Genomic DNA, 71,886 nt, shown 5'->3' on the forward strand with positions numbered 1-71,886 from the left:
CTTACTTTTAATTTTGAGTATTTCCATAACAGATGCATCAAATGATAGTAACCTAAGATCAAAAGTATTAAATCAACAAAATTTTCAGTATATGATTTATTTGTTTCCTTTTGAAATATTCAGTCACTTGCATTACATGTGTTCGTTCTGCTCTTGTAAATAATGTTGGCAACTCCAAAAGGTGTTATGGTTGCAATAAATTCATTCAAAAACATTTCAGAAAAAAAACCTGTATTGTGAAAAGTAAATTACAAGGATGTATACTCACAGATTGTGACTTATTTTTGTTTCTTCATATATGTGCTGTTCCTGTGTTGAAGGAAGTATGTCCCAATTGACCATGATTGAAACAATAAACGCAAATTAATATAGTTTCTAATAATTGCTTTTAACTTAGAATGGTCTTATTTAGGGTTGTGCCGATGGACGATACCATCGTCCATCGTGATTGGTGACTGACATCCCGATGGAGAGACACCATCGTGATGCCACGCCCCCGCCACGTTGCGAGTCGACACCATAAGCCGCGGTTACATGTGCAAAATATCTTGATGGGATCAATGCTCGGATTAGAATATAACCGTGTACATGGGCCCAGAAAAACGTTTTCAGAATATAACAAACGTTCACATGGGTCACACTTTCGGTCGGAATAAATCATTCGCACACGCGCAGTAGGGTTTGACAAACCGGAAGAGGATATAACTTCCGCCGAGCGGCTATTTTTTCCCCCCAAACTTTATTGAATGCAACAATTCAATACAGAACAATGTTAAACAGTGCCGAGCGGCTATTTACATTGACATGTCAGCTCGGTAATATACGAGACGATCTTCTAAACGTGCTTTTAATAATGTTACGGTTATTATGAAACACCTGTTCGCTCATCATTTTAATTTTAATCCGTGTGGTCAGTGCTTTTTCTGAACGGAGCCGGAAAGAAGCCAGCATTAGCAGTATGCTAACACGGGCTAACAACATTAGCTTTGGGTGGCGCTGCAATCTGCATCCTGGCTGCAGTAAACATGTGGGAATAACATCAGCCTTTATTTAGTCGGGACACGACTGGAAACACAAATCCACGTGATTTTTTGAACGGTTTCTAAGGACTGAGCGACATTTCTGCCTCACACCGCCGCTGTGTGTGTGCTGACAATCCGAAGTGTGCTCAGACACACACTTTAGACCCGGTTCTGAGTTCGGTAGCTCGTACCCCTGTCAGGGGGGGGAATAGGAAGCACCCAGGCGCAGAGAGGAGGAGGCAGTTGCTCAAGGTGGATAAGGAGCTTTAATAACTAAACAAACTAAAAACCACTGCAAAGCAGGAAGTCCAAAACTCGAAACACTAGAAACGCTCGAAACAGGGGAAGACCAGAATATGGACCAGCACAGGAGGAAGGGAAAGACAAGACTTAAATACATACAAGGGAACAAGACACAGGTGGAAACACTCAGGACTGATGGGGAAGGGTAAAACTCGAAACAACAGCAAAACAGGAAATACTACAAAATAAAACAGGAAATCAAGGAACAAAACACAAAGAAACAGAAACCGTTATAACCCCCCCCTAAGGAACCGCACCGAGGTTCCTCCAAGAGTCCAGGAGGAGGGGCCCGAAAGGCCAATCCAGGGGCCAACAGCAGTCCGGTGAGACGGCTCCGGACGATGACCGGGAGGCCGCTCTGTCCGGTGAGGTGGATCCGGAGGGCGGCCGGGAGGCAGCGCCGTCCGGCATCGACAGTCTAACCGGCAAACAGCTGGCGGGGTGGGGCGGGCTGGGGCGCTGCGTGGTCCTCTGGGCTTGGGTGTGGGGGTGCGTGGTGGGGGGGTGGGGTGGCGGTCTAGCTTGGCTTGGGGGGGGTTGTCCCTTTGCCTGTGCTGGGGGGGGGTGCTGAGGGCCCTGCTCGGGGGGGGGGGGGGGGCCCAGCGGCGCTGGATGGGCTGCCCATCTGCACCTGGGGCTGGGACGGGACGGGACAACCCTCTCGGGGCCCCCGGTCGCTCTGGGTGTCACCTGCTTCGGCTGCGGGGTCTGGGGTGGGGTGGGGTGGGGGACTTGTCTGCCCTGTGCTGTGGGGGGGCGTTCTGGGGGGGAGGGGGGCCCACTATTGGTACGGGGCGGGGGGGCTGACGGGTCGGGGTCTCCGCTGAGGCAATCGGTGGTTGCCCCGGCCGGTTGGCTGCCTCGGTCCCGTCAAGGCCTGACCAGAGCTCTTCTAGGGCCGGCGTTTGGGGGTGGGGGCCTGGGCTTGCTCCGGGGGGGGGCGGCGCTTTCTGGTTCCTTTCTCTCTGTGTGGGGTGGGTGGTGCCGGGCCTGGGGTGTCGGCGCCTCCGGGGGGGGGGGGGGGGCCTGGGCTGGGTGGGCCTGGCCCCTTTGCTGGGGGGGGGCTGGGGGACAGCTGTTTGACCACCGGGGGACAGTCTACCAGCTGTCCCCAACTTACCCCCTTCCTCATATAACCTCATATTAGGGTGAGGGGGTGGGGGGTCTAGCCTGCGATGCGCCTGGGGGGGGGCTACTCGGCAGTGGCCCCCCCTCCTATTGTTGCCATATGGAGTGGGCCCCCCCTCTTTCGGTTTTATTTGCACCTTAGACATGTAGGGTCCTTGGTAGGGGGGCTGCTTGGACATCACTGCCATCAAGCAGCAGATGTCCTCTTAGCACCCTACCCGCCAATTTTAACCGCACCTTAGACATTTAGGGCCCCTTGGTGGGGAGGGTGAGGGGACATCACTGTGAGTAATCAGGAGATGTCCCCTTAGTGCCCTACTCGCCAATTTTAACTGCGAGTAGGCCCCCCCCCCCTTAGTACACACACCCCTCCCCCTTCAATATATGCATTCCAACATAAACACACACACATGCACGCACACACCCTCCCAAACACACATACACGCACACACATTTTGCAAGGAAGGTGGGACCTGGGTCCATCTGTCTCCTACCCCTTCCCTGGTGGGGGGTGCGGGCCCCTTGGCAACGGCGCCAAGGGTGCCCTGGGTGCTGGCTTCCTGGGCCCAGCGGTGCTCTCTCCGCGCGGTGGGGGGGTTCACATTACACCTGAGCCGGGGGTGTTCGTGTCCCTGGGGGGTGGGTCCTGGTCCTTGCCCCTGAGCGCTGGGCCCCGCCAAACTTCCAACTGTGGCCGAGCCTGGTCGGGCCATATTTACAACACCCCTTGTGGGCCCCCCTTTTTTCCCCGGGGTTCCCCCCTCCTGGGCGGGGGCGGCGGGCCCCTGCCTTGCTCCTCCCTGGACCAACCGTGGGCCGGGTGGGTGGCTGCCTGGAGTGCGGAGCGGGTCTCCCTTGGGGGGTCCTGGCTCGTACCTGGGGTTGGGGCGGGGGGATGCCCGGAACTCCTGGGTGGTGATGGGGTGCTCGTCTGGGGCTGTGGGCGTCCTTCTCCGGTGGGGCACTGCGTTGGGCTCTCCCGGCGCGGCGGAGGGGCTGCTTTCCTGGTTGGGCTGGGGCGGCGCTCTTTTTCCCTCCTCGCCTCCCTGCTCTCTGGCTCTGGGGGCCTCGCGGCGGTCCTGCTGACCCTGGCCTGGGTGGCGGTCTTGGTCGCCCGGGGGGGCGGTTGTTCCCTGCCTGTTCCGGTGTGGCATTGGGGGGATTCCGGCTGCCGCTGCTGCGGGGGTCTGGGTGTGGGGGTGGCTGGGCGCTCCTCCTCCTTCTTTTCACATTCCACCATCCATTTTAGAAGAACATAAACATGAGCACAGGTGTTAGCTCACCTTGGCACTAATAGTTTGCATGATTGAATGAATGAAAGATTTCACACTACTAGTTGGTTTAAAGGCATAGGTATGCGTGTGTGAACACTATCTGTTTTGTGTACATGTTGACATGTGGATATTTTTGCAGCTAGCAGGTATGTTGATAACATTTCAGTGTGTGTGTGGACAGGCCCCGCCCTCTTTGTACTACATTTGAACCTTACCGTAATGATAAACAACCAGTAAACCTGTCTGCTCTATGCTGCTTCATGGTCTTAACCCCCCCCTCTCACTATCACCCCCCCCCCTCTCTCTAACGTCCCTCTCTCTTCTTCCCTTCTTTCCTTTTCCGTCCGGTCCAACACCCAAAATTTTCAAAACATGGTTGAAATTAATAAAGTTTGGCCTCAATTACAAAAGGGGTTTATCCAGACATACCTTTGGTTTGTCTGAAGATTAATAACCCCTCTTGTTAAAGTAAAATTTGTCCAACACAAGAGGCCCTCAGCTCTCATCTGCCTGCCTAGCTGTTGGACAGGACAAGTTTAAAAAAAATAAATAAATAAATAAAAAAAAAAACGCTGGCGGCTCGGGCTCAGGTTCCGCGGCAGGTGGCTGGGGCTCGGGGTCCGCGGCAGACGGCTGGGGCTCGGGGTCCGCGGCAGGCGGCTCGGGGTCCGCGGCAGGTGGCTCGGGTTCAGGATCCGCGGCTGGCGGCTCAGGCTCGGGGTCCGCGGCAGGCGGCTCGGGTTCAGGGTCCGCGGCAGGAACGGGAGAGGTTGCGTCCAGCAACCTCCTTGGAGCAGGAACAGGTCGTGGAGCTCCCAGAACCCTCCTTGGAGCAGGAACAGGTCGTGGAGCTTCCAGAACCCTCCTGGGAGCAGGAACAGGTCGCGGAGCGTCCGGGACCCTCCTCGGGGCAGGAACGGGAGGAGTTGCATCCAGCAACCTCCTTGGAGCCAGAACAGGTCGTGGTGGGTCCGGCTCCCTCCTGGACGCAGGACCGGGTTGGGGCGCTTCCAGGTCCACCTCTGGAACTAAAACGGGGCGTCGAGAGGGGCGGTGGCGACGACGGCGGCCCCTCCGCACAGCCAAACGACGCCCGTCGAAGGCGGCGGCGGAAATCTGAGAGCCGTCTATGTTCCAATATGTTTCGACCCCCTCCTCCTCCATCTGGCAAAAATCCTCCCAAAGCCACATGTCCTGGTCCAGCGGGTCCAGGAAGGACTGATGCCGGAGAACATCTGGCACCACCACGGAGACAGGCGAGGACTCACGTTGAGGGCGACGGTGGCGATGACGGCCGCCTCTCACGGCCAGACGACTCCCATTGAAAAAGGAGGAGGGGATCCGGGACCACTCAGGGGTACACCAAAAACAGGTCCTCTCTGCTGGGTACAGGTTGGGCTGGTCCATAATGTCACGGGGGGGAATAGGAAGCACCCAGGCGCAGAGAGGAGGAGGCAGTTGCTCAAGGTGGATAAGGAGCTTTAATAACTAAACAAACTAAAAACCAAAAACCACTGCAAAGCAGGAAGTCCAAAACTCGAAACACTAGAAACGCTCGAAACAGGGGAAGACCAGAATATGGATCAGCACAGGAGGAAGGGAAAGACAAGACTTAAATACATACAAGGGAACAAGACACAGGTGGAAACACTCAGGACTGATGGGGAAAGGTAAAACTCGAAACAACAGCAAAACAGGAAATACTACAAAATAAAACAGGAAATCAAGGAACAAAACACAAAGAAACAGAAACCGTTACAACCCCTAGAGCTGCGGGACGGATCGCATTCCTAAATCTCCCAGACATACCGCTCATGTAACAAAGCACCCCCCCCCCCTTCCCCCCAAACACAAAGCTGTAAATCCGCGCTCCGCCGGTCCACTTGACTAGTTAAGTGCGGGGGCGGACCACTTCTTTCAATTTTGTTTGTTACTTTTTTTGTTAAAGTCACTTCCCTCAGTTTATACTGGATCATCGTGGATGAGTCATTAGTTGGGAAATAAAATAAATAAAGTAATAAATTAAAATAACGAATAGCAATTATATAAGAACGAAAAATTCAAAAATAGCCCCCCCCCGACGATATGATCGTCCATCCCGATGGTTGACAGCAAACATCGTCAACGGCCAATTTAGGGGACATCGCCCAACCCTAGTCTTATTTTCAATATAAACTTCTCACAGCTGCACAATGACTTTCTGGTTCAAATCCCAAAAGGGTCTTTTCTGTGTGGAGTTAGCATGTTCTCCTGCATGCATGAGTAGGTTTTCTGCAGCGTCTTCCATCAGTCCAAAAAACTTGCATCATTATAGTTCAGGGCTCGACATAGCCATTTGTCCGCTGGCCCGGTCCAGCTCGCTCGAGCAGTACGGACCACAAGACTTTATTTTTCACTTGTCCGCTCAGGCCACTAAAATATCTAACGGTTAATATCTTTTTCACCTTTTTCAACAAAGTATATTTTTCGAAAACGTGTAGATCAGGGGTGCTTATTACATCGATCGCGATCGACCGGTCGATCTTCAAGGACATGAGTGTAGATGGCAGGCCAGAAAAAGATTTAAGAAAAAAAGAAGTACTTCTTAAAAATCCACCAGCCAATCAAAATCCTCACTGAGAAGTAGGGGACTTGCTTGACATGTAGATTGGCCAATCGGACATCCTCTGATATATATGTCACTGCACATTCGTGTTTAAAAACACTGAGCTTAAACTTTCTCTCATCAGAAAGTTGCTGTCTGCCCCGCGAAACGTCAATTTCCCGGCAGACGATCATTCCGGACAACCGGAGTGTTTATTGAAGTTTCCCCGCGTGTCTCCTCCTGCTATCAGCTCTGCAGTTCTCGCTCGATAAATACGAGCTCATTAAGGAAGCTGTTTTTTACGTGGCACGGGCTTCGTACAGAGCCAGCAGCAGCGCCTTTGAAATGCCATGATGCTCCCCCTATTGCACGGTTTACAGCAGAGCATGACAAATGATAGTCGCTGCTTTCTGTCTTTGTAATAAAACGTCCAATCTGTTAATACAAAAGTATCTTTGTGTAATTTTACTGTGTAGTTCTTAATCATCAGTATATAAACAACAATGTTCAAACAAACATGTAACTAATAAACATACATACATATTTTATAGGTAGATCTTCAAGACATTGTCGTTTCAAAAGTAGCTCACACGCCAAAAAAGTGTGAGCACCCCTGCACTAAGCTTTAGGCTGAATGTCAAAGAATCAAAGGCAACTTCAAATACCTGAATCTCAGAATCAAATGCAGTATAATGTCAAAGTACTTTGTTTTGTTTTTCTTTACAACACTGTAAGCAGTAAGCATTTCTAGTCAAAAGCTGAATGATCTCAGTTATTGAATTTTATTTAATTTTTCAATTATTTAATTTAATTAAGTAATAAAGTACAACCAAAAACCTTTTTTATGGAGGTTGAGCAGTTTCAAGCTTTTTTATTCATGCTAACAAATTATACTAAGCTGATTTTCATTTTCAATCTGTTTTCATCCCCCTATAACCCGTCCTCTAAAAGTGAAATTCTTAGCGGTTGTGTTGTGTTTTTGCAGGTATTACAAAAACGAAACTTAAAGGTAATGAAGGAGTCATGTTACGCCTTCAAATTCCGGGATTACTTTTGACCAACAAAAACAAGTAACTTGAAATGTTTTACGGTTTGCAAAGAAGTTGCACAATGCTGCCCCCCCCCAAACCCCCACCCCGTGTGTGCTTTTGCAATCCATAAAACTCTGGTGTCAGGTATGGAAGCGATTGTGTAGCATAAATGAAAAGGAAATTCAGAACCAGAAATGCTTTTTCATTTTCAAAATGAAGCTGCATTTTTTGACTCAAAATTAAAATGAAAAAGCAATCCACCAAAATGCTTCTTCCTTTTCTACTTCAACACAGCTTTTTCTGTCACTTAATTAAAATGATAAAGAAAATGGTATTTGACATTTCATTTTCAAAAAGTTCTCTGCTAAATGTGTAGCAAAATTCATTTAGAAATGTCTAATTTGAAAATTAAAATGGATTAACAGAAATGCTTTTTAATTTTCAAAATGAAGCTGCATCAAATGACTCAAAATTCAAATGAAAAAGCAATATTTCAAAATGCTTTTTCATTTTATACTTAAAACCGCTTATTGTGTGTCATAATTAAAATGAAAATGCAAAGAGGGGATTGCATTAGTATTTTCACATCCACCCTGCGAACATTGTCTCAATATTCATTTAGAAAAATCATTTCCAGAGGGAAGGCGGGGCGATGACGTCACTGCTTTCTCTGTGTGTCGGGCTGCTGAGAAACACAGACATGCTAGGAGCAGACTGTTAGCGGCAGAGAAGACGGCTTTGTGGTGGTTGTGAACTTCTGATGAGTTTACACAGCTTCTCAGGATCATGATCGCTGAAGGCGGAAATGCTGCTACGATCAGAGAAACCATCATATGAATTTGTGTTTCCAGTGGTGTCCAGAACCAAAATAAAGACTGATGTAATTCCCACAAATACAAATTTATTTGCAGCTTCCCCCTGATTTTGCTGTTTGATTACAGCTGGAGCCCCATCAACAGATAGCAGATTTCTCCATGCTAAATGTTTGTTGGTTGGACCAACACTCACTATCTAGTCACATGACTCTGACAAGTCATGTGACTTCCGCAACCTGCGCCTCCTTTACACTCATGTAAATGTAAAGGACGCAAATGTGCGTGGTCTGGTATTAAATGTTATGAAAATAGATACTTATTAAACGGGGCACCGTCCTGCATGTCGGCCACTGAGACGATAAAAAAGATATAAAATGACGTGAGAGGACGCCTCAGAGCTAAATATTGTAATAAATTCAAAATAAAGATCGGTGTTCATTACAGTCATCTACTTAGAAAACGCAACAACCTGTCGGATAAAAATAATGTCCAGTTGTACTTTCAGAACGTAAAACGTCTTTAAATCTCCAGAAATGAGATCATCAGGTAGTTGAATGCAAACAACAAAACTGCAGTGTGCAGAAATGCACAACTTGAAACTCTGTGAGACTGTTTGTCACAGATGTTGATATTTCAACAGCATATTACGTACGTTTGAAAGACGTTCAACAGTTACAAAATGCTAGCATAGTCTGTCGATGTTTCATTAAAAAATTCAAAATAAATATCTTTTTACTCACTTTCTGTTGTGCTGTTAACACAGTGGCCTCCTGGTAAACTTCAGCATGCAACAAGAAACTTAAAGAGGACATTTTCGTTAGTTCCACTCGGCATGCATTACTCCATAGTGCTGCTAAAGCTAACTGAAGGAAGAAGCTCACAGGCCTCCGTAGTTCTCTAACATTCAAGCAAAAGTAAAGTGGACTTAAAGTTTAACAGTGCAACATTATAAAAGAACAGAAGAACATCTGTAACCTGCATGACAAAGTAAATTAAACCAAATAAATAAATAAAAATACACACCAAAAACAACCATTATGAGGACAAAAACAACAACAGCAACAATAAATAAATAAATGTATGAATGAAAAACACATAATGTGTCACTGCAATACGGTGTTGGACAGTCTGATGGCTGTGGGGAGGAATGACCTGCGGTGGCTCCTGCACTGTGGGTTTAACAGTCTTGAGCTGAAGGAGCTGGTCAGCGCCTCTACAGTTTGGTGCAGGGGGTGGGCGGGGGTATCCATTGTTGAATCTCCTGCAGCGGACTGCTCCCGAGTCGCGCGCGAGCTCCCACCTGTGCTCTCAGGTTCAGACATTTCTCTGGAGTATTAACTGTTTCACTGTTACAAACGAGACTGGAGGCACTTTCAACTTTCCGGCAGCCATTAACCCTGTCACCCACGAAGAGCCCACAGCAGGTGGCTCCGCCTTTATTTATACAGACAGGTAACTGTGCGCAACACAAAATAGTTCCCCAAACAAGAACACAGAATGATATTCATCGTAGTTCAACGTCCATGATGGATGTTTTCTTAGCCAACATCCTCCTGTCCACCACCTCCTCGATGGACTCCAGTGTGCAGCCCAGGACAGAGCCTAACCAACTTGTTAAGCCTCTTCAAGTCTCCGCCCTCACTGCCCCCCGCCCAGCACCCAACCCCATAAAGGACCACTGAGGCCACCACAGTGTCATAGAAAGTCCCGAGCAGCTGTATGCACACACCAAATGAACTAAAAATGATTGGAGTGGGACTTTGGCCGAGTCAGAATTCTTCCCCTACCCCTCTGGCTCCTGCCTACTGCTGGAATTGTAGGGGCATTTGAAGCTGCATTGGTGTCTGAACTTCTTTTTTAAAGAGGGAGCTGTAGTGACTTAGTCATCCGCGTCGCATGGTGACGCAGTATTAAAGTTTGTAAAACAGTGCAAACTTCAATATTTTGTCATGTGGGCGCAACCTAGTGGCAGTTTTGTGTTCATTTCGTCCAATGGCGTATAATTTTGGACATGAAGCATTTGATTGAGTACAAAGAACAATACGGAGGGAATATTAGAATGTTTGCAGCAATCAGAAAACAGCGTAAACACCCATAACTCCTGTCTTGGTCCATACAAGATACAACAGCTTTTGACTTATCAAACCTTTTGACTTAATTGTTCAAAGATGCAGGAGTCAGAAGTTGTCATTCTGACAACACTGACACTTTCACTGACATGAAAACTTGCTTTTGAAAACAAATGATCCACTTTGAGATACTGACTTGCTTTTGTGCAAACGACTTTCCATTTTGTGAAAGTGACTCATTTTTGCAAGTTATCTACTGTGTTTTGCAGTTTGCACTCATTGTTTTGAGAAACACCTCAGCGGTGGTAGAAAGTGAGAAAAACTGTAAATGTAAATAATGACTTCCTGTTTTTGTACAAGTTATGAGACTGATGTTGGTATGAAATTTATTCCAGATGTTCTTACAAGGCCACCTTATGTTTCATTCCAGGGATTGTTTGGAGTCCATTGGTCAATCAAACCTGCAGTTTCCTGAACCTGTCTGGATGGATGCACTGCAGGAGCTGCAGGACTGTATGAATATAAAAACTGAAGCTTCAATGGACAATGACTCCTACCAGAATAACCTGGAGGAAGAAGAGGCTCCATTCTATTTTACAAAATATGCAAGTCCCTCCAGGAGCTTCAAAGACTTGAATATTAAATTGAAATTATTTACATCTGAATATTTAAAAATTCTTAATAACATAATATGAACCTTAAACAGTTTCATCCAACAGCTGAAAAAAACAGAATCCTTTCTAAAGATGAAAGTAAATTCAAATTTTCTTCATCCAGAAATGAGTCTACAAGAAATTACATTTTGTCAAGTGATAACATTTAAAAAAACAAAGAAAACGACAAATTGAGATGGAAAAAACAAACAAATGTTGAAATGGTTAAAATACATTTGTTTTATAAAAATATGCAGAACGAAAATCAAAAGGAAGAAAATAAAATAGGTAAAAAATCCTCTCTGGTTTGATTCTTTAATCAGCTTCATAAATAATAAGATAAAAAGCGAAAAATCACAAAACTGGAGAAAAGTTGTTTTTTATTCGATTTCCGTTCTGGCAGGCAATGTGAAGGCTTAACAGGACAAAGTAGGGTTTGTGTCTGACAAACACACCATCTGCTCTGGGATGCAAGGAGTTTGTTTTTGCTGCCATGAGACAAAAAAACTACAATGTTTCAGCCACTTCTGATTATTTAAACATTTCATACCTGATATGGAGATGTACTGCACTAGTTCAACTGAGATTGTTGCTGTAAATTATTCAATTGTTGTTTTTGTGCAAACATTAAATGAACAGAAGATCAAAAACAGACCCAACAGCCATTTTGATGGGAAGAATTAACGAATTGTCTCTTGAATTGACAAACTGGTCTTTTTTCTCTCCAGTTTTCAGGAAGCTGATGCAAGGATGTCATCCAGACGTTTCCCCTGAAAGAAAAAACGATCACAAGTGTTCTTAAATTTTCAAAAAAGAAGATTCTTTTGTTTTTATATAATTGGATTAATCTAATTCAATCTTGGTCACATGAACAGTTACACCGTCTTTACGGTGGTTATTCTGCAAATTTACCTGAAAAATAGAGATGATATGATTGTTCCAGGCTGATACCTATAATGGATATTTCCCCTCCAACTGCGGTCAATAGCTGATATTTGCTGATCCCGATATTTAAGTATACGGAACAACACATTTAGATTCCTTTGTGTTTTTTTTATTAGAAATGCACATGTAACCGGCAGGTATGCCTGTGACAGGTGCATGCCTGATTGATCGGGGATGTAGTTCAGCTGTGTCTGCCCCTTTATAAGGAACAGGGAGTGAGTTGACAGACAGTGGCTGCCTGCATGGTATGTATGGCTGAAGCTCCTCTTGTTGGAGAATGTAGATCACCTTTTACTCATTTTTTCTGCTCTTTTAACTAGATGCTGTAAGTGGCTGGCCGTGTTGCAGATGTCATGAGCCACTGCGTGTTCTTTACCAACACTTTTTATACATTTTAATGTGTTTTAGATTTCCTTTTATCAGTTCATAGGTCTGAGTCAGGTGCCGGTGCGTGTGGTTTTGCTGAGGGGGGCCCCTTGTGGCAGCGTCTTCCACACTCGTTCCCTCACTCTATTTGTTTATTTCCCTGTTAGTGTGTAGTGGAAGTTTCTTTTGCACGTTTATAGTGTGTGTGTGTGTGGATTTTTTTGTTCAGCATGGAGTGGAGTGAGGTGTGCTGCCGCGTACTGGCTTAGTCCACGGCCTCTCTCTTCCCTCCCCTCCTGCACTGGCGGTCAGCTCATCCTTCCTGTTTACATTCCTGCCTCTCCCTTTTATTTTATCTGTGTACTGTTAATTGGAGTCAAACTGCAATTTTAAATTGTTCATTAAAGTAAATTTTTATAAGCTTTTATTGCCTCAGCCATTTTTGTTTTGGTGGCTCCACTCTGCACTGACTGTACCTTGGTCACATTTCGAAATGTAAAATGTATTAAAGGGTGGGTAAAGAACACGCAGTGGCTCATGACATCTGCAACACGTCCAGCCACTTACAGCATCTAGTTAAAAGAGCAGAAAAAATGAGTAAAAGGTGATCTACATTCTCCAAAAAGAGGAGCTTCAGCCATACATACCAGGCAGGCAGCCACTGTCAACTCACTCCCTGTTCCTTATAAAGGGGCAGACCCAGCTGAACTACATCCCCCGATCAATCAGGCATGCACCTGTCACAGGCAGACCTGCCGGTTACATTCAACTTTTCCTTTGCTATTCAATCACATTGTACTTGACCTTTTAAAGCATACAGCAATGGATCTCAAAGGAACAAGTATCACTATAAAACTTAGAAAATATACCTGAAAATAGTCTGACCATTTATTGACGATTGGGCATAACTGTAAACCATGAGCTCCCCATTGCCAAGGATCTATTAGGAACATGTATGCCTATCAAAAATAAAAATATGTGAAGCATGTTTTGGCATGGTGGGAGGAAAGGTCTCCGGAAAAATCCCATGCATGCACGGGGAGAACATGCAGACTCCACCCATTTCAAAAATAAAGTGTTTCTGAAAACAAGAACAGTAGACTTTGTAATATCGGACCGATAAACTGAAAATATGCAAATATTCCGCTGATATATTGCCCATCACTACCTGCAAAGATTTAAAACCTTTTTTTTTAAACATTTTTTTCCAGGTGCTCTACAACTTTCCAAGCTTTTCTTAAAATCAGCCCATTATTTTCATTAAGAACTAGGATCTAGAAATTGTTTTTAAAATGAGTCCAAATCCTTTCTCTCCATACTTTAGATAACAAAAAAAACTTGAAAGGAGTCTAAACTCAAATTATGTGACCTAAGAAATGTTTCTACGAAAAAATAAATGCATTTTATTTAAATTTTCAAGAGCTGAATTAAATTTATTAAGTAATAAAAGGTTTTTGTTCAATTTAACCCTTGTGCTACAAAGGTGGATAAAGGTGGAGAAGATTCCATGTAATCCATGGACACCAGTGAAGATCACAAATCATTGAAGAAAAAAGGTTCAGAGCACTGTCTAGTGGGTCTAGATGACCCAACTCCAAATGTTAAAGTGCCTAGGAGAGCACAAGGGTTAAAGGATGTTATTTTAAAATTCAATAAATGCTAGACTAGCATTCATTATCATTATTTCAAAAAACAAAATGTAGATTGATGTTCTAAGAATAAGTGATAGTTGTAGATTTTGGGGGATTTATTCTGATGGGCCCACTTGCACTAAGAAATGAATGGGACTTGTCGGGGATATCCAAAGGAAGTTTTGAAATTATTATAGGATGGCCTCAGCACTTACGGTATGACGACCATTTTGTGGCAAAGTGTAAAATTTGGCGATTTTTCAGATTTTCCCACAAAATGGGAAAAGAGAAACACATGCTGCATGGTTAAGTCTACAACCACAACTGAAGTTTCATTGAACTTTGACCCAGAAAAGAGGCAGCCCTGTTGAATTTACCAAAAAAATGGTGTTAACCTTGTAAATATTTAAACTCTTCCCAGGGATTATCACCTCCTAACTCCTCAAGCCTCATTTGGAAGCTACTCGGAAAGAACCCATTTTAAACAGCGTTAGCATGGTGAAATCCCAATGCTAATGCATTCCCCTGTTGCTTGTATAGTTTTTTTACAGGAATAGGAAAATTGAACACATGAATCCCTGGCTTAAGCTTAATGAAACAATATGACATATGATATTAACATATTAGAAATGTGGGCGTGGTTAGCAAAAACCTTAAATGCCAAGGAAATCCAAAAAAATTTACTTTTTTAGATTTAATTTGTCTCTGTAATCAAAATGACTTACATACTTAAAAACTGAAAAATACTAATCATTTTCTTATTACTAGCAAGTACTTATTATTGTATAACGTTCAGTTTTAAGTGTGTGTAACTTCTTGTTTCTAGATTTTGATATGAGACTTCTTGTTAAGAAAAAATGACTATGGACAGAGAATTTAAATAATTTTAGGGATTTTCTTCTTAAGGTTGGTGTTCTTTTTGCTATTTTTAGGCTACCTCTTTTTGGAGTTCGTTGAATCCAAATGAAAAAAATGGTGAGATTGTTTTTATTTTATGGATGTCTTGTACAGTGAAATGGATTTACCTTCTTGTCTTCGGCTGTGAAATTTTTGAGCTGGTAGACGGTCACTTTGCCCTCACTGTCCCCCACCAGGACACAGTCTGTCCCTCTGGCAAACAGGAGGGCTGTCAGCGTCACACCGGCTGCAGCGTGGTGGACAACGACCGGGGACAGGCTGCAGCGCAGTGTAGGTGTGAATACATTTGAGCTTTCCACAGCGGCGACTATTCTGTGTTGGACTCACTCACATGTTGGAACTCAGCTCCCAGACCTCCACCTGCTGTCTGTAAATGGCTGCAAACACTGTAGAGCGCTCCGGGGACCAGCGGACGGCGCACACTTGGCTGTGCACGGACTTGAAGCTCAGCAGCGGGCTCAGGCAGGTGTGCCTCCACAGCTGGATGGTGCAGTCTGAGGAGCAGCTCAGGAACAAATCAGGGCTGAATGGAGACCATTGGATGTCGTTCACAGCGAGCTACGAGGGGGCAAAAATCATTGTTAGCAAATATTCACATTGCTGAGTTCTTTATCTGTCATGCAAATAAGAGCTTTATGTCCTTATTTGGAAACAGTCTGAAGAAGAGGAACTGCTGCACCTAAAGTCAGAACGATCTAAACTGCTGCAAAGTTAACCACCACGTTTCTGCTTTGATCTACTCACTAAGTGTTTTTGATACGAGTCCAGGAACTGCTGGTTGTTGTTCAGTGAACACTTGTGGATGAGGCCGTCCCAAGAACCAACCAAATAGATGTCTGACTCCTGCAGAAGACACCATCTGTCAAAGCAGGAAGACCCCAAATGCAGTTCCATTAGTGTGGCCGGCTCACTTTTGGATGGAAGTCCAGGCAGTGTCCGGGAGACACCTCAGACAGAATGGTTTCTCCCACCATCTTGGACACGCCATTTCCCCTCTTGTCATCGTGAATCCTCCGTATCTTCATCAGATCTTAGAAAACATGTTGTTGATACAGAAAATGCTGTTCTGTTTATGTCACAGCAGAGATGTTACAGCAGGTTACACTGGTTTTATTTTTCCAAACTGCTACTGACTGTAGAGCACAGCCACATCCACCTGCTGTACAACTTTAAGTGTTATCAAATGTAAAACCCAACAGAGAGAAATTTTGTCTAAATTGACTGAAACTGTTGATGGTATCTAAGAACTGGACTGAGTGACCCCCTACGTTCCAAACAGGAAGTCCCCTTGCTCCCAAGAAGCCAAAATTGCATTCTTCTCTGACATCTTTTTTTTAACATGTTCTTGATCATTCTAATTTTTTAACATGTTTTCATGTTTTTCTGTAGTGCAAGTTATACTAGTTATAAAATGACCATTCAAATGCATCAATTGAAGTATGTGGTCTCATGTCGACTGTTTGAAGAGTTTGATTGACAGATTCTTCCAAGACCAATTTCAGTGGTAGGGGTGTGGACTTCCAAAAAGCTCACCCCTGATTGGTGAGAGTGGTTGCCATAGAAATGTTGACTTAGACACACTTGGACCAATCAGCTTACTGATGTCATCTGGCTCCACCATGGTGGCGTCTGTATAAAACGCCACCATGGAACAAATGGTGACTGATTTGGTTAGAACCAGAGGCAAGTCATTTTCTATGAGTGACATCAGACTCACTCACAACCTTCTAGTCTCAGGGCAAACTGCAAGGCCACTGAGTTAATTTTCCACCTAGATTTAAAGACCCACTCCAAAGAAAGAATGTGTTTTGGATGTTTTAACACGTTCTTGAGGCACTTTTTCTGACGAGGGAGGAGGAAATCAAGCTCAAAATTGCATTTCTGTGTATTTTTTTCTTTATATTATCATCAATCAGGAGCAGAGGAAAAAATGATTGTATTTGTGACGTAGAAAATACGCTGTGCGGGTCACAAGCTCCCGGCTCCAAGCTCTCAGCAATGGGAGGTGTTGAGGTGGGGCTGGTCAGGCCTACTCCGTGCCAACAGTCCCACCCACAATACAGAAGTGAATTTCTAATCAACTCCTGCCACTCTGCTGAAACTTTTTTTGAACACAACGAAGGTTTTTTAGATTAATCAGATATAATCAGAGTTAGAAGAAGACTGGGAACACTTTTACAATAGATCAATAGATGATCAGAGTGGGACTAGAAGGTCCAAACCGCTTTACAGTCAAACACGTACACACAAACATTCACACACTGGTGCAAACCTATAACCACCAGGAGCAATGTGGGGTTCAGTGCCTTGCCAAAGGACACCTGTACACATGGGTGGGTAACTGAGCGTGCGATCCTAATAAGAGGTTGACTGCTTTGCCTCAACACCACAGACTGTCCTGTTTTCCTTTTGTGGCCAATCACGTTACAGAAATATAACAATTAACTTATCGGTAACCAAATGTTCCCTTGACTGAAGATTTGAAATGTCTTCATGTTTCAGGGCTCTCTCACCATGTCTTTCACTAAAGAAACATGTAAACACTGTTTATTTGCTGCTATCTGTGTTCTGTTGTGTATAAAATGTTGGCATGTCGATCTGAAACTCCGTTTGTAACTACAGGGTGGTTCATGCAGACAACAGTACCGATGCATTCCAGGTGGTTGTTGCAGCGCTGCCACATGGAAATCCTGCCATCTGCTGACATGGAGACCAGAACCTCTTCTGCCTCCAGCCCAGAGAATTTACTCTCTTGTTTGTTCCACGCCACCTGCCAGACTGGACGCAGGTGCCTGTTTGGACACTTGCTGAGAAACAACATCAGTGCAACATGAAGTCTCTTATTTTTCTCTATTAGATCTTTACTTCCTGAATTCTGCAGCACAGTACTCTCACTCACCTGCTGGTAGCAACACATGCCCCCCTGTCCTGAATCTGAACATTGTAGATGGCCACAGAGCCATCATACATTCCCACAGCCAGATGGCCGTGGTCGCTGGAGGAGAAGTCCATGGACGCTACTCTACTCGGACAGGAGAAGATGCGCTGCGGCCACTGCAAAGGAGACGTGGTGTTGTTACACAATAGCCGCCTTTGTTTTTTTTTTTACTGGAGAAGAACAAGAACGTAAAAGCAGACCAAAGGGTTGTTTAGGGACCAGCAGCAGATGAAACTCGCTCTGGAGCTCGATGGATCACAGTCACTATAGCTGACAGCCAGGATGTTCTGCAGGAGGATTCTGGGGTTAGTTCTGTGTATTTTCTAAATGCTCAATGTGTGATTCAAAATCCTGATCTGACGCATCTGAACACAAGGATCCATCATGTCACTGAATAAAAGAAATCGTTCTTCTCTAGAAGAGAGGATTAGATGAAGCAGCCTCAGTTTTGGTGGTTTCTCACCAAGTTCTTCTTGTTCCACGTCATGCTGGTTATCATGCGTCCTGTGGTGAGCTCTGAGTCAAACGTCCAGAGAGGCTTTATGGTTGGAGATGAGGACTCTTCCTCATGTACCTGCTTCACTGCACTGTCGAGGTCTGAAACAATCAGCAATGAGCTTTAAGCTGTAAAAGAACACCTGAAACTCTCACTTTTAATTTGATAGATAGCAACAAAGCTATTTCTATCATGTTTATGTAGGAAATAAACCACATTCTTCTATTTGTTGTTAAAAAAATAAGAATCTAAATAAAAAAAAGCATCTCAAATTATGTTCACCATCTTAAAATTGCAGACATTTCTTTTGTTGTACTGTGATTATGACAGGATGTGTGAGGAAGTTACAGTTTGGTCTTAAAGAGTCAATTCAAAGTGAAAATACCTTCTGGATGCAGAGATGATTGGAGTTCACCTTCCAGGGCTGGCAGTTGTCTAAAAGCAGCCAGCTCAGGCCAGTGAAGGATTGTTGCAATTGTTTTCTCCATTACGAGCAAAATCTTTTGAAAGGACTCTGAAAGCAGGACTTCATTTGGATCTACTGTAGTGTTTTTAATGTCCCGCTGAGTTTCCATGTCTGACAGAGAGCTGATGGAACTGCCTGTAGAAGGAACAAGTGAACATGTTACATGTGAAAAAAACACATCTACATGTGGTGAAATTTGACATCAAAAATAGAGAAAAGACATTTTTACTCAGATTTTTAACAAAGATCTATTATAACATCTGTAATTCTTAGAGGGATGAAATGACAGTTTGTCTGCAGTTTTTACAAAAGACCAGTGTATGGCAGCAGAGACTAAAGGTATTCTATCCTCCTGATCACCAGCAATGCAAATGTATCCTATAGAGCAGGGGTGTCAAACATACGGCCCGCCAGGTGGTTTAGTCTGGCCCACACATGAAGAGTAAAAATCCCAAGGATGAAAAAAGAAAGCAAGTTTCTAGTCCATTCCTGTGGCGAGTTATGGTTTTTTAAAGAAATAACCGAAATGCGCAATTCTGCCACTAGGGGGAACAAAGGAAAAACTTAACAGTTGAAACAACATAACTCTGCATGTGCCAAAAAAACAAAACCTAACAGCTCTGTGTCTGGGTAGGCAGTAGTTTGCTTCCCTGTGAGCCTCACCACTGAAGGATGATCAGTAGTGACACAATAATGACCAAAATGTTGTCAAAAAGAAAGAAAAATGTTGAAGTGAAGTCCTGAGCTTTCCAAGAAAATGGAAAGCGTTTTATTTGTTCACGGAGCTGAATGCAAACCTGCATGCTTGGTATGTCTTTAAGGAATATAACATTCAGCAACACTGAGACTCTCCACAAAGAAAAGTTTCACCATTTGTAGTTAAGAAAAAAAAGATTTAGCAACTATTAGCTGGACCGATAAATAAGCATCTGGATTTACTGCAGCTGTGACGTCAGTGATGGAGCAGTGACAGCTAGCTACCTTATTGCAGACAAGTTGGTGCAAACATCCAAATCATTTTCTGATGGTGAACTTATTGAAAAATGCTGAAGGCTGCAGAAGTCTTGTTCCCAAAAAGCAGTCGACCTTAAACATGAGTCTGTCAAGAATTACGATCAGATCCAACATCTCTGAGGAAACATAGGCAGCCATATGAAGGAATCCAGTCATTTATTGTATTTTCAGTCACTATTGATGAAAGCACCAACATCACAGATATGTACAGCTGTGCATATTTATTAAAGGTGTTAAAGAGACTGTCACAGTGGAGTTTCTTGAATTGATGGACACAACAACAGCTGATGACATAGTCAGCTCTCTAGTTACTGTGCTGGACAATGTTAAAGTGAACTGGTCACAGGAAGTAATTTTGGTCACTGATGGCGCTCCATCAAAGGTCAGGAAGAAGGCAGGTGTTGCCACAAAATTCAGGCAGAAACCGGGAAAAGATTGTTATAATAATGAATGATAATAATAATGGACATTTCATTGTGTTTTGCACACTTAAATGACAGTAAATGTGTTTCTGCACAGGATTTAAATCCTGATATTGATGGTCTTGTGAAGTTTCAGGAGAGAAAGGAGGTGAACTCCAAACTCTTATGTTCACAAATGTTTGCAAGTTTAATTTAATGTAATTTTGTCATCGTTTGGACGTTTACATTTTAGGAAGATGTTTCATTTTTTTCTGTAGCCCCTCTTGAAATTATTATCAGGATTGCTTCAGTGTCAGATTTAAAATATTCAGGCTGTATAAAATTGAATAAACCAATATTTTTTAAAGTGAAATTAATTTTATGTAAGATCAATTGGCCTCTGTGAATGAATGTGTAATAAGAAATGATTAGGCTACCGTGTTGGTTGAGGCATGTTTTCCAATTGGGTAAAAAAACAAGAATAAAGCTGTTGTTTTGCCTTAACGCTACTGGTCCGGCCCACTTGAGATCAGACGGGTTGAATGTGGCCCCCGAACCAAAATGAGTTTGACACCCCTGCTATAGAGGAACATTTCTAAACTTGAAAACCTCAAAACTGTTACCAAGCCACTGCATATTACTGCATAAACTTTTTTGTTGTCTACAGAGGACATGCACGGCTTTTCGATGATACCCAATATGGGGAGGGGGTTTTGGGAATTGTAGTTTTTGTTGGATTTAAATTAATGTTGACTGGAATTTTTTCCATTGCTACGCTGATGACACTCAACTGTATGTAGCCCTGTCTCCTGATGACACTGGACCCCTGGATAGCCTTTTAAATTGTATTTTAGACATTAAAATGTGGATGGGAGAGAACTTTTTGCAGCTCAATCAGGACAAGCCTGAAGTCTTGGTTATCGGTTCTGAAGCTGAGAGAGATAGGGTCCAATTTTATCTGTCAAGCCACTCTATGACTACAAATGACACAGTAAAGAACCTCGGTGTGATTTTAGATACAGATCTTAGCTTTGACCAACATGTGAATCAACTAACTAAATCTGCATTTTACCATCTAAGGAATGTCGCCCGAGTGAGACCCTTTCTCTCTAGAGCCAGTGCTGAAATCTTAATCCATGCTTTTATTACATCAAGGATAGATTATTGTAATGCCCTCCTTTATGGTGTAAAGAAAACCACTATCAACCGCGTGCAGCTAGTCCAGAACTCTGCTGCACGCCTTTTAACAAGAACTAGGAAGAGGGAGCACATAACACCAATCTTAAAATCTTTGCACTGGCTCCCCGTCAGCTTCAGGGTTGATTTTAAAATTCTTTTAATAGTTTTTAAGAGTGTCCATGGTCTTAGTCCTTCTTTTATATCAGACTTGCTTTTAACGTATGAACCTCCTAGAGTCCTTAGGTCCTCAGGTGCAGGCCTGCTGAAGGTCCCCAGGGTCAGGACAAAAAACCACGGCAAGGCCTCGTTTAGATACTATGGGCCTCGTCTGTGGAATAGCCTACCTGAGGATGTGAGGGCTTCATCAACTGTTGAGGTTTTCAAAAAGAAACTAAAGACACACCTTTTTAAATTAGCTTTTAATTAGATTTGATGTCTTTTTATGTTTTATCATGTTTTACTACATAATTTTAACATTTTACTTGTTTAATCTATATATGTATATATATATATATATATATATATATATATATATATATATATATATATATATATATATATATATATATTTATATATATATTTTTTGACTTTTATATTTTATGATATTTTATCATATATATATATTTATTCTTCAATCTTTTTATGTTTTATGATGTTTTATCACATCATTTTATTTGCTTAATTTAGAATTTTTATTCTTGTATTTTATGACATTTTATCATATACATATCTGTTTAATCTAGAATTTTACTTGTATACTTTTTATGATATTTTAACACATATTTATTTTATTAGACTGTTTACGACTGTTTTCTCACCCTTGGCTGGGGTGTTTGGGTTTTATACTGACACCCCTGCCAATAGGAGGACAGGGCAGACGGCGCCTTCTGGTTTCTCTGGTTTATCTTTATTTATTTATTTATTTATTTATTTTCCACTGGTGTTTGTCTTTGTGTATTTTATTGTGTGGGGCTAATTTAATGTATCTTATTGTATTTTATTACATTTGATTTTGTTTTTATGTACAGCACCTTGAGCTGTCTTTGCTGTCATGAAAGGTGCTATATAAATAAAATTAATTTGAATTTAAATTAAACAGCCTGATAGCTGAAGGGACAAATGAGTTCTTAAAGCGTTCTGTCCTGCAGCGCAGTGAAAGGAGCCTATTACTCCGTGTGCTCCTCTGACCAGACATCGTCTTGTGCAAGGGATGTCTGGGATTGTCTAGAATGCTTTGAGTCAAGGCCCTCATCCTCTTCTGCAGCACAGATCCCACAGAGTCCACCCTCCTCCCGATCACAGATGCACACCTCTTTATCAGTTTGTCCAATCGATTGCAGTCCCTTGTGGTCATGCTACCACTCCAGCATACAACCCCATAGAAGACAGCACTCGCCACAACCGACTGGTAAAAAAGGAGCAACATGTCGGTACACACATCAAAGGACCTCAGCTTTCTCAGGAAGAACAGCCTACTCTGGCCTTTCTTATACAAAGCATGAGCCTGCTCCGGCCAGTCCAGTTTGTGGTCAAGGTGCACACCCAAGTACTTATAGGAGTCAACCACCTCCATTCCCCCACCATCGATGATCACCGGTTGGTGGGAGGACTTCCTACTAAAGTCAAGGATCATCTCCTTCTTTCCTCAAGGTGGGGTTCAGTATCTTGCCTAATGAGAATCAAACCTGCAATCAGGACTCAGAGGTCGACTGCCCTACCTGTGGTGCAGAGGTTTGTTTTATGGAATCAATCATCCATCTTTACATTACATAATTTTGCGGCTACAATAGGAAATTTAAAAGACTGACTGTTAATGAGAAGATTTTAACAAATGTTTGCAGTTTATGAGCAGAAAATGGCTTTTTTGGGTATAAATGCATTTGTTGCAGGTTTCTAATACACAAAGAGGTTCTTGAAGGAGGCGAAGACACAAATGACCTACCTGTGGTGCTTGAGCTGCTCCTTTCAGTGATCTTCCTCCCACTCATCCTAGATGGGTGATGATGATCATCAGGATCGATTCCAGAGTTTTCCTCTTGGCCACAGTAAGAGTCGTAGACATCCCACGTTGTTGCAGAAGTGCCTGCATGAGCAAGTGAAACAAATGTCCTTAAACAACATATTCAGGACTGTTTGTTTCATGTACACATGGATTTAAAAAGATCAAAAATATTAAGGATTAAGTGCATTCATACTCTTTTCAAGCCCAGTGTTCTCGTTGGTCTGCATCAGTTTGTTTTTGGGCTCTCCAACAATAGTCTGTGTGGATTGATCTACAGCATTGTGCACTTTGCTCTTACAAAGTTCAACATAATGCTTGGTCCTCATCCTGTTAAAGAAATAATCAAAGTAATTTTACACAAACTAAGTTGCATGAAACAGACTTTTGATTTGGAGCTGCTCCATGAACTCACCTGACGTCTTCTGCACCGTCAGCGTCCTCGTGGAGTACGGTGCTGGAGATGTCCAGCAGAGTAACCGTTTCTGACTCCATAAGAACCATGTCAGCCACTTTAATCTCTTCTGACACTTGTTTTTTTACCACTTCTTTCTTTGGTGGGATCACTTCAGGAAAGAGAGGAAACAACCATCAAAGCTCCATAAAGCATCCATTCATGATTTTGGACCAAAAAATAAGCTATTTTACCTTTGAGAAGCATCAAATATACTGTGTTTTTTATTAGTTGGTATGAGTCAGGGGTCTGCAACATGTGGCTCTCTGGCTTTGAAGAAGAATCCAAGCAATTGAATAAATAATTTTTGTTTTGAATAATTTTTTTTAGTTAACTTTTTTCTATTCCGATTTTTAAATTGTTAGACAACTGGGCAAAATAATGATAAAAGGTTGAATCTATTGTCAAAGTGATTTGTCAATAAAATAATCCTACAGAACATGTTCTGATCTTCTGCTGCACAGCAGTGTCTAGTTGCTGTTCGGTTTTTATGTATAAAGTTGCTCTAAAAACCTTTTAGGAAGGAAGGTCATTCGAAGTGAAACACTCTGCCAAACCACCCGTGCGAATGAGTGAAAGCTGATTCACTGTAGCGACTCCTGCAGGGACATGCTGACACATTTTCTAAATGGTAAAGTGGGACTTTACGACTTAAGTCAGTCAGAAACTGGACCTTTTAGCGTTAAGCTACCAACACACCTGGCATGTGACTCGTGTTTAAGGACACCCTAACAGCACATTCTTGAACATGCGTTTAGCCCATGGTGTTCAAACACATGGGCACATGTCTTCTACCTGCAGTTGGAAGAGACTTGGCATAAAAAATGTCAAAGCGGTTCAAATCTGGTGAATTTTGCTCCGGACTTTTTCTTTCACAGCTCTATTCTGATACATGAAAGACTTGGTGTAATAGACACAAACCATAATTATTCATTTCTCCCCCATGATCAGTTTTCAAACGGTTGGCACTGTGAATTCAAAGGGAAATACATCACTACCAAATCTGAGAGTCTGATTGGTCAAAGTTCCACTGGTTTAACTTTCAACACGCATTCAATGGTCATGTGTTCTGTAAATGGTCCTTAAAACATACCTAGCTACGCGTGAACGCAAGAGTTTTGAACACGGAAGCCCAAAACCTTTTACATTAACTTTTAAGTGGAAGTGGTAGCATGAACATGCCTTGCCAAGGGCGATGTAAACATAGCTTCATAGGTAGCAGACCCCTGGTATAAGGCATACAAGAAAGTATTCTTCAAAACAGAAAAAAATAATAAATAAACAGATAAAAGGTTATAATAATCACATGGAGTAGAAAGGCTTAAGTGGATGTCCTCCGTAAGGAAACTGTCCTTACTCCCCTGCATCCATGAATCCTTTGAGGACAGAGAAAATGAGCTCCTGTAACACAAACAGACATTCTTCTTATTCTGGCACTGTCACTTATCCTTAAATCACTAGAACATTGGCTGGATGTGAGTCTCACCACCTGCTTAAAGAGGTGGAGGACTCCAAATCAAAGCTGGAGCTGGAGCTGGAGTGATCTGGAGTGAACAAGTCATCCAGAAACAATCCTGCTGTTTCACGAGAAATGTGGTTTGGCTTCACTGGGAGCAGGGGCAGCGGAGTCACATCATTGCCCTCAGCATCCAGCACCTGCAGAACGGTGAGTCAGCAAACATGATGTTGTTTATTTCAATCTCAACACAAAAGAAGCATCAAAACCTGTTTTTAGCATTTGTAGCAGTGAATTAGATCCTCAGACAGTTTTTAAAGACCCAATACAATGAAAATTGTGTTTTTGGTGTTTTTAACATGTTCTTGTGGTATTTTTTCTTATAATGAAGGACATACATTAAGAAAATTAAGTTTTAAAATGCATTTCTGATTACTGTCATTTCTGCACAATAAGGTGCAGATAAAAGTCCTAATTTTTCTAGAAAAACAAAACAAAAAACAAAACAAATGACTGCGCACCTCACAATCCAGACTGATATGGACTTCTACAGAGAAATAAACATCTATTATTTGATCATTATAATTGTTAGAATAACCATTCTAGCTCCGATATCTTTCTCTTAACATGTTTGTAATAATCCTAATATTTTTTCATTCTATATGTCAAATGATTCAAGTTACAAACTGCCAATAAGAAACCTCATTTAAAATATATGTTCATTTGATTGACAGATTCCCCTAAACCAGGGGTGTCCAAACTACGGCCCGCGGCTCTGTTTTTATTGGCCTGCAGCAAATTTTGAAAATATAATTAAATACGTGCCGCTTGAGCTCAACTGTGTTGCACTTCTAAGTTTCAACACTAGATGGAGTCGGTCACAGAAAGGTGCTTCTCCACTAAAAGAAAAAAATGCAAAGAAGAATATTTACGAGTCACCAGAAAAGGCAGCACCGAAGAAACGCAAGATAGCAAGTGGATGTTGAAGATTTCAAACACGGTGGGAAGAAAAATGATGATGGGGAAGAATGAAGGATGAATATTTCTTTAAGGCAGTGCTTCTCAAATAGTGGGACACGCCCGAAGCCATGCCAGAGGGGGGGGGGGGGGGGGGGGGGGCACGGTAGTGGCGGTTTTAGGCACAGGTAATACGGGCAATTGTCCGGTGCGCAAATTTAACGTGGGGGCGGCGGTGAAGCGGCTCAGTGCTTGGAAAAATATCTGGTCCGCTATTGGGTTCCTATTATCTGTTCATCAGAGTTTGTAACAGCCTGAAGCCTTTGAATCCCCATCCCTACAGCTGCTCCTGTCTGTGTCACACGCGGCTGCGTGAGTGAGAATGAAAGGGGAGGGGTGGTGTGGGCTCTGTCTGCCAGGTGAACCGGGAACGCGGAGGAGAGCTGCCTGTTGCCCAACACCAGGATCACCGCGTGCCTTTAGATTCCTCAGCTCATGCTAATAATGTCATTCTTTATGAACTATTGTAGACATTTTAATGACGTCTTTATTTTCCATCTAGACATAGACAGAGATAGAGTGAACCTAAAAGGTGAAGAAAATGCATTCTGAGCTAAGGAAAAAGTGTTTCCTTTATGTACCTGCCCTAAACCCACTGTCACTTGTAGGGATGTGGCTTTCCAACAAGTTTACTCCTAATTTTCAAGAGTGGTTGCCATAGCAATGTTGACTCAGACCGATTCAGACCAATAACTGATTACTAATGTCATTTGGTTCCAATATTGGTTCCAATATGAAAAAGTCTGTATTGTAGCAGCATTAAACGTGTAGCAGGGATGACCAGGTTTTTTTACGTGTTACTGACAAGGTTGGGAGTTAGCAGAGCCACAGTAACGTTTGATTTAGCATATAAGTCTTTCTTTTTAGGTGTTGCAAACAAAGTTGGGAGTTACAGCTATTGTGAATATGTTAACGCGGCTAACGCTTCTAACCTGTAGCGTGTTATTAACAAGTTCTAGAGTTACTGTGAACACAGTTAATAAAGTCTGAATATCTTATGGACTTATCTCTGACTCTTTAGTCTCACTTAATGGCTTATAGTTTTGTGCGCCTCATATAAATGATAAAATGGTAAATGGTGTATAGTTATACAGCATTTTTCTACTTTCTTTGAAGGCCCAAAGCGCTTTACAGTCACAGTCCAATTCACCCACACAATCATAAACTACGCTGCCAAACACTGGCGCCAACCTTCCACCAGGGGCAAGGTGGGGCTCGGTGTCTTGCCCAAAGACGCTTCGACACATGGGCGGATAAGGCGGAAATTGAACCTGCAATCTTCGAAGCCCCTACCACTGCATCACGCCCGTCCCTATATATAACGCTCATTTAGAATCTAGAAAATAAACCACTCATTGACGGTGTGCCTTAAAATCTAGAGTGGAAAATACTGTATTTCTTTATTCAAAATCATTGTGAATCAGGAGCAGACGTAAAAACCGTATTTGATCGTAGTAAGGTGATCGTAAAAAGTAAATCGTATTTGTGACAGGGAAAATACGCTGGGTGGGCCACAAGCTCCCGGTGCCACTCCATTCATATGCATCCACTTGTTGATGACCAGATCCCTGTACGTCCTGGTTTTCCTCGTCTGAACTGGAATCTGGTTTTAAACTGTACAACTGGATAGCTCCAATATTGCCTGTCACTTTTGTTGCACCAGTAATGTTAGATTGGGGGGGGGGGGGGGGGGGGGGGGGAGGGGCTGTAACCTAGTGGGAGCGAGTGTAATCAGATGGGTGACAGGAACTGGGACCGGATTACTCTGCACCCTGCCCACAAAAACTCAGGTGAATGTTTTATGAACCACTGCTGGTGTGCAGAAACTATGCCTTAAGAAACAACACATATATTTGATTTTGACTAAAAAAGTCGTAATTATAATAAAAAGATCGCTGGGAACGCATCAAAGGATGATCAGAGTGGTTCTTTAAGGGTTACAACAACGATATTTATGAATAAAAAAATATGTTTAAATACCACTGCATAATCATCGATGTAGTTTAGTTGAACGAATTAAAGAGACCTAAAACGCGTTTTAATTTAACGTGTGCAGACGGGCCCGGTCGCACCTGAGCGGCTCTCCGCGGTGTTTCCTCCGGGCCGTGGTGTCTCCCCGGCCGGCTGCTGCTGAGCACACTGCGGCGCCTCAAGTCCTGCCGGGCTCGAACTTCCCACCTTGAGCTCGTCCGGCCGTTCAGGAAAGCTGTCCCCGCGTCGGTCGACGCTCGAGACAACCTAACAGAAATCAATGGAGACCGGAGCAGCCACGGCGTTTGCTATACTTATCAGATTTTTCGAGTAGTAATACGTTTAAAAAAACAGCGTAAAGTCGTCGTTTTCTTTAGTCATGTTTGAGAAAAATAATAACTCACGAGTTCAGCCGCTGAGTTCTGTTGTTCATGTTGATGGCTGGATCTTCACTTTTTGTTTTTTGTAGTCTTAGAACTTTTATTTTGTTAGTTAAGATTGCTCCCGCTTCCACGTTGCCATGGCGACGCAATAACGTCTCCACCCTGCAAAGGAGGAAGTCCAATGAGTGACGTACCAGCCGGGTCGTTACATATATATATATATATATATATATATATATATATATATATATATATATATATATATATATATATATATATATATATATATGTATATATATATATATATATATATATATGTATATATATATATATATATATATATATATATATATATATATATATATATATGTATATATATATGTATATATTCATTCATTCATTCATTTTCTTAACCGTTTTATCCCTTTCGGGGTCACGGGGCTGCCGGAGCCTATCCCGGCCACTTGTGGGCGAAGGCAGGGGGGACACCCTGAACAAGTCGCCAGTTTGTTGCAGGGTAGAATGTCCTCACTCACACACCCATTCACTCCCGCACTCACACCTATGGTCAATTTAGAGTTGCCAATTGACCTATGAAGCATGTTTTTGGATGGTGGGAGGAAGCCGGAGACCCCGGAGAGAACCCACGCATGCACGGGGAGAACATGCAAACTCCACACAGAAAGGTCCCCCACTGATGTTCTTTTTTTTCACGTCCCCCAGCCGGGACTTGAACCGGGGGCCTACTTGCTGTGAGGCAAGAGCGCTAACCACTGCGCCACCGTGCAGCCCTGTATATATATATATATATATATATGTATATATATATATATATATATATATATATATATATATATATATATATATATATATATATATATATATATATATATATATATATATATATATATATATATATATATATATATGTATATATATATATATATATATATGTCAACAAAAGATTTACCCTAAAAAAAAACCCAGATAGATTTACAACCCCAACAATAAATAAATAAAAGAATAGACTTACCCTACTGATTCATTTGAGTGATCAGTTTCGTGTATTTCTGCCTAATATTAATTTTTCTGCTTTGAGAGTTTTGCAGTTTGGCAACATGACCTTGTCTTCAACAAAAATAACTTTGAACAAGTAACTCAAACAAATCCAATTAATGATTGCAATGCTATATTGGCTGTCAGTGATGTGAAACTGTAAATTTAAAGCATCGAGAGCACCAAACTCCGACTTGCCCACGTTGATGATCACCTGCACAGGGCACATGCCTTGCTGAATGGATATTCTGGGACTGCCTGATGGCTTTCTCTGCCCCTGCCAGGATATCCACAACACCTTGAGATGGTATAACAAGCCCCCCCGTTGTCTTTCAGCTTCAGCAGGTGATACATTTCATTTAGCTGGAAACTTGCATGGTGCAACACCAAACAGTCCCTACACTCATCACACGTGACCTGAGACATAACCATGAAACCAGCAATATAGGCTTCAATATTGACCAAAAATTCCAAATGCAAAGGAAGGACCCATTTGCTGTAGTCATGTTCAAACACTGTAAATTCTTCCACAAAAGGTGACGGAGCATCCAGTTTGGTTTTTGATGTCTTGGAAACTGTCAGGCACATTTTGTTGTCCTGACTGGCGATGTTGCCTCTTGTACCAGTTTTCACCCCGCTGTGAACCAAAAGGCGCCGGAATGTGGCATTGAACTACCTACATGTTGGGTTATTTTTCCAGCCTCCTGCAAAAACATAATAATACTTCATAGAAATACAATACAACTAATTTTTATAAATTCTGCAACAACTAAACTGAACGAAAGTGAGAGCATCTTACACATAATCCACTCCAACGTGCCAGAAGTAATTGTTGATGGTACTCTCCACACTGCCATGAACAAGCCTTCACTGCCATTAGTAATAACTGATGCAGTCAGAAGACAATAACTGTGATGTTTACATAGTTGCATGAACTGCAGGGGCCCAAATCACACATCTCAAGAGACTCCCTCACACACTGTTAGGGAGGAGTGTGAGGATGAAGGACTGTATTGCTAATTCAGGCTAGGAGTTTAACCGTAAACAAGATGGGGTGTCGGTCAGGACACAGGAAGGAGGAAAAAGGAGAGGTGACTCCACTTGTTTGTTCTGAATTTATTCCTTTGCTGAATATTCCAATTTAGTCTGTAAACAACAAAAATCCTCTCATCATTACATAAATAACACAAATAGCCCTGCTGTAAATAAATTAATTACATAAAACAAGGAAAACTGACTCAGTGTGTCATTATGAAATAAACTCCAAATAGGCAAAATGATAGGTAAATTGGCAACCTCCAGAATAGGCAAAATATAATCAAATCTGCTTTAAACCTCATAGAAACAGTGACAACATTGACACCTAGCGGCATAGAAAAATAACTGCACGAATAAAACGAGTAAAGCATGTAAAACAAAGGATTCAAACACTTACGTTTTCTCAGTTACTTAATATTGAAATACAGCAACTGTGAACTGTGGTGTTAGACAGGGTTTTTTGGGCAACTAAAGTCTCTCTCTGTTGCTGACCGAGATCATATGGAAACAGGAACTAGCTCAACAAAGCAGATTTTTTTTCTTTTTTTTAAACAACTTTATTGCACATTATGCCATTTCACAAGAAAGTACTTTTGGGTATGCAATACAAAACACAACTGCAAATATCAAATACACATCTGTCAACAAACCAGAAAACCACAGAAGAAGAAAGGAACTCGACATCACTTCCTGTGATGTCATCAACAATGGGCTGAGCCTTCACAACGCACCAAATTGAACAACTTAAAAATTTAGCCCTCGTACCTGCCCTCCGAATGGCCCTGAAGAAAACTTCTAGGTGATCATGGCTGAGTTCATATGTCAGGAGAAAACTTTGCATTTGTAGGACTTCAGACACCAAAGCCAACAAACTTTCAATGTTTATGAGAAAATCCAAAACACTCATAAATCTGAAATACAAATATTAAATAACATGAGCGGCTCTCCTCTGTGTCTCCTTGGCTGGCTTCTGCTGATCACTATGCGGGACCTCCCGTCCTGCCAGGCTCGAACTTCCCACCTTGAGCTTGTCCTGCCGGTCAGGAAAGCTGAATGAAAAAACAAATGTAACTATTCCTTAATGTTAAACAACTCATTGTGATGGTATTATCAAGTTTAGAGTAAAAATGCAAAGAGACAACATAGACAATGTTAGTCAAAGCACTAGATGGCAGTGTGAAACACCAGATGCTTTATTTTACCTTCAGTATATTCTGTTTAAGACTCTCTTTGACTGTTCCATATTGCCAGTGTGCATCAAATGTATGCTGAGAAATAAAAGTACAAGTTTGCTTGTTACTCTAGCATAAATCTTTTTAAATTTTGTCCGCTTATTAAAACCCACACAACTTCATTGATGAAAGGTCAAACTGTCTAAGTCAGTGTTTTTCAACCTTTTTGAGCCACGGAACACTAACCTTGACAAAAATCCCGCGGCACACCAGCATCCAAAAAAAATTAAAAAAAGCAGAAACTCATAGTCTGTATTGATCTACAGCCCCCACCGCCGCAATCTCACGTGCATTTTTGTGACAATTCTGGCAGAAAAAGTTAAGTTAGAAAATTTAATAAACTGTTTGATGTGTGTTCGTTGTGGTTTTGAGACGTTTAACAAGGACGACTCATTGTATGCTGAGGCGCTGTCACTTTAACCCAATGCATCATGGGAGATGTGGTGCAAACAGCCGCGAACGCAAACAGACTAGCTGCTTTGAGCTTCATTGTTTTGTTCACTTGTTCCATGGTCTGACACCAAATTCTGTGGAAAGCTACACCGCTAAAGAAGAGCTTTGGCTGGTATTTTTGTTAGAACTGAGCGACTTTTTGAGCTAAATTGGAACAAGGAAGACTTTAACCACTTCTGATTGGTCAGATTGCTGACATGTGATTAAGCCTTCAAGAATGATTGGCGGAGACAGTTAAAGGGGCGGGACTTTTCCGTAAACAGCTTTAGATGCAGCCATATCGCGGTACCGTCTAATTAAAATGTCCTTAATAGAATCAAATAAACACAAAGAAAAAATAATTTTAAGATCTTTTATATTCTTAACTACTCACTGTTTTATCAGGGCCTGTTTGGATGAACCAAGAGCTGATCTCCAGGAGATGGGCACACTTGACCATCTCTCACGGCACACGTGGCACACTGGTTGAAAAACACTGTTCTAAGTGAATAAAGAAATATTATAACATAAAACTGAGATGCAAAGATTATGCGTTACACATGTTACATTTTACAAATAAAGGCTACACACAGCCTTGCATCCAACTAATGGTTTGATGACAACAATTTGTCTGCATACACACATAAGACCTGCATTGAATAATTACAACAGCAGCTAGACATAAATAAAATGTAATCAATTCAAAAGTATTTTTATTTAAAGAAATTAAACAATTTAAGCTCTTGCAGGCCACATTAAATGACATGTAACTAAGGGCCTTGCGTTTGACACATGTGGCCTGTGAAGTTGGCTTCATATTCACAGCTTCTGAATCACGAGGGCACTACAGGAACATTCCACTGCATTTTTCACACTAAGACAACCTAAGACCATGGGCCTCATTTATAAACGTTGCGTACGCACAAAAGAAGGCGTACGCCACTCTCTACGCAATAGTTGAGATTTATAAAAGGCAAACTTGAAATGTGCGGTCCTTCACGCAAGCTCTGACCCAGGCGTATGCACAAAAACGGGTGAAATGAGAAACGGCGACACCGTCGGCAGATGGAAGAAACACGTGAACCAATGACTTCACAGCAAGTCTTACAATTAACACCCTACACAAACACCCATTTGATCGATCAGCAGTGAAACAAACAAAAAAAAAATTCAAATGAACACATATTTGCAAAAAGAAAAGTGAAATATGTTCTGCAATATTGGCATGTTGTGCAATTCATCCTCATAAATAATATAGTTAACAGAACGAAATAATGTACAAAACTGATATTCTCGTTAATGTGTCCGTCTGGCGAAGCAGATATAGGTGCGGGCGTGCGGACGAACGGACAGATGTACTAATTGTCCACTGGGGAAAGTTGTTTTCACAGTAAAACATTTCTTCATAAGCTAATGAATTATGGTATTCATGCATATGCCTTTAGTTTGTTTTATTCTTGATAAAACCATGTATGGCGTATGTCTCAACCATTCAGAAAGCAACAAGAAATTACATTTGCGCTGAACAATTTCCCATTTCCAAGTCGATTATTACCGACATCTGTAGCTTGTCAGATATAATTAAATGGATGGAAATAAAATGCCCCATCACAATGCGTAATGACGCACAATGGCTGATCATGCGCTCTTAGAAGATGTGGCAAATGGAAGAATTCGGAGTGAACGCATCTTTAGACAGCAAGAAGACTTGCTGACAAACGAGGACGAGTGGCTTATGAGCCGGTTCCGATTTCCTCGAGCCGTCCTGTTGGACCTCTGCGGGCTTTTGGGCCCGGCGTTACAGAGGAGCACTCGGAGGAACCACGCGTGTCACCCGGTGCATCTAGCGCTCCGGTGTCGTCCCCCCGCCCCCATGGAGCGCTAGCGCGTTTTTTTTTTTTTTGCCTCGACTATGATTTCCGACCATTTTTTCTTTATTTCGGCCACGGTCCGAGGTTGTGAGGCTACAGCATTTACACCGTCTGCCACCGTTTGCCGCTCACGTGCCTTTTTGGCATTAGTCATGCCCACACTGTGCCCTCCAAACAACATTTTTCTCCTCTTTTCCACCTCGCCAACGATAACTTCTACTTCACGTTGAGTAAGGTTACGTTTTTTTGATTTCCTCTCTGTGTTTGCCATGATTTCGCAAGCCATGAATATTAATTTGTGGGCGTTTCGCGGACTATTTATGGGCAACTATGGGCGTGTCATGAAGCCGCAAAAGCTGTGCTGCATTTAGAATTGGTTGTGATTTATTAAGGGAAAGATGCGTATGATGTGCGTGCGCACAGTTTTATAAATCCGAATATTTCTGTGCGTACGCACTTCCTATGTTTCATCTGTACGCCACTTCTGATGCAAATCCTACGCAAAGTTTTATAAATGAGGCCCCAGGTGCTGTTCAAAAACCACAGGACCTGGACTTCTCAAACCTGTATGGAGTCCCAAACTGTTCATAATTAAATAAATAAATATGACCTTGTGCAATCACACAATCAACCAATAAATTAGCCATTATATTATTCAACATATTTCATTTTGCTTTAAAAACCTGTTCATTATTTTAAAACAGCATTTTAAAATATTAATTTTCAATCATGTTGAATATTATTATAATTCTATGATTTTTTTCAGAAAATCAGATTTCAAAATGCATATTTTCCAAAGTATCGTTTTTATTTCACATTGCTGTTTTTCAGAATGACCTATTTATTTCATGAAGAGCTTTTTCAGCAGAATGAGTCTGTCTGTCAATCAGTAAAAGTGGGTGGGATCTAAATGCACATTGGGCGATCCCTGGAAATCGACTCATCTTCCTCTGTGGTGTAGCAGTCAGAGAGATGATCTGCACGGCTTTGCTGACATTTGAAGAGAGAAAAACAATCTGTCTGCTGCCGAAGATGCAAACATCTATAACTTTGTTTTCTACTTTGAGGGTTCATGTGGACCACAGAGGATCTTTCTTTAAGCTCCGGTCATCCGTGTCTTGAAGTTCCCATTGAAATACTCCAGACTCTTGTTCTCTGTGCAGGATTGCTAGATTGTGTCCAGTTTTCCAGCCCAAAAGTCATCTGAAAACCGCCCGACCCAACAAAAAACACTACCTGACCCTTCTATGACCGCAGACCATCCCCCGCTGGAGTTTCTGGAAACTGGTGGGATTTATCCAAAAATCTGCACACTATTCTCTCAGAGCTCTGCTTGCTCTAGCTAACACATCTCCGCTGTCTGTGCTCAAAGATCCTGTCTATCGTCACATCTGTTCGCCTTACAAGCAATCACTGTGGCGGTTCCTAGGAGGCGAGCTGGTGGCCAGAAGGAGATCCACTGCAGAAAGCAGAACCAGTCTGCTCGGGCCTCCTGAAACTTATGATATTTTTTGATCTACATGGAGACAAAAATTATAAATCACGTTCTCCGGTTTTATTTAACCCTCTCGGTTAATGCGGGACAGCAAGCTATCAAACTCGGTCAGAGAGAGATGAGAAAAACCGCTGAAGCGTCCTTTATGAAGGGAGCTGAAGCTGGGACTCTCTCTGGGATGGTCTCATGAACTCAAACATGGAAACAGGAATACCATGTAGAACTCTTCAAAATAAATACAGGGGCCTCATTTATAAACGTTGCGTACGCACAAAAGAAGGCGTACGCCACTCTCTACGCAATAGTTGATATTTATAAAAAGCAAACTTGACGGGAAAATGTGCGGTCCTTCACGCAAGCTCTGACCCAGGCGTACGCACAAAAACGGGTGAAATGAGAAACGGCGACACCGTCGGCAGATGGAAGAAACACGTGAACCAATGACTTCACAGCAAGTCTTATAATTAACTGGCCTACACGAACACCCGTTTGATCGATCAGCAGTGAAACAAACAAAAAAATCAAACGAAAATTACAACAGAAATTCAAATAAACACATATTTGCAAAAAGAAAAGTGAAATATGTTCTACAATATTGGCATGTTGTGCAATTCATCCTCATAAATAATATAGTTAACAGAACGAAATAATGTACAAAACTGATATTCTCGTCAGTGTGTCTGTCTGGCGGAGCAGATATAGGTGCGGGCGTGCGGACGGACGGACAGATGTACTAATTGTCCACTGGGGAAAGTTGTTTTCACAGTAAAACATTTCTTCATAAGCTAATGAATTATGGTATTCATGCATATGCCTTTAGTTTGTTTTATTCTTGATAAAACCATGTATGGCGTATGTCTCAACCATTCAGAAAGCAACAAGAAATTACATTTGCGGGGAACAATTTCCCATTTCCATGTCGACTATTACCGACATCTGTAGCTTGTCAGATGCAATTAAATGGATGGAAATAAAATGCCCCATCACAATGCGTAATGACGCACAATGGCTGATCTTGCGCTTTTAGAAGATGTGGCAAATGGAAGAATTCGGAGGGAACGCATCTTTAGACAGCAAGAGGACTTGCTGGCAAACGAAGAAGAGTGGCTTATGAGCCGGTTCCGACTTCCTCGAGCCGTCCTGTTGGACCTCTGCGGGCTTTTGGGCCCGGCGTTACAGAGGAGCACTCGGAGGAACCACGCGTGTCACTCGGTGCATGCATCTGGCGCTCCGGTGTCGTCCCCGCCCCGATGGAGCGCTAGACGTTTTTTATGCTTCGACTTTGATGTCCGACCATTTCTTTTTTATTTCGGCCACAGTCCGAGGTTGTGAGTCTACAGCATTACGGCATCTGCCGTTTGCCACTCAAGTGCCTTTTTGGCATTAGTAATGCCCACACTGTGCCCTCCAAACAACATTCTTCTCCTCTTTTCCACCTCGCCAACGATCTGGGATTGGAAAATGCACAAAATGTACATAGTGGCTGTTTGACCTGACCTGACAACACAAAGGAAACATCCTACATTTTTTCATCCACTGAGGAAGAGTCCCTGGTCCACTGTCTCTTAATTTTTAAATGAGGAAATACCATTCAATATCAGCAGGAAATATACACGCTGTTAACATTTTTTAATAAGCTTTTTCATTTGTAGCTGAACACAAGTGTTGTTTACATGATACAAATACACAAAAACATCCCTCAACCTCCAAACTGTCTCTTTCTTAACATCCAAATAGCCTTGTTTTATTTCTTCTTTATTCTTATTCCAACACACATGAATAAAGAGGTAAAATGTCAGATTTGATTCTTACTAAACCCTCTCACCCTCCTATCACTTTCTTAACAGCAGAAGAATCCTTGTTCTTTAGGCAAAATCCCCACCACACCCACCTTGACCTTCTACCAATTTAGATTCATTTTAGAAGAAGTGAAAGTAAAATAAGTTTATATAAGGAAAACGTGTCTCTGCCAGTCAAGACTTGCCTCGATTATATCTCGTACTTGCCATAAGAAACGTGTTCTGCAATCATTCTGTCACATAGACGGGTTTGTGGCTCTGCTGAAGTGAAACTTAAGGGATTCAGCAGCAAAAAAGTATAGCAAGAACAAAAACTAGCAAAGAGTAACAAAAAGTATTAGTTTGAGATTATGAGAGAGAGAGAGAGTAAAACAGGTTTGAAATTACATTTCTGTGTTTGATCTTTTCAAAAAGGGGATTGAAACAGTTAAATCTCAAAACAGCATCCCTAAACTTAGAGCAAATTTCAAGATATAGTTGAAGACATCACTTATTTTCCATAATTCCATGAACCATACGATGAATATAGGTTGCGTCTACCATAGGTGTTGTGCACATATGATGACATTTGACTTGCAGTAACAGCAACGACAACAATGGCAATGATAACTGTGAGGCACACTATGATGGTGGCTGCAATGTTGAGACAGCGAGCAGTGGCGCCATAGTGACGGGCGCCTTCCAGGTCTCCAACTACCTTCCGGTCTCTGGACTAAAAAGAAAAGAAAATAATAGAAACATGTCAGCAGCATCCAGAAAAAACCTCCAGACATGAATATTCCCCACAATCACATTTACAGGGTCAAAGAAAATCTACGGGGAAATTGATTTTAGTTGTGTGACCCAAAATATAATCCTGTTATTATATGTTGTAACAAACATACAAAGAACATGAAAAATAAATCTCTGAGGAAAATATTAGAAACATTAACATGAACTCACCTTGATGGAGAAGATGAGAGCTGCCAGTCCCAGGCACAGTGGGTTGGAGTACAAAAAGCAGCAGAGGGACCAGATGATGTGGTCCTTTGGGGGCTCAGCTTGGAGGACAATGCTGTTGTGAACCCCTGCAGCTGTGGTGGCATGAGTTCCGGGGTACATGTATTTAGGAGGCTCCTGCAATGAAACATCCTCGGCAGAAAGAGGTACATTTGGGTAAACAGTATTCATTGCTCTCCCCTTGGCTGCAGTTCCAAGTATGTGTGAGCTCCAGGACTCCATGGCAGCTTTTGAGATTTGGCTTCCTCCTGACTATGGAAGCGATTGTGTAGCATAAATAAAAAGAAAAGTCATACCAGAAATGCTTTTTCATTTTCAAAATGAAGCTGCATTTTTTTACTCAAAATTAAAAGGAAAAAGCAATCCACCAAAATGCTTCTTCCTTTTCTACTTCAACACTGCTTATTCTGTCACTTAATTGAAATGATAATGAAAATGGTATTTGACATTTCATTTTCAAAAAGTTATCAAGTAAATGTGCAGCAAAATTCATTTAGAAATGTCTAATTTGACAATTAAAATGTATTAACAGAAATGCTTTTTAAATTTCAAAATGTAACTCCATCAAATGACTCAAAATTAAAATGAAAAAGCAATATTTCAAAATGCTTTTTCATTTTATACTTAAAACCGCTTATTATGTGTCATAATTAAAACAAAAATGCAAAGAGGGGATTGCATTTGCATTTTCACATCCACCCTGCGAACATTGTCTCAATATTCATTTAGAAAAAGCATTTCCATAGGGAAGGCGGGGCGATGACGTCACTGCCTTCTCCGTGTGTTCATCCGCTGAAGTTGACTTGCGATTCACAGCTTCTGATTCGCGAGGGCACTAAAGGAACATTCCGCTGCATTTTTCGCATTAAGATCCAGGAATCCAGGTTTGAGCAGTCCAGGTCCAGTGGTTAGTGAACAGGACCCGGTTTTAGGTGATCTTAATGCGAAAAATGCAGCGGAATGTTCCTTTAGTGCCCTCGCGAATCAGAAGCTGTGAATCGCATGTCAACTTCAGCGTCGTCTGACCGCACTGATTTAAAAACATATGATCGAGCAGGCCCTAAAATATTATCATAACTGTAATTCATAACTGTAATGAAATCACATTTAGAAGATAAGTCTCCTGCAGCTTCGCGCTGAGTGAGTGTTTTTGGTCCACCCAGCAAGCGTTTAGCATGGTGAAATCTGCTGTCTGTTGATGGGGCTCCAGCTTTCATCAATCAAACAGCAAATTTAGCGCGAAGCTGCAAATAAATATGTAAATGTGTGATAATTACATCAGGCTTTATTTTTGTTCTGGACACCACTGGAAACACAAATTCATATGATGGTTTCTCAGATCGCAGCAGCATCATCGGGAGCTTCGCGCTCCGCTATGCGAAGACAGCTGGCAGTCCAAAGAACAAATCTTGTCCGCGGTATGTCAGGAGGATGACCGCAAGCGGCGGTTGCCCCGGCCGGTTGGCTGCCTCGGTCCCGTCGAGGCCTGACCAGAGCTCTTCTAGGGCCGGCGATTGGGGGTGGGGGCCTGGACTTGCTCGGGGGGGGGTGACGCTTTCTGGCTCCTCTCTTTCTGTGTGGGGTGGGTGGTGCTGGGCCTGGGGTGTCGGCGCCTCCGGGGATGGGGCCCCTGGGCTGGGTGGACCTGGCCCCTATGCTGGCCCCTATTCTGGCCCCCACCCTCTCACCCTCATATTAGGGTGAGGGGGTGGGGGGTTTAGCCTGCAATGCACCTTGGGGGGGCGCTACTTGGCAGTGGCCCCCCTCCTATGGTTGCCGTATGGAGTGGGCCCCCCCTCTTTCGGTTTTATTTGCACCTTAGACATGTAGGGCCCTTGGTAGGGGGGGTGCTTGGACATCACTGCCAGCAAGCAACAGATGTCCTCCTGGCATCCTACCCGCCAATTTTAACCGCACCTTAGACATTTAGGATCCCTTGGTGGGGAGGGTGAGGGGACATCACTGTGAGTAATCAGGAGATGTCCCCTTAGTGCCCTACCCGCCAATTTTAACTGCACCCCCCTTAGTACACACACCCCTCCCCCCTTAATATATACATCCCAACATAAACACACACACATGCACACACACACCCTCTCAAACACACACACACACATTTTGAAAGGAAGGGGTAGGTCTGTCCCCTACCCCTTCCCTGATGGGGGGTACAGGGCCCTTGGCAACGGCGGCCGTGTCCCTTGGGTGCCGGTTTCCTGGGCCCGGCAGCGCTCTCTCCGTGCCGTGCGGGGGGGGGGGTGTTCACATTACACCTGGGGGGTGGGTTTGGGTCCTTGCCCCTGAGCGCTGGGCCCTGCCAAATTTCCAACTGTGGCCGAGCCTGGTCGGGCCATGTTTTTCCCCGGGGTTTCCCCCTCCAGGGCGGGGGCGGCGGGCCCCTGCCTTGCTCCTCCCTGGACCAACAGTGGGCCGGGTGGGTGGCTGCCTGGAGTGCGGGGCGGGTCTCCCTTGGGGGGTCCTGGCTCGTACCTGGGGTTGGGGCGGGGGGGTGCCCGGAACTCCTGGGTGGTGATGGGGTGCTCGTCTGGGGCTGTGGGCGCCCTTCTACGGTGGGGCCCTGCGTTGGGCTCTCCCGGCGGGGGGGCTGCTCTCCTGGTTGGGGTGGGGCGGCGCTCTCTTTCCCCCCGTGCCTCCCTGCTCTCTGGCTCTGGGGGCCTCGCGGCGGTCATGCTGGCCCTGGCCTGGGAGGCGGGCTTGGTCGCCCAGGGGGCGGTTGTTCCCTGCCTGCTCCCGTGTGGCGTTCGGGTGGTTCTGGCTGCCGCTGCTGCTGCGGCGGGGGTCTTGGTGTGGGGGATGACTGGGCACTCCCCTTCATTCTTTACACATTCCTCCATCCATTTTAGAAGAACATAAACACTCACCTGAGCACAGGTGTTAGCTCACCTTTGCACTAATAGTTTGCGTAATAGAAAGAATGAAATATCTCACACTAGTTGGTTTAAAGGTATAAGTATGCGTGTGTGAACACTATCTGTTTTGTGTACATGTTGACATGTGGACATTTTTGCAGCTAGCAGGTGTGTTGATAAAGTTTGAGTGTGTGTGTGGACAGGCCCCGCCCTTTTTTTACTACATTTGAATCTTACCGTAATGATAAACAACCAGTAAACTTGTTGCTTTATGCTGCTTCATTGTCTTATCCCCCCTCCCCTCCTATTATCACCCTCCTACTTCCCCCCTCTCTCTAATATCCCTCTCTCTTCTTCCCTTCTTTCCTTTTCCGTCCGGTCCAACACCAAAGATTTTCAAACATGATTGAAATTAATAAAGTTTGTTAAAGTAAAATATGTCCAACACAAGAGGCCCTCAGCTCTCATCTGCCTGCCCAGCTGTTGGACAGGACAAGTTAAAAAAAACAAAAAAGGAGGAGGACCGCAGAAGGCGGACATGCTGCTATGTAGTTCTGAGAAGCTTTGTAAACTCATCAGAAGTTCACAACCACCACAAAGCCGTTTTTTTCTGCCGCTAACAGCTCCACTGCTCCTAGTCTGTCTGTGGTCTTTTAGCAGGCGGACACACGGAGAAAGCAGTGACGTCATCGCCCCGCCTTCCCTCTGGAAATGCTTTTTCTAAATGAAAAAAAGGTTTGCAGGGTGGATGTGAAAATGCAAATGCAATCCCCTCTTTGCATTATCGTTTTAATTCTGACACAGAATAAGCGGTTTTAAGTATAAAATGAAAAATTATTTTGAAATATTGCTTTTTCATATGAATTTTGAGTCATTTGATGGAGTTACATTTTGAAAATTAAAAAACATTTCTGTTAATCCATTTTAATTGTTAAATTAGACATTTCTAAATGAATTATGCTACACATTTACCTGATAACTTTTTGAAATGAAATGTCAAATACCATTTCCATTATCATTTTAATTAAGTGACAGAATAAGCAGTGTTGAGAAAGGAAATGAAAAAGCATTTCGGTTGATTGCTTTTTCATTTTATTTTTGAGGTAAAAAATGCAGCTTCATTTTGAAAATGAAAAGCATTTCTGGTTTTGACTTTGCTTTTTATTTATGCTACAGAATCGCTTCCATACCTGACACCATAGCTTTATGGATTGCAAAAGCACACACGGGGATGGGGGTTTGGGGGGGGGGGGGGGGGCAGCATTGTGCAACTTTTTTGCAAACCGCAAAACATTTCAAGTTACTTGTTTTTGTTGGACAAAAGTAATTCCGGTATTTGAAGGCGTAACATGACTCCTTCATTACCTTTAAGTTTTGTTTTTTTAATACCTGCAAAAACACAACACAACCGCTAAGAATTTCACTTTTAGAGGAGGGGTTATAGGGGGATGAAAACTTAGTATAATTTGTTAGCATGAATAAAAAAGATTGAAACTGCTCAACCTCCATAAAAAAGGTTTTTTGGTTGTGTAGCTGTTTTTCACTGTAAGCCTTTTGTGGTCTCACTGCTTTAAACCATCACTTTTTTTTGACAGGGTCCCTGTCATAATAGACACGTGCCTGAAGATGCAATGAGTTAAAATGTATTAGTCGTCAATCCAATTCAGGGCTCCTACCTCCCTTCCTGAGGGTTGCCAGATCCTGGAAGAAAAAAATAGCAGCACATTTCCATGAAATGCTACTCTTAAGCTTTTTAGAGTAAACTTGTCACAAGAACAGGCAGACGGCTGGATCCAAATGCAGCAGGTTTATGAGCTCAGGTAAAAATCCACAACACTAAATCAGGGTCAGGCATGGGAGTATCAGAGAAGAAACAGGGGTAGTCAGGATCCAGGCGAAAGTCGGGGCAGGCAGCAGGCAAACAGAGTCAGGAAACAGAAAGATCAGATCCAGATTTTTTTTTAATTGGTTTATTTTAAGAAATCATTTAAGAATAGTACACAAAAACATTACAATCACCAGTTATACATTCATACAATGACGTATCAAACTTAAGATAATTAGACATAAAATTAAATATTGCTTGAAAGGGAGTGGAAGGAAGCTAACTTGTATAATCCCTATAATCCCACACCTGTTCTACCGTAACCATTTTATTACATGATTTATCATTATCCAGTTCATAACTTTATCAGATATAAAGCTTGGTACAGAAGGCAGAGTGCTGGCATCTAGGAAATGTACGCTGGGGTTGCTGGGAGAAATAGTGTTTAGAACTCTGGAGATGGTTCCACCTGGTGACCAGAGGGGGAGACAGAGCTCTAACTTCTGACAGAGCCCCCCCTCCTGTGAGCGGTTCCAGAAGCGAGGGGCCCTCCGACACCGAGGTTGACCAAGATGTCAGGGCACTGGTCTGTCCGGGTGGCATTGGTGAAGGTCGCTGATCAGGGAGGGGCCAAGGATGTTGTCAGCGGCAACCCAGGATTGTTCCTCTGGGCCGTACCCCTCCATAAACATGGTAAATGGTAAATGGCGTATACTTATATAGCGCTTATAAGTATACGCTTATAAGTTATAAGTATTGACATGCTTTGGGCCTTCTTACCCAAAGCGCTTTACAGTCACAGTCCCATTCACCCATGCACACACACATTCACACACCGATAGCGGCTCCGCTGCCAAACACTCCGCTGTCTTGCCCAAGGACACTACGGCACATGGGCGTGCAAGGCGGGAATCGAACCTGCAATCTTACGATCATGAGTCGACCGCCCTACCGCTGCACCACGGCCGCCCACGAGCTCTGTCTGAACATGGTGACGATTCTCTAAAAGAGCCTCAAACTATTGCACCCCCTCCAAGGGTCTGTTCCATTGGGATCAGTTGCTTCGGCTGCTGATTAATTAGCTTAAACTCTGACATACAAAGAGCGGATTTAATTATTTTAAGCACATCTGCAGTAAATGTTAAGTTGTCACACCGCAGAATGCTTGACAGTATGGAACAATTTTTTTTCTAAAGGCCCTGTAACACAACTAGTCCGTACACTGGTCATGAAATTGGTCATACATGAGTATACAGGGAAAAAGTAAGGAAAGTTATGGTCTTTACGTGAATTTCTTACAGATGTATCATCAATGAACCATGTTAAAACCCTGGAGGAAGTACGACTAAACCATCCAAAGAAGCCGTAAATAAACATAAAACGAGAACCGTGTTTGATGATTGAGGTGTTCATATGCAATTAATTAGTGATTCAAGTGTCAATTCCATAATTGTAATCAGATGTGTTTGCTGTATACACATTAAAAATACACATCAGTGGTACATGAGTGAAAAGTCAACACATGTGGAAATACGTGGAACGGCTGTGGAAAGCCACAAATTTATTTATGCATCTCGCAAAAATCACGCACAATTCCGGGGTTGACATAGCCCAGAAATTTGCACTGGCCCACAGGGCCAGTAGTTTTTGAAAGTTACTGGACCTGCCTGAAAGGTACTGGCCCGACACCGCGCACAGCACCGCCGCCGCAGGTGGCACCCTAGCGACGGACGCCGCAGGCGGACGCAGCAAGCACCACATGTGCTTGCAATTTTAGGTGGGTCCGGGGACATACCCTCCCGGAAAATTAATATATGGTGCAATTTGGTGCATTCTGGTGACATCTAGCACTTATTTATACACTTTTCAATTACTGAAAATAGACCATATCAAACTTAAATCTGCTCTAGTCTGTTTCAGATTTTTTGAAGAGAGCACTGCAGTGTAGTAAGAAGCTTTCATGCTGCTTCTAATCACTGCTATTTCACATTTGTTCGTAATCAATAGTTAAGAAGTTTTATTCACTTTTTTGCTCTGACTGCCTTGAGGTTCTGCTTTTTGTTACTGTTGCAAAGTTACATTTACTTTTTAGATCCTTAATTACTGTTATGTTTTTCAAATTTGCAGAGTTACTTGTTTAAAGTTGCAAAGTTACATTTACTTTTTAGTTACTTTAGTTACTTAATTAAATTAAATAATTGAAAAATAAAATAAAATAAAATTACTGAGATCATTCAGCTTTTGACTAGAAATGCTTACTGCTTACAGTGTTGTAAAGAAAAGCAAAATTAAGTACTTTGACATTATACTGCATTTGAGTCTGAGATTCAGGTATTTGGAGTTGCCTTTGATTCTCTGAAAATTAGCTTAAAGCTTAATGCATACAGTTTCATCTTCAATGCATTCATTAAATATCTTGCTGTCCATACTACTAATTCCACCCATTACTCCATCTATTCCTGCCATGTCTTCCACATCTCTGACATGCTTCAGTCTCTCTTCAGCATCTTCAGTAGCCTCCCCATCCACTCTTTCTATATTTATTTTCACGCCATTAAGTTTCTCCGACGGATGCGGAGAGTGAACACTGTTCGCCGTTGCTGTCACATTTTGGTCACGTGTTGCGCACCAAAACGATCTTGGCAGATGGCAAACTTTCAAAGCGATGAAGACGAGGTAAATCTACACGTTTTCGCAAAATATACTTTATTGAAAAAGTTGAAAAATATATTAACCGTTAGATATTTTAGTGGCCCAAGCCGACAAGTGAAAAATAAAGTCTTGTGGTCCGTACTGCTAGAGCGAGCTGGACCGGGCCAGCGGACAAATGGCTATGTCGAGCCCTGCAATTGCTTACGATTTTCATAATAATTGCGTATAAACTACACAACAAATGCTTAAACTGCATAATTTTCAACCAATCAAAAGTTTTGAACAGCTCAAAACTGAATTAAAACTAAACAAATCCCCTTTGGCAGAGATCATCAACGGAGTTCATTGACGAATGTCAAACGCAAGGAAAACTTATGAATTACGTATACCACGCATGAATCCCGAAGACCGAAATGTTATAAGTGGAAAATGCACAAAATGTACATAGTGGCTTTGTGACCTGGCCTTCAACAAACAACTTTGCAAAAACCAACACATAGGAAACATCCTACATTTTTTCACGCACTGAGGAAGAGTCCCTGGTCCACTTGCTCTTAATTTTTAAATAAGAAAATTCCACTCAATATCAGCAGGAAATATACACGCTGTTAACATTTTAAATAATCTTTTTAATTTGTAGCTGAACACAGACGTGAAATAATAAAGTGAACCAATTTGTCTTAATTTTCATGCAAAGAAAAGTGTTGTTTACATGATACAAATACACTAAAACATCCCTCACCCTCCAAACTGTATCTTTCTGAACATCCAAATAGCCTTGTTTTATTTCTTCTTTATTCTTATTCAAACACACACGAATAAAGTGGTAACATGTCAGATTTGATTCTTACTAAACTATTTCTCCCTCCTATCACTTTCTTAACTGTTTTTTTATATTAGTCTTCAGAAGAATCCTTTTTCTTTAGGCAAAATCCCCACCACACCTATGGAGTCCTATATATACTGTTCATAATCAAATAAATAAATATTTAATTAAATAAATAAATATGACCTCATGCAAATACACAATCAACCAATAAATCTCTCATAAATATATAAAAAGATCATGAAATTGTGAAAAACCTGCACACTGATTTTAAATTAGACATTGTATTATTCAATATATTTCATTTTGCTTTAAAAACCTGTTCATTATTTTAAAACAGCATTTTAAAATATTCATTTTAATCATGTGGAATATTATTATAATTCTACTTTTTTTTTCAGAACCTTGGATTCAAAATCAATATTTTCCAAAGTAGGTTTGTTTTTATTTCATGTTGCTGTTTTTCACAATGGCTTATTTATTTCATGAAGAGCTTTTTTAGGAGAATGGGTCTGTCTGTCAATCAAACCAGACAAGGCGGAGACACTTTTGTGATTGGCTACTCCTTTACTCAGACATGAGCAGCAGCACCCTGACTACATCGATGGAAGATGCTTCAGCGAACGTGACGGCGCGATGCCCACTCCTCAACACTAGGGGGAGTATGCACCTCAACACATCCACATTGTTACCAGAAATTGGGCAGTTTTGGTTCTAAATTTGCGTATTAAAGTGGCTTTGGGCGAGTGTGCATAATTCGGGTGATTTTGTGGTCGGTTCAGCAATTTTCATCTTCTCATGAAGATCTAGTAGTGGCCTAAGTTAGGCTGAGTGGTTGTTGGAGTTCCACTAAGCTTCTATGAACTTGAGTTTCCATGAATGCACCATGCTGGGTGTGGGAGGAGCTATCAGCTAATGTTTTTAGCCTGATAGCCACATGGAGCGGTTGCTTGTGCTTATCTCAGTAACAATGCATGGATGCACAATGCACATGGAGAGTGTTAAGATGTCAGAAACGTCATCGCAGGAAAGGCTCAACATTTTCCCTGAGAGGGAAAAATAAAATCAAAGGACCTGATTATAATCATTATCTCAATGAAAATAGAAAAATATCATAAGGTTCAGGAGGCACGAGCAGGCTTGTCTTCTTTTGCGCACTGCCCGGTCTGACTGTCGGTCCGCCAGCTCACCTCCTGGGAGCACCGCGGTCAAGTGAGCCGACATCTGCGGAAGTGCGGTCTTGCTAGTCGTCACTGACTTTTTGCATGCACGTTTACATCATAGTTTACGGTGCACCCGCCAGCGAGCTGAAAAGACGGTATGAAGCGCTAATATCACCCACGTCACAGTTACTCATGATCAGATAACATAGATAACAGATAACAGTTCCTCATTGCTGCCCTCCATAAGTTTGGGTTTGGAGAATCATTCATCAATTGGATCGAAAAATTATATCACAACCCCAATGCATCAGTTAGAACTAATAAACAGACTTTCAACAGGTTTTTTCTTGGAAGAGGAACCAGACAGGGTTGCCCACTCTCCCCCTCTCTTTTTGCAATATTTATCGAGCCTCTAGCTGCAGCAATAAGACAGAATGAGAGTATTAAAGGAATTAAAACCAAACACAGCCATCATAAAATCAGTCTCTATGCAGATGACATATTACTGTTTTAAGTAATATACATTCTGTAAATGAAACGGCAACAATCATTAATGAATTCTCTTCTATATCAGACTATTCCATTAATTGGAATAAATCTGTTTTATTACCACTGAACAGTAATGCGGAGCAAGGACTCACAATACCAGTTAAATCAGGCAATATAAAATATCTAGGTATTTATTTTCCCCCCAAAATATCAGAACTGGTGCAGCTAAACTACACCCCATTACTGAAAAACATACAGGACGATCTAACACGCTGGACCAACCTGCCTCTGTCCCTTATGGGCAAGGTAGCCACGGTAAAAATGAAAATCGTACCCAAAGTTAATTATCTCTTCTCAATGATTCCCACACAACCGCCATTAAAATGGTTCAAAACATTAGACTCATCCATATCAAGCTTTCTATGGAACAATAAACCTGCAAGAATTAGTCTAAAAACTTTAAAATCTGCAAAAAGCTGTGGAGGATTAGAATTACCTAACTTCCACAATTACTTTCTTGCAAATAGATTACAATACATCTTAAAATGGTTAAAAAATAATCCAGAAACCAACTCATGGTTAGACTTGGAACAGGCGTTATGTGGAAAGATCAACCTGTCACAGCTACCATTTATTAGCCAAATAGTTAAAAAACAGGATTGTTTCAAAAGTATTAATATAAATTCCACTTTAACAGCCTGGTGGGAATTTCTCAAAATATCAAAATCATCAATTCAACCGTGCAAAATGACACCCATCTGGAACAACCCAGACATCCTCATAAACAAAAAAATTATCCACTTCCCAGCTTGGCAAGCAGGGGGCATAAAACAACTAGAGCACATAATTATTGATAGAAGATTCATAACTCCCCAGGAACTTCAAGACAAACATGGAATAAATAACTTCTTGGAATATCAGCAGCTTAAATCAATTATTACTAAAAAGTTTAAATACAGAGACAACGATTTAAAGCTACCAGATGTAGTTACCACTCTGATCAATTTCTCAATGAATAAAACTCTCTCCAAAATATACAAACTTTTATGTAATTTAAATAACAATATTTCACTTCCGACAACAAAATGGGATGCGGATTTGAGAATCAGCACAGATGAAAGCTTTTGGTCAGAACTTTGTCTAAACACCTTTAAACTGACAAAAAGTCCAAATCTGCAGCTAATCCATTTCAAAACTCTTCACAGAATTTACTAGACTGGACAGAGGATGTTCAAGATGGGTCTCAGCAACTCAGACATTTGTCAGCACTGTGACAGTAATCTACCCGACAATTACATGCATGCACTATGGTTCTGCACGCCTGTCCAGGCTCTCTGGCAACAGGTATGTGCCGATCTATCAGTCTGGCTTAAAGTTTCAATCACAGCTTCACCGTCACTTTGTGTGCTTGGTGACATGAGTGCCATCGATATAGAAGTAGGATTAGGCTCTATCATTTTCATAACTCTTTGCATTGCTAAAAAAACTATTTTAATAAATTGGAAAAGCAAGAAAAATATAAATATAAGTCAACACAGAAATCTGCTGCTTGATCATATCAGCTTGGAAAAAATGTCAGCCCAAAGTTCAAGTAACTTTGAAAGAATTCGGTCTCTCTGGTCTCCCATGGCTAACTCCATGACTTAGGGGGTGGGGGGGCCTGGTCGTCGCTGCTCCTTGCCCTTCTGCCGTGGGCCGGGGTGGGGGTCGGGGCCTCCGGTGCCTGGCGGGGGGTGGTGGGGGCTCCGTTGGTCTGGGGGGGCGGGTCCGGCGCCTGGGTGGGGCGGGCTGGGGTGCTGCGTGGTCCTCTGGGCTTGGGTGTGGGGGTGCGTGGTGGGGGTGGGGTGGTGGTCTGGCTTGGCTTGGGGGGTGGTCCCTTTGCCTGTGCTGGGGGGGGTTGGCGGGGGGCGCTGCTCGGGGGGGGGGCCCAGCGGCGCTGGATGGGCTTCCCATCTACACCTGGGGCTGGGATCGGCCCTTCCCTGGCTCTGAGGCGGGACGGGACAACCCTCTTGGGGCCCCCGGTCGCTCTGGGTGTCATCCGCCTCGGCTGCGGGGTCTGGGGGGTCTTGTCGGTCCTGTCCTGTGGGGGGGCATTCTGGGGGAGGGGGGGGGGCACTATTGGTACGGGTCAGGGGGGGTTGACGGGTCGGGGTCTCCGCTGAGGCCATCAGCGGTTTCCCCGGCCGGTTGGCTGCCTCGGTCCCGTCAAGGCCTGACCAGAGCTCTTCCAGGGCCGGCGTTTGGGGGTGGGGGCCTGGGCTTGCTCCGGGGGGGGCCGACGCTTTCTGGCTCCTCTCTCTCTGTGTGGGGGTGGTGGTGCTGGGCCTGGGGTGTCGGCGCCTCCGGGGGTGGGGCCCCTGGGCTGGGTGGGCCTGGCCCCATTGCTGGGGGGGGGCGGGGGACAGCTGTTTGACCCCCGGGGGACAGTCTACCAGCTGTCCCCAACTTACCCCTTTCCTCATATAACCTCATAATAGGGTGAGGGGGTGGGGGGCTTAGCCTGCGATGAGCCTTGGGGGGGGGGTTTACTAGGCAGTGGCCCCCCTCCTATGGTTGCCGTATGGAGTGGGCCCCCCCCCTCTTTCGGTTTTATTTGCACCTTAGACATGTAGGGCCCTTGGTAGGGGGGGTGCTTGGACATCACTGCCAGCAAGCAGCGTATGTACTCCTGGCACCCTACCCGCCAATTTTAACCGCACCTTAGACATTTAGGGCCCCTTGGTGGGGAGGGTGAGGGGATGTCACTGTGAGTAATCAGGAGATGTCCCCTTAGTGCCCTACCCGCCAATTTTAACGGCACCCCCCTTAGTACACACACCCCTCCCTCCCCCCTCAATATATACATCCCAACATAAACACACACACATGCACACACACACCCTCTCAAACACACATACACACACACACATTTTACAAGGAAGGTGGGACCTAGGACCATCTGTCCCCTGCCTCTTCCCTGGTGGGGGGTACGGGCCCCTTTGCAACGGCGGCCGTGTCCCCGGGGTGCAGCAGCCGGGCTTCCTGGGCCCGGCGGTGCTCTCTCCGCGTGGTGGGGGGGTTCACATTACATCTGAGCCGGGGGTGTTCGTGTCCCTGGGGGGTGGGTTCTGGTCCTTGCTCCTGAGTGCTGGGCCCCGCCAAATTTCCAACTGTGGCCGAGCCTGGTCGGGCCATATTTACAACACCCCTTGTGGGCCCTCTTTTTTCCCCGGGGTTCCCCCCTCCTGGGCGGGGGCGGCGGGCCCCTGCCTTGCTCCTCCCTGGACCAACCGTGGGCCGGGCGGATGGGTGCCTGAAGTGCGGAGCGGGTCTCCCTTGTGGGGTCCTGGCTCGTACCTGGGGTTGGGGCGGGGGGATGCACGGAACTCCTGGGTGGTGGTGGGGTGCTCGTCTGGGGCTGTGGGCGTCCTTCTCCGGTGGGGCCCTGCGTTGGGTTCTCCCGGCGCGGCGGCTGCTCTCCTGGTTGGGCTGGGCAGCGCTCTCTTTCCCTCCGTGCCTCCCTGCTCTCTGGCTCTGGGGGCCTTGCGGCGGTCATGCTGGCCCTGGCCTGGGTGGTGGGCTTGGTCGCCCGGGTGGCGGTTGTTCCCTGCCTGTTCCCGTGTGGCGTTGGGGGGATTCCGGCTGCCGCTGCTGCTGCGGTGGGGGTCTTGGGGTGGGGATGGCTGGGCAGTCTCCCTCCTTCTTTTCACGTTCCACCATCCATTCCTTCTTTTCACGTTCCACCATCCATTTTAGAAGAACATAAACACTCACCTGAGCACAGGTGGTAGCTCAACAGTTTGCATGACTGAATGACTGAAATATTTCGCACTAGTTGGTTTTAAGGCATAAGTATGCGTGTGAACACTATCTGTTTTGTGTACATGTCGACAGGTGGACATTTTTGCAGCTAGCAGGTGTGTTTATAACATTTGAGTGTGTGTGTGGACAGGCTCCGCCCTTTTTGTACTACATTTGAACCTTACCGTAATGATTAACAACCAGTAAACTTGTTGCTTTATGCTGCTTCATGGTCTTATCCCCCCTCCCCTCCTATTATCACCCTCCTACCCCCCCTCTCTCTAACGTCCCTCTCTCTTCTTCCCCTCTTTCCTTTTCCGTCCGGTCCAACACCAAAGGTTTTCAGACATGATTGAAATTAATAAAGTTTGGCTTCAACTACAAAAGGGGTTTGGTATGTCTGAAGATTAATAACCCCTCTTGTTAAAGTAAAATATGTCCAACACAAGAGGCCCTCAGCTCTCATCTGTCTGCCCAGCTGTTGGACAGGACAAGTTAAAAAAAAAAAAAATGATCAGATAACATGTACTGTGCTCAGAAATCAATGAGAGATATTGCAGCTCTATATTGTCATTTGATGTACAGATTGATTCATTTATATTGCATGTCTGACCATTTTATAATGAACTACCAAGAATAATGTGTTTGTTTGAAATATATGCAATCAGACAGATTCTAAAAGTGAGTTTGAACACTAACAAGAGTGTTTTGTGTGTTGTTGAGCATGGCATTGAATGGAATGAAACAGAAATAAAGATTTTCCACGGAAAATGCCACATCTGGTCCAGTCATGTCAATTCATTCTAAAGTGGCTTCTGTCTAAGATTACACAAAACTTTCAATGGAATATTGTTGTTAATGATGTTCACTAATATAACAGCAAGTTTGAAGAAGATTTACTGTATAAAATTAGAGATATTGTCATTATAGTCTCATTCAGGCCTCCTCATTTATAGTCAGAGTGTAACATGAAAACCACCCAAAATGCCACTTTATTAAAAGATTACACAAAAGTTTCACTGGAGTATTGTTGGTAAGGATCTTAACTAATATAACAGCAAGTTTGAAGATGATTTACTATATAAAATTAGAGATATTGCCATTATAGTCTCATTCAGGCTGTCTCATTCATAGTCAGCATATAACATGGCAATATCTCTACTTTTATACAGTAAATCTTCTTCAAACTTGCTGTGATATTAGTTAAGATCCTTACCAACAATAATTCAGTGAAACTTTTGTGTAATCTTTTAATAAAGTGGCATTTTGGGTGGTTTCCATGTTATATACTGACTGAATGAGACAGCCTGAATGAGACTATAATGAAAATATCTCTAATTTTATACAGTACATCTTCTTCAAACTTGCTGTTATATTAGTGAACATCATTAACAACAACATTCCATTGAAAGTTTTGTGTAATTGTCACGGTGCCCCCGGCTGGGCCCTCTTCATCAAGTCCACCTGCTGACAACGGCTGCTCCTCGTCAGCCTCATCAGGACCCAGGCTCTTAAGGAGAACCAGGACCTGTACTCGACGCTAGTTCGTTGTACTCCACGGTGCTTCACTGGCCACCTCATGTATTGTCTCGCCCTGGTTCTCGCTTCCTTGACTAACCCCTTGCTTTGTCTACTGCTCAGGATCCTACCTTCGTCTGGAAATCAAGGCCACACTCACCTCTCGCTGCTTCCTGTCTTGGCGTCCCTCTGGCATTCCTCTGGACCACGGTATTCGCCCTCAAGAACCTCCAACCATCTCCTTTGTATTCTCTCCTGCAAATTCTGTTTCCAGAATTAAATCTATTAATACTTACCATTCTGTCTGCCGAGTATCCTTCCGGGTTCCAGCATCTGGGTCTGCCACAGCCTGCTAGCCATGACAGAACGAACTAGCCAGAACCCCGACCCAGCTGACCCGGAAGCACTCCGCCTGGCCATATCCCAGCAAGGTATGTTGCTCTCCCGCCAAGCCTCTCACGCAAATGTCCGCTACCCAACAGGAGTTATTTTGTCGGTTGGATAACCTCACGCAAACCCTCGCCGGAGTTACTAGCCAAACCGCTAGCTCAGTCACCGCTGCATCCCTGGTTCCCGGTGACCTCACCACCGTCATGTCCGCCTCTCCGGATGAAAACATCCGGTCACAGCCCGAGCCGTTCCATGGCGACGTGGAGGCCTGCGGCGGATTCCTACTACAATGCCGCCTGATATTTCAACAGTCTCCCAGGTACTATCAGTCTGATCAACGGAAAATTTCTCTGGTTGTCAACTCACTCCGCAGCAAGGCTCTGCAGTGGGCTCAAGCTTTCTTGGCCGCTAACCCAGTCTCTCATCTCCCCTTTGAGCGATTCATCTGAGAATTTCGGCTTGTATTCGATCAGCCGCGAAAGCAGGAAGAAGCCACCCGGCGGTTACTCAGCCTCAAGCAGCGTAACCGTCCGGTAAGTGATCACATCATAGACTTTCGCATTTTAGCGGTCGAAGCTGGCTGGTCTGATATCGCGCTCAAGGGAGTTTTCTATCAATCACTGAACGAAAAGATCAAAGACCATCTGTGTACTCAACCGGAGGCCGATAACTTCAAAGAACTGGTTACCGCCGCTCTCCGTTCCGACATACGGATTCGTGAACGCCAAGCAGATCGGAGTTGTGTCACTCGGCAGCCACCCTCGGAATCTTTTTTTCACTCTCCTCTGTACCACCCACAATCATCTGTCGGCGCTGAAAACTCCAACCTGCCTACCGAAGAGCCAATGCAGATTGGTCATTCGAAGCTTTCACCCGAAGAAAGACTCAAGCGCCGTAATGAGGGGTTGTGTTTTTATTGTGGAGATGCCAGTCATATTGTTTCTTAGTGCAAGAACCGTTTAAACTCCGCTAAGTGACAGGTCGCGAGGGGATCCGTCTGAAAGTAAATCCAAGCCTTTCCTTTTCATGCCTGTCAAGTTCCCAAGTATTAACCATGTTCATGAATGTTATGCCCTCATAGATTCTGGAGCTGAACACAGTCTCATCGATTCTGGTCTAGTTCGCCAACTCGGGTTACCTGTCGAGTCTCTTGATGCCCCTGTAAAAGCTGCCGGGTTAGGGGGGAAGTTGCTGTCCAAAATTACTTCACGCACCGAACCCGTCCAGCTAATCACTTCCGGTAATCATCGCGAGTATCACCAGTTTTTCATTACCAACTCTTCGCAAACCCCCGTTATCTTGGGGTTTCCTGGCTACGCTTACATAATCCACAAATTGACTGGTCAAATTCTCGGATTACCAATTGGAGCACCTATTGTATGGCAAACTGTTTACATTCTGCTCTTCCCACTACCGCCTTGACTAAAATCCCCGAAAATGAGAACATCGATATGTCTAAGGTGCCGTCATGCTACCACGACCTCAAATCCGTATTTAGTAAGTCTAAGGCGTGTGCGTTACCCCCTCACAGACCCTACGATTGCGCCATAGACCTTCTCAGCGGTGCCTCCCTCCCTAAGGGGAAATTATACAATCTATCCGGTCCTGAAAAACTCTCTATGGAGAATTACATTCAGGAAGCCTTATCTCTTGGGCACATCCGACCTTCCTCCTCCCCTGCGGGGGCTGGGTTCTTCTTCGTAGAGAAGAAGGACGGGTCCCTCAGACCTTGCATTGATTACCGTGAGCTTAACCAAATAACTGTGAAGGATAAATACTCTCTACCTCTCCTTAATTCCGTCTTTGATTCCGTTCAGGGTGCTGACATCTTTTCCAAACTAGATCTCCGTAATGCCTACCATCTGGTTAGGGTCCGGGAGGGGGATGAATGGAAAACTGCCTTCAACACCTCTCTTGGACACTTCGAGTATTTAGTCATGCCATTTGGTCTCACCAACGCCCCCGCCATTTTTCAGCGTCTGGTAAATGACGTCCTTCGCGACTATCTCAACCGTTTTGTATTCATCTATTTAGATGACATTCTAGTCTACTCCAACAACCCCACGGAACATCGCCACCACGTCAGGCTGGTTCTCGAGCGGCTATTAGAAAACCAGTTGTTTGTGAAAGCCGAAAAATGTGAATTCCACGCTAATTCGGTTTCTTTCTTGGGGTATATTCTCGAGGCCGGTAAAATCAAACCAGACCCATCCAAGATCCAAGCAGTCTCCGAGTGGAGTGTCCCCGAAACTCGCAAGAAACTGCAGCAGTTCCTCGGGTTCTCAAATTTTTATCGGCGTTTCATACGCAATTACAGCCAAATCGCAGCCCCCCTCACTCGACTCACTTCTGTCAAGATCCCATATGTTTGGAACACTGCCGCAGACTCTGCTTTCAAGCGACTCAAAGAACTGTTCACCTCGGCACCCATTTTGATCCAACCTGACATCCACAAACAGTTCACAGTGGAGGTCGACGCCTCGGACTCCGGAGTGGGGGCCGTGCTGTCCCAGCGAGACTCCACCTCAGGCAAACTCAAGCCATGCGCCTTCTTCTCTAGGAAGCTTAATCCTGCAGAGCAGAATTATGACGTCGGAAACCGTGAGTTATTAGCCATCAAACTGGCTCTCGAGGAATGGAGACATTGGTTGGAGGGGGCTGAACAACCATTTATTGTATGGACTGACCATAAAAACTTGGCTTATCTACGTACAGCTAAAAGGCTAAACTCCAGACAAGCACGCTGGTGTCTGTTTTTTGACAGGTTTAAGTTCACCATCACTTACCGCCCGGGCAGTAAGAACGGCAAACCTGACGCCTTGTCCCGCCAATATTGCACCTCGGATGACAACACCACTCTTCCCATTATTCCGGACTCCTTCTTTGTGGGCAACCTCACTTGGGACGTAGAAAAACCAACTACTACAGGTCCAAGGTGAGAAACCTGACTCTGTTGCCTGTCCCCCCGGCACTCTGTGTGTTCCTGACAGACTCAGGTCCGATGTCATCACCTGGGGTCACTGCTCCAGGATCGCCTGCCATGGTGGTGTTCGTCGGACTCTCACACTCCTCAGACGCCGGTTCTACTGGCCCTCCATGGACGCAGATGTACGTCAATACATCGCCGCCTGTACCACCTGCGCCAGGGCTAAGTCCTCCAACTCGCCTCCTGCCGGCCATCTCCAGCCTCTGCCTACGCCTCATCGTCCCTGGTCCCACATCGCTATGGATTTTGTCACAGGCCTGCCTCCTTCTCATGGGTTTACGGTTATACTCACTGTTGTTGACCGATTCTCCAAAGCTGCTCAGTTCACCCCCTTACAGCAACTCCCTTCTGCCACTGACACTGCCAACATTCTCGTGAACCATGTCTTCCGTCATCACGGCATCCCCTCTGATATTGTGTCTGACCGCGGTCCACAATTCACCTTGCAGGTTTGGACGGCTTTCTGCTCCGCCCTCGGAGCCTCCACCAGTCTCACGTCTGGATACCACCCGCAATCCAATGGCCAGGCAGAGAGGGCTAATCAGGAGTTGGAGGCTGCCCTCCGCTGTTTGGCGGCGCAAAACCCTGAGGACTGGTCGGACTACCTCGTCTGGGTGGAGTATGCACACAATAACCACCCATCCTCGGCTACTGGAATGTCTCCTTTTGAGGCCTCGTTGGGCTATTCTCCACCTCTGTTCCCCTCACAGGAGCTCGATCTGGCGGTACCTTCTGTCCAACTACACCTGCAGCGCTGTCAGGACGTTTGGCGCCAGGCCAGGGCCGCCCTCCTCCGGACTGCAGAAGGTAACCGCCAGATCGCTAACCGGCACCGTACTGCCAGCCCTAACTATGTGCCAGGACAGCAAGTGTGGCTGTCCTCTAGGAACATTCCACTCCAGGCCACGTCCCGGAAATTGGCACCGCGCTTCATGGGCCATTTCCCATCGAGCGCATAATCAAGCCCACCTGTGTCCGTCTGAAATTACCTGCCGCACTCAAGATCCATCCGTCATTCCATGTTTCCCAAATCAAACCTGTCCACCAAAGCCCCCTTTGCCCGCCGTCCGCTTCCCCACCACCCGCCCGGCTCATCGACGGCGCCCCGGCCTACACCGACAGCCGAGTCTTGGATGTTCGGCGCCGGGGTCGTGGATACCAGTACCTGGTAGACTGGGAGGGTTATGGCCCGGAGGAGCGGTCGTGGATTCCGCGCTCCTTCATCCTGGACCCCTCCCTCATCGAAGACTTCTTCCGGGCCCATCCCGATCGCCGCCCTGTTCCGCCTGGAGGCGGTCGTTGGAGGGGGGGTACTGTCACGGTGCCCCCGGCTGGGCCCTCTTCATCAAGTCCACCTGCTGACAACGGCTGCTCCTCGTCAGCCTCATCAGGACCCAGGCTCTTAAGGAGAACCAGGACTTGTACTCGACGCTAGTTCGTTGTACTCCACGGTGCTTCACTGGCCACCTCATGTATTGTCTCGCCCTGGTTCTCGCTTCCTTGACTAACCCCTTGCTTTGTCTACTGCTCAGGATCCTACCTTCGTCTGGAAATCAAGGCCACACTCACCTCTCGCTGCTTCCTGTCTTGGCGTCCCTCTGGCATTCCTCTGGACCACGGTATTCGCCCTCAAGAACCTCCAACCATCTCCTTTGTATTCTCTCCTGCAAATTCTGTTTCCAGAATTAAATCTATTAATACTTACCATTCTGTCTGCCGAGTATCCTTCCGGGTTCCAGCATCTGGGTCTGCCACAGCCTGCTAGCCATGACAGTAATCTTAGACAGAAGCCACTTTAGAATGAATTGACATGACTGGACCAGATGTGGCATTTTCCGTGGAGAATCTCTATTTCTGTTTCATTCCATTCCATGCCATGCTCAACAACACACAAAACACTCTTGTTAATGTTCAAACTCACTTTTAGAAATCTGTCTGATTGCATATGTTTCAAACAAACACATTATTCTTGGTAGTTCATTATAGAATGGTCAGACATGCAATATAAATGAATCAATCTGTACATCAAATGACAATATAGAGCTGCAATATCTCTCATTGATTTCTGAGCACAGTACATGTTATTTGATCATGAGTAACTGTGACATGGGTGATATTAGCGCTTCATACCGTCTTTTCAGCTCGCTGGCGGGTGCACCGTAAACTATGATGTAAAGGCGCATGCAAAAAGTCAGTGACGGCTAGCGAGACCGCACTTCCGCAGATGTCGGCTCACTTGACCGCGGTCTGCGAGCCGACATCAGGCAGAATGTGAGCTCTGAGTGAATGGCGTAAGAATGAGAATGAAGTGTTTCAACCGGGGACTTCGAGACGTGGACGACCGGAGCTCCTCTGTGGTTTGGTCCACACAAACCCTCAAACTACAAAAACAGAGTCGTAGATGTTTGCATCTTCTGCAGCAGACAGATTGTTTGACTCTATTTGATCTCTAATGTCAGCAAAGCCACGCGGATATCGCTGAAACATGTAATCTCTCTGACTGGCACACCGCTGAGCGGGTATCGAGAAATATGAGTCGATTTCCATGGATGAGCCAATGAGCGTTTAGATCCCGCCCACTATCACTGATTGACAGACAAACCTATTCTCCTGAAAAAGCTCTTCATGAAATAAATAAGCCATTGTGAAAAACAGCAACATGAAATAAAAACAAAGCTACTTTGGAAAATATTGATTTTGAAATACGAGCTTCTGAAAAAGGACAGAATTATAATAATATTCAACATGATTAAAAATGAATATTTTAAAATGCTGTTTTAAAATAATAAACAGGTTTTTAAAGCAAAATGAAATATATTGAATAATACAATGGCTAATTTAAAATCTGTGTGCAGGTTTTTCACAATTACATGATCTTTTTATATATTTATGAGAGCTTTATTGGTTTATTGTGTATTTGCATGAGGTCATATTTATTTATTTAATTAAATACTTATTTATTTAATTATGAACAGTATAGGACTCTATACACACCCACCTTGACCTTCTACCAAATTTAGATTCATTTTAGAAGAAGTGAAAGTAAAATAATTTTATATAAGGAAAACGTGTCTCTGCCAGTCAAGGCGTGCCTCGATTAAAGCTTGCACTTGCGGTAAGAAACATGTTCTGCAATCATTCAGTCACATAGACGGTTTTGTGTTTTTGCTGAAGTGAAACTTAAGGGATTCAGCGGCAAAAAAGTATAGCAAGAACAAAAACTAGCAAAGAGTAACAAAAGTATTAGTTTGAGATTATGAGAGTAAAACAGGTTTGAAATTATATTTCTGTATTTTATCTCACCCTCCTTTTATTTTCCTGACTGCTTTTTTACAGTCTTCAGAAGAAAAAAGTTCTATGATCAGACTCACAGAATGGTTTTTATTCATTCAAAATGCCTCCCCATCCCAACCTAGACATTTTACCAAAAGTCTGGATGGAAAATGCGGTTTTAGATTACAAGAGTACACGATTTGACAAAATCTTGTCCTTTAGTCCGTATGCCGTAGAAACCGTGATCGTTCAGTGACATAAACAGATTTTGTTTTCTGCTTAAGTGGGATTCTGAGATTGCCAGTTCTTTAAGTCTTTCAAAATAAAAAAGTATACAAAATAGGTTTACATAATTATTAAAACAGTATTTTATTTTTTTTTCAAAAATAGGAATGAAACAGTTAAATTTCAAAAAAGCATCCCTAATCTAGAATCAAAATTGAAGTTATAGTTTAAGACAACTCAAAACAATACAATGTCCATGTGTTGTGTCTATCATAAGTGAAGATTAAATAAAGCTTCAATAATGCCGTTACAGACGTGTTCTGAAATCATTCACATCAGGTTTTGTGTTTCTGCTGAAGTGAATTTTAAGTGATTCAGCAGCAAAAAAGTATAGCAAGAACAAAATCTAGCAAAGAGTAACAAAAAGTGTTAGTTTGAGATTATGAGAGTAAAACAGGTTTGAAATTACATTTCTGTGTTTGATCTTTTCAAAAATGGGAGTGAAATGGTCAAATCTCAAAACAGCATCCCTAATTACAGAGCAAATTTCAAGATTTAGTTGAAGACATCACTCATTTTCCATAATTTCTTGAATCATACGATGTATATGTGTTGTGTTCATATGATGACACTCGACTTGCAATAGCAGCAGAAACAATAATGACAATGATAACTGTGATGCATGCTATGATGGTGGCTGCAATGTTAAGACAGCGAGCAGTGGCGCTGTAGTGACGGGCGCCTTCCAGGTCTCTGTTACGGCTGTGGCCGTAATATTGTTTTATTTGTATATTTGGAGTGTTTTCTTTGGTTTTCTGCTGCAGTGGGAGGTTCTGTCTTTCCTTTTTCTTTCCCTCCTATAAGGTGCAGATTGGTTTCCACTGTGTCCGTAGCACCTGATTGGCTGTGGACTTCCAGCAGCAGCTTTAAAAACTGCCACATCATCTGTTGGAACCCCCCCACCCCCCCTCCAGCTGGCAGCAGCAGAGCATTTTGACAAACATTGTTAGAGGCTTTGGTCCTTGTAATTTGGGTTTGGTTGTTTTTGTATAGTTTTGAGTTTTTCACTGTAAATAAATTCCCAGCTTAATTTCAGCCTGGGTCTCGTGAGAGTTTTTGAGTCATTGATGAATTTAATTTTCCTTTTTACCTTTATGTTACACCCATTTACAAACCCCTAGACAGGGGTGTAACAGTCTCCAACTACCTCCTATTATTTTCTTAACTGCTTTCTTTTTAGATCACACTCTTTAGAAGAATCATTTCTCTTTACGCAAAATTTCACACCACCCTTACCTAGACCTTCTGCTAAAGGTGCGGATGGAAAAAAGTGGTTTTAGATGAACTGAAAGTAAAATAATTTTATCCAAGTAAAATGTGTATCTGTGTATCAAGGCATGACCTAATAAAATCTTGCACTTTAGCCTTTTTGCAGTAAGAAACTTCTACCGTAATCATTAAGTCGCATAAACAGGTTTTGTGTTTCTGCTTAAGTGGTATTCTTAGATTGTCAGTTATTTAATTTTGATTTTGAATTTACAAATAAAAACAGATTTAAATATTTATTAAAACAGCACACATGACTTTGTTTCATAGTTTTTAATTTAGAGTTAAAATACAGTTTCAGTTTTGTCATTAGAAAGCTGTTAGAGCATTTGGTTATAAATCTTCTTGCATGAGCTTCAAGAACAAAATCTGGCAAATATCAACAAAACAGTATTAGTTTGAGACCATGAGAGCAAAAAAGGTTTAAAATTACATTTCTTTTTATTTTTTCTTTCTTTTTTTTATCTTTTCAAAGATGGGAGTGAAACAATGACATCTAAAAACAGCAACTCTAATTTCAGAAGCAAATTTCAAGTTAGAGTCGAAGACAACACTCATTTTCCATAATTTCTATTGTTGTATATATTGCTGTTTATATTAATATCATATTGTCCGTAATAAAACCATGACTTTACCAAAAGAGCAACACCAACAATGGCAATGATAACTGTGATGCATGCTATGATGGTGGCTGCAATGTTGAGACAGCGAGCAGTGGCGCCGTAGTGACGGGCGCCTTCCAGGTCACCAGCTACCTTCCGGTCTCTGGACTAAAAAGACAAGAAAATAATAGAAACGTGTCAGCAACATCCAGAAAAAAACCTCCAGACATGAATATTCCCCACAATCACATTTACAGAGTCAAAGAAAATCTACAAGGAAACTGATTTGAATTGTGTGACCCAAAATGAAATCCTGTCACTATATGTTGTAACAAACATACAAAGAACATGAAAAATAAATTTCTAAGGAAAATATCTAAAACGTTAACATGAACTCACCTTGATGGAGAAGATGAGAGCTGCCAGTCCCAGGCACAGTGGGTTGGAGTACAAAAAGCAACAGAGGGACCAGATGATGTGGTCCCTCGGGGGCTCAGCTTGGAGGACAATGGTGTTGTGACCCCCTGCAGCTGTGGTGGTATGAAGCTGTCCGGGGTACATGTAACCAGGAGGCTCCTGCAATGGAACATCCTCGGCAGAGAGAGGTGCATTTGGGTAAGCAGGATTCATCGCTCTCCCCTTGGCAGCAGTCCCAAGTGTGTGTGTGTTCCAGGACTCCATGGCAGCTTTGAGGTTTGACTTCCTCCTGACACCTGGGTTTTATGGATTGCAAAAGCACACACAGAGGGAGGTAATGTGTTAGTTTTTCAAAGATCAGCATTGTGCAACTTATTTGCAAACCGTAAAACATTTCAAGTGACTTGTTCTTTGTTGGTCAAAACTAATCCTGGAATTTTAAGGCGTAACATGACTCTTTCATTCCCTTTAAGTTTATTTTTTGTAATACCTGCAAAACACAACACTCTAAGAGTACCGCAAAGAATTTCACTTTTAGAGGAAGGGTTATATGGAAAGGAAAAAAGATTGAAAATGAAGATCAGCTTAGTAGAATTTGTTAACATGAATAAAAAAGATTGAAACTGCTCAACCCCCATAAAAAAAAAAAAGTTTTAGGTTCTGTGGAAATTTTGAACTGTTAGCCTTTTGTTTTCCCACTGCTTTAAACCATCACATTTTTGGACAGGGTCCCTGTCGTAATGGACACGTGTCTGAAGATGCAATGAGTCAAAATGTATTAGTTGTCAATCCAATTCAGGGCTCCTACCTTCCTTCCTGAGGGTTGCTAGATCCTGGAAGAAGAAAAAATGCACATTTGCGTGAAAGGCCTACATAATGAAACTCTTAAGCTTTTTAGAGTAAACTAGTCTCAAGAACAGGCAGACGGCTGGATCCAAACGCAGCGGGTTTATGAGCTCAGGTAAAAGTCCACTACGCTAAATCAGGGTCACGCAGGGGTCAATAACAGGCATGGGAGAATCAGAGAAGAAACAGGGGTAGTCAGGATCCAGGCGAAAGTCGGGGCAGGCAGCAGGCAAACAGAGTCAGGAAACAGAAAGATCAGATCCAGATTTTTTTTTAATTGGTTTATTTTAAGAAATCAATTAATAATAGTACACAAAAACATTACAATCATCAGTTATACATTCATACAATGACATATCAAACTTAATATAATTAGACATTAATAAATATTGCTTGAAAGGGAGTGGAAGGAAGCGAACTTATATAATTCCACACCTGTTCTACCGTAACCATTTTATTACATGATTTATCATTATCCGGTTCATAACTTTATCAGATATAAAGCTTGGTACAGAAGGCAGAGTGCTGGCATCTAGGAAGTATATATATATATATTCAGTGTCTGAATGTGTGAGTGAATGTGTGTGTGACTGGGTGAATGGGTCTGTGATTGTAAAGCGCTTTGTCCTTGTAGGAAGAAAGGCGCTATATAAGTATACGCCATTTATACGCTGGGGTTGCTGGGAGATATAGTGTTTAGAACTCTGGAGATGGTTCCACCTGGTGACCAGAGGGGGAGACAGAGCTCTGACTTCTGACAGTGCCCCCCCTCCTGTGAGCGGTTCCAGAAGTGAGGGGCCCTCCGACGCCGAGGTTGACCAAGATGTCAGGGCACTGGTCTGTCCGGGTGGCATTGGTGAAGGTCGCTGATCAGGGAGGGGCCAGGGATGTCATCAGCAGCGACCCAGGAGCGTTCCTCTGGGCCATACCCCACTATTAACATGCTGACGATTCTCTGAAAGAGCCTCAAACTATTGCACCCCCTCCAAGGGTCTGTTCCATTGGGATCAGTTGCTTCGGCTGCTGATTATTTAGCTTAAACTCTGACATACAGAGAGCAGATTTAATTATTTTAAGCACATTTGCAGTAAATGTTAAGCTGTCACACCGCAGAATGCTTGACAATATGGAACACTTTTTTTTCTAAAGGCCCTGTAACACAATTAGTCCGTACACTGGTCATGAAATTGGTCATACGTGAGTATACATTGAAAAAGTGAGGAAAGTTATGGTCTTTACGTGAATTTCTTACAGATGTATCATCAATGAACCATGTTAAAACCCTGGAGGAAGTACGACTAAACCATCCAAAGAAGCCGTAAATAAACATAAAACGAGAACCGTGTTTGATGATTGACGTGTTCATATGCAATTAATTAGTGATTCAAGTGTCAATTCCATAATTGTAATGAGATGTGTTTGCTGTATACACATTATAAATATACATCGGTGGTACATGAGTGAAAAGTCAACATGTAAGGATTCTGTGGTTTTGTTCTTGGTCATGTTTTTGGTTTCCTTTGTCAGTCACTCCACCTTCAGGTTCATGATCCACAGCTGTCTTCAGTTCAGTTATTTACCCTCAGCCTATTTAAGTGTCTTGGTTTCTGTTATCCTTGTCAGGTCATCTGCTCTGTTTTGTCACAGTTTTGTTTCCCCTCATAGTTTTGTCATGTTTCAGTTTGCTAATTAAATGTTTTAGTTCCTGTCACCAATCCTGGTCTCCTGTATTTTGGGTCCTCCACCACGAGTTCTTAACACACCACGTGGAAATACGTTGAACGGCTGTGGAAAGCCACAAATTTACTTATGCATCTCGCAAAAATCACGCACAATTGCTTACGATTTACATAATATTTGCGTATAAACACAAGAAATGCTTACACTGCATAATTTTCAACCAATCAAAAGTTTTGAACAGCTCAAAAATTAATTAAAACTGAACTAATCCCCTTTGGCAGAGTTCATCGACGGAGTTCATTGACGAATGTCAGACGCAAGGAAAACTTATGAATTACGTATACCACGCATGAATCATGAAGACAGAAATGTTATAAGTGGAAAATGCACAAAATGTACATAGTGGCTGTGTGACCTGGCCTTCAATAAACAACTTTGCAAAAACCAACACATAGGAAACATCCTACATTTTTTCACGCACTGAGGAAGAGTCCCTGGTCCACTTGCTCTTAATTTTTAAATAAGAAAATTCCACTCAATATCAGCAGGAAATATACAGGCTGTTAACATTTTTAATAAGCTTTTTAATTTGTAGCTGAACACAGACGTGAAATAATAAAGTGAACCACTTTGTCTTAATTTTAATGCAAAGAAAAGTGTTGTTTACATGATACAAATACACTAAAACATCCCTCACCCTCCAAACTGTCTCTTTCTTAACATCCAAATAGCCTTGTTTTATTTCTTCTTTATTCTTATTCCAACACACATGAATAAAGTGGTAACATGTCAGATTTGATTCTTACTAAACCATCTCTCCCTCCCATCACTTTCTTAACTACTTCTTTTTTTTTGGTCTTCAGAAGAATCCTTTTTCTTTAGGCAAAATCCCCACCACACCCACCATGACCTTCTACCAATTTAGATTCATTTTAGAAGAAGTGAAAGTAAAATAAGTTTATATAAGGAAAACGTGTCTCTGCCACTCAAGACATGCCTTCATTAAATCTTGTACTAGCCGTTAGAAACGTGTTCTGCAATCATTCAGTCACATCACAGGTTTTGTGTTTCTGCTGAAGTGAAACTTAAGGGATTCAGCAGCAAAAAAGTATAGCAAGAACAAAATCTGGCAAAGAGTAACAACAAGTTTTAGTTTGAGATTATGAGAGTAAAACAGGTTTGAAATTACATTTCTGTGTTTGATCTTTTCAAATATGGGATTGAAACAGTCAAATCTCAAAACAGTATCCCTAATTTCAGAGCAAATTTCAAGATATAGTTGAAGACATCACTCATCTTCCATAATACATTACATTTACAGAGTCAAAGAAAATCTACAAGGAAGTTAATTTTAATTTTGTGACCAAAAATAAAAACCTGTCATATTTTGTAACAAACATACAAAGAACATGAAAAATAGGTTTCTGACGAAAATATTAGAAATGTTAACATGAACTCACCTTGATGGAGAATATGAAAGCTGTCAGTACCAGGCACAGGTTTAAGTCTTAATTCTTCCATTTTCTCTAAACCATATACCCTCCTATTATTTTCTTAACTGCTTTGTTTTTAGATTACAGTCTTCAGAAGAATTATTTTTCTTTAGGCAAAATCCCCACCACCCCAACCTAGACCCTTGACCAAAGGTGTGGATGGAAAAAAGCATTTTTAGATGAACTGCAAGTAAAAATAATTTTACAGAAGAAAATGTGTTTTTGTGTATTTAGGCAGGCCTTAATAAAATCTGAACAAGACCAATGTCATGGCCCAGGGCACTGAGACCCCCCCCCCCCCCCCCCCCCCATCAATCGCCATTGAGGGATACATCCTGGACGTTGTGGAGAACTTTTCTCCTATCTTGGGTCCATGATCTCCAGTTCACTGTCTATCGACTCAGAGATCAACTGCAGAATCGCTGTGGCAGCTGCAGTCACGGCCAAACCGATCCAACAAGTGTGGAACAATTCCAAGCTCACCGAGAAGACCAGAATGTGCGTCTACCAAGGATGCATGCTCAGTACCCTCCTCTACGGCAGCAAGACGTGGACCACACGAGGCATAAGAATAAGCTCAACACCTTTCAAATGAGATTCTTGCGGCGCGTGCTGCAGATCAAGTGGCAGGACAAGTTTCCAAACAATGAGGTGCTGGAACTAGCCAACATGAGCAGCATGCACGCAGCACTCAGTGAGAGACATCTGAGGTGGCTTGGCCATGTCATGAGAATGGAGGCAGGCCGCATTAGCAAAGACCTCCTATATGGCAAGCTGGTTAAAGACCAAAGAACAAAAGGGCAACCAAAACTGCTTCAAAGACGTCTGCAAGAAGGACATTAACTTTTTGTGGTCTCACTGCTTTAAACTATCACATTTTTTGACAGCTGTGGTAATACACACGTGTCTGAAGATACCGTGAGTCAAATGTATCAGTAGTCAATCCAATTCAGGGCTCCTACCTTCCTTCCCAAGGGTTGCCAGGGCCTGAAGAAAAAAAAGCATGTATGCATGAAGGTCCCATATCATTCTACTCTTAAGCTTTTTAGAGTAAACTTGTCACAAGAACAGGCCGACGGCTGGATCCAAATGCAGCAGGTTTATTAGCTCAGCCAAAAGTCCACAAAGCTAAATCAGGGTCAGGCACGCAGGAGTCGACAACGGGCAAGAATTAATCCACGGACAGATAGGGTAGTCAAAATCCAGACGAGAATCGGGGCAGGCGGCAGGCATAAGTCAGACATAGGGTCAGGAAAGAAGGCATAGTGTCACAAACGATACTTCACACTGAGTGAAGCTCAGTGCAGTGCTTAGGTATTCTGTGATTGATTGGAGGAATGGGAGTCAGGTGTGTGGCATCCAGGAAGTGGGGTTGTTGAGAGATGTAGTGGTTAGAACTCTGGAGATAGTTCCAGCTGGTGACCAGAGAGGTAGACAGAGCTCTGACTTCTGACTTAGCCCATCGGTAACACTTTATATTAAGATTCCTTAACAAGCTTTGTTAACACATTTACAAGCATTATAAATGAATTTATAGGGTGTTAGTAAGACATTTATTAGTACAATAAGTCTAATAAGGTTTATGAAATTACTTTGTTAACACATTTACAAGCATTATTATTAGGATGTTTTCAAGATGCTAATGATGCATTTACTTATATTATAGGTGCTTAACAAATATGTCAGTGTTAATAAGCTTAATAAGATTTATTAACAACCTTTGTTAACAAATTAAGAAGCATTATTATTGTTTGGGGCTCTAGTAAGACATTTATTAGCATTATAGATGCCTGACACAAGCCTAAGTGTTCATAAGCTTAATAAGTTTTATTAACTAACTCAACAAATTAATAGGCTTTATTAATGTGTCAGATGCTAATAAGATATTTATTAGCATTATAGATGTCTTGCAAATACCTGAAAGTGTTAATAAGATTCATTAACATATAAAGTCAGACCATTGTCTTTTAAATCCATATTACTAAACTGCTTATAAGCTTTACAAATGTATTAATTAACTTTGTTAACAGTTTATTAATTGTTTTGCAGCACCTCATCTAAAGTGTGGACGTTTTTTAGCACAAACAACCACAAAGCATAAAGATTGTAAAAAGAACTTTATGACATTAAAACAGATTAAACATACACAAATCGTTCTGTAAAAGATATATAATAATTTAATTCAGACAAATATTTTTTTTTTAAAACATAAGACTGGTGTTGGATGACTAGCATCATAGCTAATAAGGATAAAGTATTAGCATCTATCCTGAGTGAAACATTCATTGCAAATCCCATCACCAGGAGACAATTCTCTGCATTCAATGCCAACTGCATTCAACCACTGTTGCCTTGCTTCAAAGTCGACAACAAAGTTGCACAAGCCAGTCATTTTTGAAGAACGAAGACAATAAACCTACAGGAGCCGTGCTAAAGCTAACACGCTAACGACCGACCGGTACAGAATCAAAGATGGGCGGGGCTTTTTTCGTCACCTGTGTGAAAGCAAAGTCTAAGAGGCCATTCAATTGGCTGAAAGTGAGCAAGCCTGTTTTGCTGATGAGTTTGATTGACAGATTCATTAGCCAATGGTGACATTAGTTAACCTGCCCATCTTTGATTCCTTTCATAATCAAAGATGGGCAGGTTAGCGCGTTAGCTTTAGCACGGCTCCTGTAGGTTTATTGTCTTCGTTCTTCAAAAATGACTGGCTTGTGCAACTTTCTTGTGGACTTTGAAGCAAGGCAACAGGGGTTGAATGCAGTTGGCATTGAATGCAGAGAATTGTCTCCTGGTGATGGGATTTGCAATGAATGTTTCGCTCAGGATAGATGCTAATACTTTATCCTATTACTAGCTAGTATGATGCAAGAGTCAGCCAACACTAGTCTATATGTTTTTTAATATTTTTTATTTGTCTGAATTAAATTATTATATATCACTCAGGATAGATGCTAATACTTTATCCTTATTAGCTATGATGGTAGCATAATCCGACACCAGTATATATGTTTTTAAAAAAAAAAATATTTTTCTGAATTAAATTATTATATATCTTTTACAGAACGATTTGTGTATGTTTAGTCTGATTTAATGTCATAAATTTCTTTTTACAATCTTTATGCTTTGTGGTTGTTTGTGCTAAAAAACGTCCACACTTTAGATGAGGTGCTGCAAAACAATTAATAAACTATTAACAAAGTTAATTAATACATTTGCAAAGCTTATAAGCAGTTTAGTAATATGGATTTAGAAGACAATGGTCTGACTTTAGATGTTAATAAATCTTATTAACACTTTCAGGTATTTGCAAGACATCTATAATGCTAATAAATATCTTACTAGCATCTGACACATTAATAAAGCCTATTAAATTCGTTAAGTTAGTTAATGAAACTTATTAAGCTTATGAACACTTAGGCTTGTGTCAGGCGTCTATAATGCTAATAAATATCTTACTAGAACCCCAAACAATAAAAATATTTCTTAATTTGTTAACAAAGGTTGTTAATAAATCTTATTAAGCTTATTAACACTGACACATTTGTTAGGCACCTATAATATCAGTAAATGCATCATTAGCATCTTGAAAACATCCTAATAATAATGCTTGTAAATGTGTTAACTAAGTAATTTCATAAACCTTATTAGACTTATTGTACTAATAAATGTCTTACTAACACCCTATAAATTCATTTATAATGCTTGTAAATGTGTTAACAAAGCTTGTTAAGGAATCTTAATATAAAGTGTTACCAGCCCCTCTCCTGCAAACAGTTCCAGAAGCAGGGGCCTCTCCGATGCCGAGGTCAACCAAGAAGTCGGGGTGCTGGTCTGTCCAGGTGGCATTGGTTGGCATTGGGAAGTTGCTGATCAGGGAGGGGTCAAGGATGTTGTTATTTAAAGGAGGCTAACAGTTCAATAGTGAATGGTTCATCTTTGAGATCCAATAGCGTGAATCAGAGCTCGGAGTTAAACACTTATTAAAAAAAAAAAAGTAAATATACACCAATTTTTATTTTAATAAATTATAAATTTGCATGCTCTTGCGGGCCACATAAAAGGACATGGCGGGCCACATTATGCCCGCGTGCCTTGAGTTTGACACGTGCTATAACGCAACGGCTCTCCATCTGCCGGCCAAGCAGCTGCCCAGATGCTGGCATAACAAGCAAAACACCAATGATGCAGTGGCAAAAGAAACTTTATTGTTGCTTTAAAAAAGCCGTTATCTTATTTACAATAAAGATATACAGTAGCTGGAAGCATTAAAGTTTAACTCCGGTTGGGGTGTGTAAAGGTCACAATCATTTCCGGGAAAAAATTAACTATTTAGAAGGAAAGAATTATTATTTCATGGGAAGAAATTTGTTTTTTTTCTTCTTTTTACCCATGTCAGGTCACAGGTTCTGTACAAACACACATGAACAAAGTGGGAAAGTGTCAGATTTGAGTCTTAATTCTTTCATTTTTTCTTAACCATCTCACTCTTCTTCTTTTTTAGATCAGTCTTTAGAAGAATCATTTTTCTTTAGGTAAAATCCCCACCACCCCAACCTAGACCTTTTACAAAGAACAAGATCCAATTATAGATTAACTGAAAGTAAAATAAGTTTAGACATTAAAAACATGTTTTTTGCGTGTCAAGACGTGCCTTGACAAGATCTTGTACTTTATGCCGTAAGAAACATGTTCTGCAACCATTCAGTCACATAGACAGGTTTTGTGTTTCTGCATTAGTGAAACTTAAGTGATTCAGCTGCAAAAAATCATTGCAAGAACAAAAGCTAGTAAAAAGCAACAAAGAGTATTAGTTTGAGAGCATGAGTAAAAAAGGTTTGAAATTATATTTCTGTATTTTATCTCACCCTCCTTTTATTTTCCTGACTGCTTTTTTACAGTCTTCAGAAGAAAAAGGTTCTATGATCAGACTCAAAGAATGTTTTTTATTTATTCAAAATGCCTCCCCATCCCGACCTAGATATTTTACCAAAAGTCTGGATGGAAAATGCGGTTTTAGATTACAAGAATTCATCGCTCTCGGCATGGCAGCAGTTCAAAGTGTGTGTGTGCTCCAGGACTCCACGGC

The 71,886-nt window shown here is 42.7% G+C and overlaps 3 protein-coding genes and 1 long non-coding RNA gene across 6 annotated transcripts in view; 1 reads left to right on the top strand and 3 right to left on the bottom strand.

The window, feature by feature from the left end:
* Positions 1 to 11,180: 11,180 nt before the first annotated feature.
* Positions 11,181 to 28,682, bottom strand: LOC101160807 (WD repeat-containing protein 78). 2 transcript variants are annotated; one of them, XM_023955624.1, is made up of 17 exons: positions 28,536 to 28,681; positions 28,233 to 28,398; positions 25,177 to 25,343; positions 24,994 to 25,088; positions 23,649 to 23,799; positions 23,430 to 23,563; positions 23,177 to 23,317; positions 18,559 to 18,774; positions 18,141 to 18,274; positions 17,878 to 17,964; positions 17,639 to 17,793; positions 17,386 to 17,546; positions 15,651 to 15,769; positions 15,484 to 15,582; positions 15,071 to 15,297; positions 14,847 to 14,997; positions 11,181 to 11,649 (listed from the first exon to the last, which is right to left on the bottom strand). In XM_023955624.1, exons 1-17 carry the CDS (start codon positions 28,562 to 28,564, stop codon positions 11,611 to 11,613), a joined length of 2,271 nt encoding a protein of 756 aa, XP_023811392.1. In that variant the 5' UTR covers positions 28,565 to 28,681; the 3' UTR covers positions 11,181 to 11,610. The 2 variants fall into 2 exon arrangements, with proteins under 2 accessions (XP_023811392.1, XP_023811393.1); XM_023955625.1 differs by lacking the exon at positions 11,181 to 11,649 and having other exon boundaries at positions 14,891 to 14,997; positions 15,067 to 15,297; positions 28,536 to 28,682.
* Positions 28,683 to 37,250: 8,568 nt separating this feature from the next.
* LOC101158082 (dispanin subfamily A member 2b) lies at positions 37,251 to 38,657 on the bottom strand. Its single transcript, XM_004085699.4, has 2 exons — positions 38,380 to 38,657; positions 37,251 to 38,149 (listed from the first exon to the last, which is right to left on the bottom strand). Exons 1-2 carry the CDS (start codon positions 38,605 to 38,607, stop codon positions 37,928 to 37,930), a joined length of 450 nt encoding a protein of 149 aa, XP_004085747.4. The 5' UTR covers positions 38,608 to 38,657; the 3' UTR covers positions 37,251 to 37,927.
* Positions 38,658 to 52,471: 13,814 nt separating this feature from the next.
* On the top strand, positions 52,472 to 53,855 carry LOC111947492. The gene is made up of 2 exons (XR_002873349.1): positions 52,472 to 53,601; positions 53,683 to 53,855. It is a non-coding gene; the product is annotated as an uncharacterized LOC111947492 (long non-coding RNA).
* An 8,162-nt stretch (positions 53,856 to 62,017) lies between these two features.
* LOC101166847 (dispanin subfamily A member 2b) overlaps positions 62,018 to 71,886 on the bottom strand; it is a 21,372-nt gene continuing 11,503 nt past the window's right edge. The window contains exons 2-3 of one of the 2 annotated variants that reach the window (XM_023955626.1): positions 62,761 to 62,922; positions 62,018 to 62,529 (exon numbers count right to left, since the gene is read on the bottom strand). In XM_023955626.1, the coding sequence (XP_023811394.1) occupies positions 62,314 to 62,529; positions 62,761 to 62,922 (378 nt within the window). In that variant the 3' untranslated portion in view covers positions 62,018 to 62,313. Of the gene's footprint in view, positions 62,530 to 62,760; positions 63,099 to 71,886 lie in introns of those variants that run through there. The other variant, XM_004085194.4, reaches the window with a different exon arrangement.

Source organism: Oryzias latipes, chromosome 6, assembly GCF_002234675.1.
Source record: "Oryzias latipes chromosome 6, ASM223467v1".
NCBI classification, from domain to species: Eukaryota; Metazoa; Chordata; class Actinopteri; order Beloniformes; family Adrianichthyidae; genus Oryzias; species Oryzias latipes.

Bases quoted from the DNA above. Each gene is read 5' to 3' on its own strand.
- LOC101160807 (XM_023955624.1), bottom strand. From the start codon at position 28,564: ATGAACAACAGAACTCAGCGGCTGAACTC. The intron at 18,775-23,176 runs GTAGGTCATTTG...TTCCTTCTACAG, and splicing joins GAGCAGCTCAAGCACCACAG to GCAGTTCCATCAGCTCTCTG. The intron at 15,583-15,650 runs GTGAGCCGGCCA...TGTCTTCTGCAG, and splicing joins GCCTGGACTTCCATCCAAAA to GAGTCAGACATCTATTTGGT.
- LOC101158082 (XM_004085699.4), bottom strand. From the start codon at position 38,607: ATGAATACTGTTTACCCAAATGTACCTCTTTCTGCCGAGGATGTTTCA. The intron at 38,150-38,379 runs GTGAGTTCATGT...TTTTCTTTTTAG, and splicing joins CTCTCATCTTCTCCATCAAG to TCCAGAGACCGGAAGGTAGT.